The sequence below is a fragment of the Toxotes jaculatrix genome, chromosome 7 (assembly GCF_017976425.1).
Source record: "Toxotes jaculatrix isolate fToxJac2 chromosome 7, fToxJac2.pri, whole genome shotgun sequence".
In the NCBI taxonomy this organism is placed as follows: Eukaryota; Metazoa; Chordata; class Actinopteri; family Toxotidae; genus Toxotes; species Toxotes jaculatrix.
In genome coordinates this window covers 6,369,166-6,441,254 of record NC_054400.1, presented here as the reverse complement: position 1 = coordinate 6,441,254, position 72,089 = coordinate 6,369,166, and the positions used below count along the sequence as shown (strand labels likewise).

The 72,089-nt window shown below is 39.4% G+C and overlaps 2 protein-coding genes across 2 annotated transcripts; both read left to right on the top strand.

Annotated features, from left to right (window-relative positions):
- Positions 1-40,290: 40,290 nt before the first annotated feature.
- On the top strand, positions 40,291-41,821 carry LOC121184750 (protein C2-DOMAIN ABA-RELATED 4-like). The gene is made up of 2 exons (XM_041042592.1): positions 40,291-40,471; positions 40,736-41,821. Exons 1-2 carry the CDS (start codon positions 40,322-40,324, stop codon positions 40,997-40,999), a joined length of 414 nt encoding a protein of 137 aa, XP_040898526.1. The 5' UTR covers positions 40,291-40,321; the 3' UTR covers positions 41,000-41,821.
- Positions 41,822-44,058: 2,237 nt separating this feature from the next.
- LOC121184969 (protein C2-DOMAIN ABA-RELATED 4-like) lies at positions 44,059-45,077 on the top strand. The gene is made up of 2 exons (XM_041042899.1): positions 44,059-44,253; positions 44,513-45,077. Exons 1-2 carry the CDS (start codon positions 44,104-44,106, stop codon positions 44,774-44,776), a joined length of 414 nt encoding a protein of 137 aa, XP_040898833.1. The 5' UTR covers positions 44,059-44,103; the 3' UTR covers positions 44,777-45,077.
- The last annotated feature ends 27,012 nt before the right edge of the window (positions 45,078-72,089 follow it).

Below are 72,089 nucleotides of genomic sequence, written 5' to 3'. Positions count from 1 at the left end.
CTGGAATGAGTGAGTTTCACTTCAGAGACTACAGAACCCGCACATCCAAGGATGTAAGAAAGTATGTGGGTATGAAAGTATGTGGAGTATATTACACATGCGTATTAATGTGAACATAAGTCACAATTTAAATTAGATTCCAAGCAGGACTTTGAAATGGCAACCCAAGAGGAAGCTATTGATTTGCCAATCTCTATGCATGGCTGCTGTATAGGCGATGAGTTTCCAACGCAGATGCACCGTGTCGTAGATACATGTTTGTCTAAGAAAATGCCATGACAGGCGCTTCATTAAAAAGCCGGGATTCATCACATTGCTGTTTGTTTCTTTACCGCTCATTATTTTGTCTTTGTATTGTTCTGACTGAATGCTTTCATGGATGTACGTCATCAAATAGTGAGTGCCCAAGAGGATGCTTCTGTTGCATCTTTTGCTTGTTAACATTTTTTAATTTCTCATTTCTTTTCAGGTTTTTTTTTTGTGTGTCATGAAAACATGCAAAGTAAGAGTTACAAATATATTTTTTTTAAAAAGGAATTTAAATTTAAAATGGATCCATCAGCAGTATAAAGAAAGTCTAGCCCTTTTCTACATTCTGTGGGGGTTTACTCTAAAATGCTGGATTTTCTTTATTAAAGGGACATACTCGTTCAGCCTTTTCTCATGATGAATCCATTATCTGACAAAGTCGACATAATTTGTTTTCATCCACTACCAAAAAAGTTGTGTTGTGCACCTTGTGTCGTGAGCTGTATATAGGTTACAGAGATAAAAAAGGTAAATAAGACACTGTGACACTGATGTAGTGAATGGTGCAATAACATGTAAATACAGTAACAGATATGGACACTGATTCGAATTTCTAAACATGGTTCAAAGTTAGAACAAGAGGTGGCATAATTTACATTTTTTCCCTTTTTCAATACAGTTTGTGTAAATTTGATGCTCCACAAGTTCAGATAGAATGTTAAGTCAGTTTGACACACTACAGGAGGTGCTGAGTGTCTCTTTGGCAGCTGGTGCACATGCATAATTGGGTTCAGTGCATTAATGAGTGTACCTGCTGGGTTGGATAAAATGTGAGTGTGTTGCACATATATGAAACCATAACACTTAGTTTGTTAACTTTTAGAACATGGAATTGTTGTTGCTTGTATATTTATGCAGATAATTCTAATTCTAGGCTCTTGTAAGTTATCAAATAATAAAATGCCACTTACCTCACAGTGACATAAATGGTATTTTTTCATTAAACAGCAAATAAGTATATTTTCCAGAATGCCGAACTATTCTTTTAACTCTTCTGACTCCAACTCCATTTAACTCCAGTATTGTAAGTTTGCATTGAATGCTCGGTCAGATTCTTAGTTTTACTTATTTATTCTTTGATCAGATATTTCTTGACCATTTTTGTGCAGCTGTTTTGTGTCAAGCCTAAACACTGACACTGGTGATATTGTTTTATAGAAATACTCCTCAAAGTAATGTATTAGAAAGTGTTAATTTTCCTGCCCATGCTGGTATAAATGCTTTCCCATGAAATCCAGCCCTAATCACTGTTGGCCTGAATCCAGACAAACCACATCTTATTTTCTTTCTAAACAAGCCAGCTAACTTTTTACAGCAACCTTTTTAGGCTTACCCATTAAATAAAAAAGGTGGCTTTAGAGTTGTTTTCATACAGAAAAGACATGCAGGTATTTTTTTCTAGACAGGGCATGGACATAAATAGCAAAGCTGAATTCAGCACTAGCCACCATGTGGATCATTATCTGTAATGCATTGTACATACATGATTAGGGGCTAATAGAAATTGAAACAGAAATAAAGCCTGACAGGACATAACTGAAGAATTTCTTATGTACTCCAGGAAAAGGTCATAGACATCTAGATGCAGTCATATATTAGTAAGGTACTGAGTTACATGTCGGCTCATATTCACATTGTGTCCACATAATAATGATAATGACAACAACAGCAACCTTAACATTAGTGACAATAACAATCAAACACTGTGTGTATGGACTGGGGCTTGTGTGTGTGTGTGTGTGCATGTGGTTGTGCGTAGGTGGTTTAATAAAAAAGTTTTTGATGTCATGCTGTTTTTTTATACTTGTTTGATTACAGGTTGAAACTTGCTTGATTAACAGTATACCTCAGCCAGCAATTGGAGGTTATTAATGACATTCAACACCAAGAGTGAGCTTTGATTTTACACAATTCAACGTGGTTCAGCCTCTCCACTCATCTTCCTCCCCATCTCATTCACCCAGTCAGTGCTTTGGCTTCTACCTTATATCAGGTCTTATCCCGTTCATAAACTCCCCAGTTTTGTTACTGGCTGTCCCTGTTATGCTGGCTCACAGGGTTGGGTAACAAATTCGGTACTTTTAAGGGTTAGGATTTAAGGATTAGGACACTACTGTCTACTAATTCATGTTAAATCAAATTGTGCCAAGTTTTGGTACCTGAGAGCACAACTGGCTGAGAGAGTAACAAAGTATAGAGGGAAAGAGAGAGGGTGAGACAAACATGACAAACATGACGCCACCTCTGCAGCTTGTTCCAGGCCCAGCAAGTCAGGGCAATGGTGAGCTTTTCAAAAGGCGATGCAGACAAAATTTGTGTCAAACAGACACACACACTCAAAAAAAAAAACATTAAAACTAATTTTTCTGTTCAGGAAGTAAATCACTAAAATTTGACAATCAAAAAATAATAATGTGTTTTACTATTTTTTCAGTTTTTTTGTAAAACAGTAAATCTGAAAATTAATGGATAAAATTACAGATAAAAATTCATTACAGAAACATAAAAATGATTTTGGTAATTAATTTAGGGCAGCTGTGGCATAAACCTTACATTGGGTGGTGGTTTAATACATTTGTTAAGCACTGTATATAAGTGGAAGAGTGCACTGTGTTTGATTTCCTGAAAGAAGAAGTTGCATGCATTCCTGCAGCCAGAACCAAAGATATATGTTTATATCAGGCCTAGATATACAAGAATTTGCATTTTAGACAGTTAACTTGTTATTGTCATGATGAATTGAGCAATGGGAAAATGGTTAATGAATAAAGCAAAAAGTAAATAACACTGATGTAAAGACTCAGTTAACAGTTTTATAATAGCATGGGGAAAACTGTTTGAATTCTCTGCCTCAGTTCATTACCTGACTGTTTCACTTTGTCACCATTTTTCTTGCAAATGCCATGAATTATGTTGGCTTTTTTTTTGGCTTTAGCTTTTTCAGAAAAACAGATGTCAGCGAGCACAACACCACATCTGAAGAATTGCTGAACAAATCGCAGATTTAGAAGTCTGAAATCAAGGCTGGCTTATGTGGAGAGAGACGCCTCTGATCTGTACTGTCACACAGAGGCGAAGCCGTGACCTGCACACCTGAGCGTAAATTAGACCCAGACTTTGTGGATTCATAAATCTGCGCAGAAAAGGGCATCGTCGAACTGTGCTGATTTGTTGCTGACACTTTATTTGTCATAGTCCTTAGCAGGCTAACCTTTTAGAGTGCAGCGTTATTGATATTGGCAGTCAATAGCACAACAGCTGCATCTGTTTCTATACAGACACGTGCTAGTAACCATTCTTGGGAATCAATATGAATGTGTATGACAGGAAATATCAGCGTAAGTGTTATTATGATAAAATTGTTGTGTACTCCAGTTTTAGATTGGAATTCATGTCAGTAGTTTACAATGAATATGTATAAATCTGTCTGTTTCTGTCGTCTTTAATCATCCTCATCCATCTTGAAGTCAGACTTAAGTGACTGTGAGACATAAATCATAAATCCGGCCTGTAGAACAGCACTTCAGCTCTGGTTTTCTGTTATTCAGCTTCGCTCTTTTGTTGCGAAAAAAGAGAATAACGTTGCTTTCGTAAGTAACACTACAGTCTGACATACTTGCAATTACAGAAGATCTTGAGTGAACTTGTACTTGCAGAAGTGGATGAATTATCCCTCTGGTTAGATTTTAGCGTCTAGGTGATAATTTGTTTTTCTTCTGCTTGCTACCTATTGAAGCAGCTTGTTGTTTTGAAGCAACTGACCTTTACTCTTAATAAGCTCTGTGTGTGAATGTGTTTGCTTGTTTGTGAGAAAGAGTGTAAGACTACCAGCGTGTGACCCATGCACGTGTGCTAAGAGTTATGTTTACATCATAAACTTTTGCTCTTGTTAAACAGCTAAAATGTCAAGTAAAACAAAATCTAATTTAATTTAATTGTGGCAGTTTGAAGAATTTGGACACACCCTCTCTACCGTGATCAGTCACTTTATGTAAGATTTCACAACCCATGCTATATAAACCCTTGAGGCATTTATTCAGCATCCTTCTGTTCTAGTGCTACGGGTAGGGTAACAGGAGAAACTAAATTTCAGAAACAGAGAGGAACAGTGTGATGTTCAGAAAATTGGGTTTACAGAACAAGGTGAGCAGAGCCATTAAAGTCAGAGGGAAGTGCAGGAGGAAAAGTCAGTCTCAGGTGTTCAGACAGGGAGAGAGGATGAGTGAGCTGCAGAAAAGTGCTGAGAGGAAATGAGAAAGGAGCAAGGAGGGAAAATCAGCAATAAAAGAGAAGGAGAGCAGAAAAGAGCTGAAGAATGTCTTGTCAATGAAAAACAGCAGAATAGAATACAAATAGCATAATGATGTATCAGCGGAGAGGAGCAGAACCAGGAGATTTCAGTAGTATTTGTAGTTTTAGTCAATTTCTTCTTTGTAGTCTACAAAGGCATAAAACTGCACTTTGCAGCCACAGCCTCACGTGATGTTTAGAAAAACTGGGAACTTTGATGAATTTGTTTGGGCAGGAATTGTGTGATTCTTATCATTTTAAGCACAGCATTTTGTACTGAAAGGTCAGAACCACAAATTCTTACTTGAATGTTGCCTTTAAATTTCCCCTTGCACTTTTCGTAACTAGTATTAGTTATTTTTTATACTTGGCTTTTAAGTGACGGGAGTATGTGTTTGCGTGTGTTATATTTTTGAGACTGCATGTCTTGAATTATATATGAATCTGGGGTGCATAAATATGCAATGTATGCATTTTGCTTGTGAGTTTTGGTTGGTGAGTTTAATTGTGGGGATTTATTAGTTTATGAACATTTGCAAACCTACAGTAGTGTGCCTGTTCTGTGTGTGCTGGGGCAGGGGGTGGTTTTGGGGTGGGGGGTGGGGGTGTTTAATGGGGATAACAGCTCTCCACGGTGATGGAATATTGATGGGGCATAAACATGACGTCCTCAGACTACAGTGCCCTGGAGGGCCATAAAACATGAGAAGGCTCTCACATTGAATAACATCCACAGCAGTCTTTTACCCTATGCCACCCCTTAGCAGCTGACATACAAGCCTAAAAAAAAAAACATATATTTGCATTTTTTCAAAACAGACTGGATCCCACACCCCCTAGACGTCAATGGCAAACACTAATTACCTTGATAAGAGGGCTGAAGCACAGGTATGTAGGCAAGTAGGCAGGTAATATATATTATTTAAATTTCAAGTGGTGTTTCAGTGAAAGAGTGATCCTGTGTGTGTGTGTTTGGATGAATCACAGAGTCAAAAGTAGTTATAGGTGCCTCTTATAATAACAAGAGCAGAGGCATTCGTGGGTGTGTGTTTGCAACCAAATAGCATGACCTCAAAAGTGACATTCACTTGTCCTTGGGCAATCGGTTTTTTGTTTTACTTTGCAGCTGTGCATGCCCACCAGGGGTTAATGCCCTGCATGTGTGTTCAAGTGTGTGTGCATACACGTTTGTCTGTACAGTATGTCACAGTATCAAGCTATATAATTACATATATTGTAATATGGACATAACCTGTAATCTAAGGCAATCTGCCATAATTGGTGCATTGTGTATGCAAAAACATGCACTATAACTGACCTCTGTAGGGCTTTTCTTTTCTTTTCTTTTCTTATCTTTTCTTTTCTTTTTGATACATGGTGTTTTATTTCTTTAGAGAACAGCCACACACCCAAGTTTAACCTTTCACCTAGTACTGGACTGTATTATACTACAAGAAATCATTAAAAAGGAGACACATCTTTTTAAATCTGTCAGTTCTCCCTAACTATTCCAATTCTTCTTCTTTTTTTTTTTTAATTTTTTTTTTTAACAATATTTCAGCTCCAGATCTTCATGATTTATTCCAGAGTGGAAATATTGTGAAACTGTTGAATAGATACTGCACATGAGAGCACAGAAAGCAGTGTATGATGTAATTCTTTTTCATGATACCTTTGTATATTGGCAAATTCTGACAGCTTGAGGGCTCATGAGACCCCGGGGACCCATTTGAAACCCATTGTTACATTTCAGCAATACAAGACAGTCAGTTACAATTTAGTTTTAGTCATTCAGTCCTTTTGGGGACATATTATGCTCGTTTTCAGGTTCATATGTTTATTTCAGGGGTCCATGTTTACATGCTTTAATATTCATAAAGCATTATTTTTCTCATACTGTCCATTTCTGCAGCACTCAATTCCTCCATCTCCCAACTCCAAGCTGTGTTTCAAATTCGCCGTTGTCTCGCACCTCTACTGTAAATGTCACCATAATAACTGCTTCTAAACCAAAAAGTAAACAACTGCACATGTTCATAATTCTTTTTTTCATTTTGGCTGGACTGCAACATCAGGGCCAGGGAGACTGACTGACTAGCTGTCATTTTTGGGTGTGTGAGAGCTGCAAGCGTGTTGTGAGAGCAGTTACTCACTGAAATAGGTTTGTTATGTGCAGGATTTCAATAATAGCCTCAAAGAAAAAAAAACATTTTAGTCATATACTTTGTTTGTAGGTCTAAATCAATACATTGGTGCCATAAACTGCTTGTTCTTCAGAAGCAGCTATAGCTAACACCACACTGAGCTACACTGCCTCATGTCATTGTCTGACAAATCTTTATCATCAGAATCAGTATAGGCAGAGCCATAGTGCTAGTAGTATGAATTTCAAAATCTCATATTTTGCAAACAGTAACTACTGTAAGTCCTCTTTTGGTCAGTCAGGTCAGTCTGTTGGTTCATACATTCCCAGAAGCCTCTCTGAGAATTGTGTAACGTACTCTGTGTAAATTTAGGTTGCCAGGTTGTGATCCCTACTGAGTTTGTTTAGCACCAGGTTAGACCCTGTTCATTATGAACTACATGCCTGCTGTTATGTGCACTGAAGCACATAATTGTTAGCTCCTGTATAGTTTCATTATGTCAATTATAAAGAAACCGTAAAAAACAGAAAACTATTGCATTGTACTGGAGAGTTTTTGATAATAAAAACACTTGTAATGTTTATGCTCCCTGTGTTTTAGAGCAGTAAATAATTAAAATGGATGTACATCAAAATGCTAGTCTATAGGTCTGTTTGAACTTTTCTTGTGTAGGATACTGACTCAAGTCCCTGTTAGAGATGCCCTTGCTTCTAACCTGTCCTTGAGCAAGACACTGAACCCACACTTCCAGAGACTACCCTGTGTTTTTCCAACTCCCTGAGGTGCAAGAAAGGGAAAAAAAAGCCAGTTTCTCTGTGGTTTTCACTGAATTCTTGTTATACTTGCTGAGAATGGGTGATAAACAGAAGGGGATGTGATATTCTATTTTTTTTCCCTTTCCTGAGGTCCATGATCCTTAGGCTTCATTTTGGTCTCTGTTTTTAGACTGTTTGCTCACTCAAACACATTTTGTGGTAGTAATTAAAAAAAAAAAAAAAAAGGTGTTGGGTAGTGTTATTGTAATAACATTTGTGGAACAGCTGCCTTTTTAATCAGTTGCAGTGCAGGCTTTGGTGATACACTGTTGTGATGTCGTGAAGTTGGCACAGAGTATCATGTGCCGACTAGAATCGACGAGTGTGAGCATAAGCAAAATACCATGTGTACCAAAATGGATATGGACAATATGGTAAATAATATACACTAATAAACACATGGGTGAACACTTAAGAGCTGTGCAAAGATGAAATTAGAATTTACCACAGCATCTCTGCCACCTGCTGCTGTTTGATTATCAGCTGATAGATGCCAACACAGCCCCGAGAGTAGGTGATGTGCCAGTCAGGTGTTGACTGATTTCAGTGCTGGACTTGAGTTATATACCACATTGAAAAGGCAAATGTTTTAGAAGTATCAAATAAGAATCAAGAAATTCCACATATTTTTTATTTTTGCTTTCACACTTTTCAGAACAGTCTTTATCTACACAAGTCAAGACAACATCAAACCAAAGACCACAAAAAAAAAAAATGACATCGTCATGTTTTCACACTGAAGTTTTAATTGGGCTTAAGTCCATAGCTTCCACATAGCAAGTGGTTTAGTTTACAACATGACTAAATTAGGTACAGGTCCAGTCACTTCAGCATTACAGGATTCCCCTGTCGAGGCCAAGTGAATTTGCATGGAGTTTAACTTTCTTATGACTATATTACTGTGTCACATCATCCAGTTTTATATAACCCTGCTCTGTGGGAATATAAACGGCTCCAGAAAAGAGATGTAGAATGGGCTGCAGTCAGTTTACACAGTAAATACACACAGTAGGTAGTACAAATATGTTCTTTTGAACAGTGTTAACTAATTGTATTGTTAGCAACTGAGATTGCAGTGAATCACTACAAGTCTTTTTGGGCAGAAACTTACTGCCTATACTCAAGTTGAAAATTACGACCAACTTTTTTTGTGGTTTTCTTGTTGTTTACATTGTGGTGGTAACGTAATTGTAAAGTTTTATTAATCAGTATTTTTGAATGACCAAAGTGCTACATTTATCTATGGAAGCCAGATAACCATAAAAAAGTGGAATAATGCTGAAGTCACTATGAGTGGATATTGAACTGCAAGATTGGATATTTTGGTGGAAAACAAATACGCTGTCTGTGACCGTTTTACTGATATCTCCAGTATCAGCATATTTGCAGCTAACTAAATTTGTAGATTAACTACATGTACATAATAGAAAATTGATTTTCTGTTGCAAATTAGTTGTAAATAAATGTAATTTCTAAGATGCAGGATTTGCCTAATAATCTAGGAGTAGCTGAAATGTGTACAACTCTAATAGTTGCACTGTTCTCAGCTTTAGAGAGCTTTTTTATTATGCCTTGTACAGAGTGATCACTCTCCCATTTGCTACAATAAAAGAATTGGTTTTGAAAAAGTGGTATTGTGTGAACCTGCCTACAGACAGGGTGATTTGCCCTTTTTCAGCAGGCATTTCCAGCTTTATGTTGCAAGCTCACACAAAGTACCAGACCTCATGCATACCTGCCTTTGGTGCTGCCCATTTTCTAAAGCGTACCTTATTAAAATTCCTTAAGGTTTTTATATCTAACTTTGACTTTGAAGAGTACATGTGAGATAGCAGTCTTTTAATAATTAGTCACGGAAATTCAGGCCCATTAACAGACCCATTAACTGTAAAGTGAGACAACATACACACATAATCACAGTTTATAAACCTACTAAACATGATTTGCAAGATGACAGATGCTGCCAGATGTCATCAAAAATGCAGCGTGTTAGACAACACAGATGTTCTTTCATGTAGAAATACACCCTGGGAAAAACTTAAAGGACGTACGTGCTCTAATCTAGGCCTGACAGGCATCAAATTTGTTTTGGTTGTGTACCAGCCTCAACAAGTCCTGACTTGGTCTAGAGTTAGGGCTTGGGAACACGTGGACTGGAAATTAAGAATTTACCTCTTGGGCAAAGCTGTTTCTGCAGTGTGTTGTACTGTAACTCCAGATACTTGTGCATCTTTGCTGCAGAGTTTTGAGTCCTTGGTCAGTGTTTCTTTGCTTTCTCAAACTTTAGTTACATGGCTTTAAAATGTCAGACTGCCACTACACACGCGCATATATCTGTCCAACTCCAGCTCCCAAGATGAAAAGAATTGTTTTTTATGCAAATTCAAATGACATTAAGCCAGCTGATCTTGGTGTTACGTTTCATTCCTCTGTTCTCCATTTCTTTTTGTGTTTCTTTTCCCCTTTCTTCTTGCTTGTCACGTTAGGTCCCTTGCTGTTTGGAAACAATATTAATTTACCACTTGAAGTCCTTCAGGACGCTGTTCTGTTTTCCTGCTAATTTGTTGCTCCCTGCAACCCTGCACCAAATCCTCTTTTTCCATTCTCAATCTGTTTCTCTCGGTCCCTCTATCAATGTGCAATTCCCTTTGTTTTTTTTCTCTTGTTCTCACCCATTCTCACCCTCTGCCTCTCCCTCTCTCTCTCCATCTTCCTCCATACTCTCATGAGGTTCTGTCTGCAACTTCTCATCTCTGTCCCTACTCTTTGTTCCTTTCTCCTCTCAAGTTGATCCTTTTCTTTACACTTTCTTTGTTTTAAAATTCTTCTTCCATTGTACCTTTCTTTCTTGATACTTGTTTTGTGCATCTGAGACTACATGTTCATGGCAAGTCGGATGTAATCATAGCCTTTTGTGTGCTCCATAGACTTCAGTGATAAAAACCACAAATGGTCACAAGCAAGATGCTCTGGATACTTCAGGGATATCTGGTAACAGTTGGCAGTACTATGCTGAATTTTGTTGTTCACCCTGTTGATGTAAACTAAGATAATAGTACTGGGCCATTTTCACCTCTTACTTTCGTCTTACATTCTGTTGCTACCTTTTTTTCTTCTCTTGACTTTCTCTGTTGCTCTCTTCTCCCTCACTTCTTTGTCTCACCTCAGCTACACATCACCTTTACTTTCCTTCTCTCTAGTTATGTTTCAGTTAATTTGTTGCTCAGGTTTAAAGGAAATTTCAACAAAATACGACGATCACAATTTTCATGTCCATGAACTCCAACATTTATGCTCTTCTTATTCATTTTTGAGGGGGTTTTCTGTTGGACTAGAGCCATGTAACTGTGCATGAAATGTAAAGAAGTGCTTTGCAGTCTTATGGTTGAATAGAAGCAGATCCTGTGACGTCAAGGTCTATTTAAAACAAAAAACAGTTTCAATCAGCCTGTTCTCTTTTTTCATAAACCAGCTGTACCACCTCAGATAAGTGAGAAAACTTTTTGTATTTATATACTTTATTTGATTATACATTTTTTTATTATACTCAGTTTTTCACGCTTAAATTGAAACTGTGCTTAAGAACATTGTTGCTCTTTGCTTTTCCATTCCTATTCTCCCCATTTCTTCCTTCTTATTATTCTCTTTTTTCATGTGAACTCTGCCTTAAGAATGAATACAAACACAGAAGAAGCCTGATTGAAACACCACTGTGCTGCAGGGTGCTGTGGTTTCTCCCTGATTGGAGAACTCTTACCGTTGTTAGCATGCTAATTTAAATTAAGCCTTTACGTGTGCATTTGCGTGTCGTTGTATGTGTTTACACATGTGTACGCCATAGTAATGGTTGTGTGAGGCTTAGTTACCAAAGTGGAAACATGTTCAGCTTAATCAGCTGCTACTCATGGTTGGCAGGGCCTCACTGTAGGTGTATGACTGTGTGCATATGCAATGATTAATATCCTACTGCTCTTAAAAGGTCTTCTGTGAACATTTTCAGCTTCAGAAACCTGCACTGTTGTTGATGCACACTGTAAAGCCTGATGCTGCAGGTTTCAGCTGCTCTGCAGGATATTTTTCTTTGAACATTTTCAATTAAGTGAGGGCAGTTACTACTAATTTCTAAAATGGAGTCACCTTGGAAAGAAAATGCCATTATAGAACTCTGCAGAATCATGTGGTTCACTAATAATAGTAATAATAAAAGTAATACATAGTACTAAAGAAATACAAATCCCATAGCTGAATTGGAGTCACAGCTCAGTCGTTGGAAATGAGAACTGGTTCTCAACTGACTTATTTGGTTAAATAAAGGTTAAATAAATAAATTTCAAAGATCTCTGGTTACTAAATCAGGCAACATGGTGGCACGTGCACAGGCATCAGCCACCACTAGCAGGACTTGGGTGTGTTAGGTACAAGATGCTCCAACAAAACATGTATATACAGAAGTCTATTTGAAGGTAAAGTAGTTTCACTCACTCCAATCATGCATGTCCCTCACACTGCTTACTGGTTCCCTAAAATGAATGACAGATGTATGAATCAATGAATAGTCAGAAGATAGAATTCTTTCTTTATTTATTCATTTATTTATTTTGAGTTTTTAAGAATATACCATATTTGCCAATGATGTGTGTTCTGTGTTCCGTGTGTTCTGTTCTGACAGAATCTCTCTGATGTTTCATGAATTAACAGGTAACAGCTCCATCTCAACCTTTCTCTTTAATACTGTCCTACTCTTTCAGACATACACACACACACACACACACCTACACACACACACACACACACTTAATCACTCTCTGCATTAACCCACAAGATTAATGTTTTTGTTTTAGTGATATTTTTGGTGCTAAGTTCTCATCGCTGAGTTTGTGCTCTGACTCCACTTTCAGAGCAAACATATACAAACATATAGACACACAAACACACCAAGCAATCTCTCTCCTTCCATCCCACCTCTGTATCAGTGTGTTTATTAGGTAAATGTCCTGAGGTTCTGTCTAGAGTCTGTGATCTTCTCTGCTTGCCAAAATAATTCACTACCTCTCCCTCTATGATCGGCTCTTGACTATCTTTTGAGCTCCTTTATCTGCCTTTGCCATTCTTTGAGTCACTTTCTCCCTGTTTTATACATAAACTAATAATTGAATACTGAGTGTACATACTGTACACACACACAATTTCAGTCACCTTTACCAGGTGATTAAAAGGTTGTAATCCGTTGGAATCTGGAACTAAGATGCAAGAAATTAGAAAGCAGAGGAAGATGTTCTGCAGGCAGAATTGAGGCTGTGTCACAGCAGGCTGGTGAAAGTGGTGAACCAAAGCAGGAATCTTTTCATTTTCCTACTCTGACACCACCTAAAGAAAGGAGAGGCACTGCTGAGTCCAGAGAAGCAGTGGAAGAAGTAAAGAACAGCAGTATGGTACCAAGGGTCCCTTAATGTTGGCACATGACAAAGTTGACTTGTACTGTCTCACACAGGAGGTCCACCACGTGTTTTGTAGCCTGTTTAAACCTCATTCATGGGACAAGGCAGGAAACAATGTATTTACAGTTGTTCTGTATCTGAGGTTTTCAAATTGTGAGGCAAGCTGAAAGAGACAGGTGTGTGTGTTTTGTAAACAAAAAAAAAAGGATTTGTAGCCCCCCAATGTAACTGAACAAAAAAGATAAAATAATGTATTTTCACAGAAGACAAAATAATAATACTGATGATAATAATAAACCATTAATATCAACCTTTGGGTGGGTTGTTGGTGGAGGCTGGTACAGGTTTGCGGGGGTTGGGGTTACAGTCAGATATGTGTCCACAGCCTTTAGCATCCTTTTGGGTGCTGAGGGAAGAGGAGGGGCACAGCCTTCTGCAGAACTAGTGAAGCAGCAGAGAGAGCCTGAAGATGGCTCTGACTCAAGACAGGGGCACCAAGGGGGACTGAGCAGTCGGTCATCTGGACAGAAGCTGGGGTCTGATCAGCCTCAGCTGGGTCACCTGGAGGACGATGTAGGATGCTGAAAGACTCAAAACACCAAATGATTCCAGGAACATCTCTGATGTTGTGTCCAGAAGCATCAGTAAGTCAACTTGCATTGTGATTTTTCTAACATGAAGTCTTACTTAATAAGCACCTTGACATCTGGCTGTCAGAAATGTTAATTTAAAAAAACACTATCCAAAGATGCACGGAGCACAAATTACAAGAAAACAGCAAATTACATGTATTTTAATATGTTGAATGAAAATTCAGAATGCAAGTGAAATAAAAAGGCCTTATAAAGGCAGTTATGTGTGTGCCTTTTTGGTTTTTTAGCTCACTCTGCCTCTATTGTTTTTCCTTTGCATCTCTTTTATTGAAAGAGATAATAAAAGACAAAGGAAAAAGAAAAATGGAAATAATTCTTTCGCTTTCATTACTTCTGTCTCTGGGATTATCTGATTTCAAGGTGACTCCATGGTGATATCAAGACTGATGTTTGTATTGCTGAACTTTCTCTCCTCCCTGTGTGCTGGACTAAAAATAGGTGCCACTACAGTATAATCCAATAGACAAGACAGGCGAGCAGACACAGCCACACACACACACACACACAGCTCTAACTCTGTGACTTAAGAAAATTTATATGGAAAAACATAAAGCTTCACTAGAAGAGATGAGGAAGGGAAGGAGAGAATTACAAAGCTTTACTGTGAGTTGTCAATGGTAGGAGAAAGTACAGAAGGAGAAAATAGGAATATATAGAGGAGAAGGAAAGGGACTGTGGGTGCCACTTCTTTTAAAATGTCAAGCTCAAACGAATTCAAACTAACAAGTAATTTGTTCAGATTAATTTGAATGCAAACCATAGTCCTAGTTCATGGGCTGCCTCCTTCAGACTCTGTATTTCGAGAGCAAATGGATGTATGTCCAATATGACACAGTGATGACAGGCAGGATGAATTAATGTTAAAATGAAACAATGGATGAAATACCATGATTAAGACAGAGAGAAAATGGTGCTGAGGGTCACACAGAGTGAAGAGAAGAAACAGGAGGATGCTGCATGGAAGAACAGTCACTGTGTAACGTCTCCATTAGTGGCAAAGTAGTTCTTTATGGTTTGTAGCTTGATAAATTTTATAATAATAAAGCTGTGATGGACAGAGATCATTCCTCTGGCTACTTTTCCACTCTCTCTCACGCACACACATGTTTACACACAAGGTGTGTACAACAGTAGTACAATTGGTGGTTGTCCCCTTTACAAATAATGTTATTCAAAGCCCACTTCTGCTGTGCTGGATTTCACTTTACAGTCATATTGTAGAAAAGATCAATCAAACACTCCTCAGGTTGTTTACAAAAATCCAAAACATATTCACCAAACACTTGTCTTGTGGCTGGATATCAGTGCTCTGTGTTTTCAAATTAATGATGTTATAAGTAGAGGACCTTTTAAGTTATTAACATTTTTTAAATCAAATAATATGCTTTGTTATTTGCCTTACAATTACTGAGTGTTGTATAGTTGCAGATAAGTCGATTTATTACATTTTATCTACCAAAACACATTCACACACTCAAAAGTCCATGGCTTTTTATTTGGTAGATTAGTATATCTAAGTTTCTGTATGTCTGTGTATTTGCAAAGTTATTTTGTGTATTTTTGTGTGTGTGAAGTGTGATGTTGTAATAAATTACCATGTAACTGGGAATTTTGGAATGAGCAGCGACGTTGGTGGTCTTCTCTTTCTATCACTCTTTCATGTTTCCTCTCAAACCCTCAAACCAATTTCATTGTCACACTCATTTCTTCCTCCCTTGATTTCACGCCTTTCCTTTTTGTTGTCTCCCCATCCTTCTGTCCTTTTCTCTCGCTCTGCCTCTCTCCTCCTCTCTCACCTTTTAAATTGCATGCATTTTCCAGGCTTTTTCCATGTCTCTGATGTTATTCACCACTGTGTGTGCTCTGTGTGTGCATGCATGAGGGGGTGTGTCATGGTACTGGTGTCCACACATCATTCCAGTGTGTACCAGTTGACCCAGTGTGCTTGTGTGCATTGTTCCATGCAGCGATGCATGACTAATTTAAAAGCTGGTAGTACATCTCCCCTTTAACATAGAAGCCAGAAAGCGGGGCAGAAAACACACATGCAATCACACGAACACGCACACACACAGTGGACACACAAAGGGGACATGTTAGACTTCTCACACAGATACTAGAATCACAATATATAACAGAGACAAGAGCACACACATAGACACTTACACTCAGTGTGTCAGCACTGTAATGAAATGCTGCTGAAGCAGATTAGTTGGCTGGCAGAAATGCACACTGATGGGTATCCTCTGTGTGTGTGTGTGCGTGTGTGCGTGTGTGTGTAGGTGTGTGTGTGAGAGAGAGAGAGAGAGAGCATAGGTCCGCAACAGAGAAGGAGGGAGAACAAGTTAATGTTAGCACTTGTTGTCATCACCAAGACATTCATGGTAATGTAGGAAGCAGTTTGTCAAATTATTTCACTCACAAACAAGAAGACAGTTGGACACACACTCACACACACATGCCCAGGCAAGCCGTGTCAAACAATTGGTAAACATTTCTAATGCTGCATTTGTCAGGGTAATAAGGAGCTGATGGCTGGAAGAGGAACCGAAAAGCTGTGTAACTGTGTCACAATGTTTACCCTAGCACTGAGTGTGCATTTGAGTGGGAGAGAATGTGTTCAGCTGTTCCACTGGCTTAACAAGCCTGGGATGCAAATTAGAATCACCACTGAGATGTGTAAAGACCATGCAGCTCCCATGTTCAGCTGCTATTTAAAGGTAATTTTAAAAACCTCACCTCCACATCTGCGATGGCAGATAGGAGTCATCAATACAAGGTGCAAAATCAGTAAGTGCTACATCTGATCGGAGTGTTGTGACCTTTAAATTTATTTACAACATGATAGATGTCAGATGTGACTGGCGATTGATTTTTTTTCCCCCATTTGAACTTTGACCTGGTTATCTCATTGTGGTCCTTGATTCGCCTCTTCTCATGGAAAATGAATTGAATGCATCAGCCCAGCTTGTTGCTTTCAATGTGTTTACCTTTATTGCCGTGTTTTGTGTTTTTCTTTTTTTTTTGTGTGTCAGCCAGTTCATAGCACCCCAGATCATCAGTATTGTAACATATCAATAACAACAGCAGTACTCTGCCTCAAGGGGCAGTGGCCAAACATGGGCGGCAAAGTATGGGCAATATGAATCCACATCACAACTAGCAATTTAATGATGAAGAAACATGTTACTTCAGATAAAGGTACAGTTCATACAACATCGATAGAGGTTACTGAGTATTTCCTGATTTTTGAGCTGGTAGCTTCTTTCTGCATTTGTCTCTGTCAGCACTAGTCTTCAGTAGCAGGAATGATGTGATCCACCCTATGGGGGATTGGCAGTCCACTGTCATGAAACAATGTGCTGGTTGCTAGACACATGGTTCATTCTGCTTGTTGAGCAGAACAGAGTGTAATTATTTATACAAAACCAAAAGTGGGCAGTAACATAAACAACAGAACGGGTAGTCACTTTGGCAGAAGTTTAATGAGAGTGTAGCTATGGCATGCGGAGTTACTTCCAATTATTTTAAAAAGGGACATATTTACACTGCATTACCAAACAACTAGTCTAACAACTGATAGTTGTTAGATAGTGCAGATATCATTGCAGCAGCTTTTTGAATAAAAATTACTGTAGTTTTATAGCTGTGCTGTCCTCAAGTCAGTGAATCTGGTATCACAAAGCTCACTGGTATGGATCATGCTTCAGGCACTTCAGGACTTTTTCTACTAAAGAGAAAAAAAAAAAGAAGATTGATTCTCTATCGGGATTTATATGACCTAGTTTTTCGGCAACAGCTGTAACCATTTCATAATTGATTTTCTAATAGAGCTTCATTTTCTTCATTTATACTGCTCCTCGACACTTACTCCCTCCTCTAAGCCACACCTCTTGGCTCCTATCAATTCATATACTTCCCTCAGTTTAAAATCTAAGAGGCAGCTCCTTCCTTGTTCACTCTATCCAATCATGTAAGTCTAAAAGGCCCACTCCAATCTCTCACCCTTTATCACCTCAATTAGGAGCTACTTCCACCTCCTGATGATGATGCCTTTATCCAGCCATCAGCTTCCCTACAACAAAATCAACAATCCATCTATTCACAGCTGAGGGGTTACTGTGTCTTTCTGACCAAATTTTACAGGGCTCACGCCCATTATTGGATGTAAGGAGGTTTGCCCCAAAGTCTAAGTTATATTTTATGAACAATGATTATACCTGTGATGTTGCCTGTCCTGATATTAATTTGTTGTGAGCGTGAAGCAGGGGGTTGCTCTTAAAGCACATGCAGCTTTGTAGAAGCTATGCAGTCACGTTTTTTTGAGTATGTCTTTACTGAAAATTAAGGGCTTACCTGGGAGAGATTAACTTTGTTGAGTTGGCAAGGCAACGTGCAGTGGAGGTATGTTTTTAAGAATAATACACTGAGGCTATTTTCATCACATCTGCACTCATTATTAGGGAGAACACAGCTTGTAATAAGTGATACGCATAGAAAATAGATGCTGCAGCTGCTGTTTGTTCCCAAGGCACAGGCTGAAGCTAATATTTGCCACACCTATGTGATTATCTTAAATATACACTCTTCACTGAGCTTTGGGAGAAAGCAGACTTGCGTTTTAGAACGTGTTGACTACATTTCCCAACCATTAACAGCATTTTGGGCAATATAGTGCTGTAGTTGCAATTGCTGTACTCACATACATTGCTACATATGATTCCATTAGGTTGCTAGAGTGGTCAGTCGAAGACTAGAGGGTTTTTTTTTTTTTTTGTTTTTTTTTTGCAGATGTGTGTGAATGTTGAATAGGATGAGCTCATTTAACTCACTGGCAAAGGTGCTGTAAAATAAATAAAAAAATCCAGCATTAAGACAGCTATTTAACATAATTATGATGAAATATGCAAACATGGGTGTCAACCTCATACTGTCTGCTGAGCTCAAAAATTTCCAACTGTCAGTCACAAAGAAACTGCTAATCAACTGCTCACATCACTGTTCCTTGGACAGGTTGGACTAAAGCCTCATAGCTTTAGATAACTTGTATGGAGCTGAATTACTAGCATGAAAGTTCTTGGCAAATAAAGTGTATCCATTTACTGAAATACAGAAGCATTTATTTTGGTTTTCGTTACCAGATGGGTTGGCAGCTGCACAATCTAAAATGTGGAGTTTAGGAGGACACCTGTTACATTTCAATTTTTGGATTAATAGAGTATTAAATTAAATTTCCCTGCAATCGGAATAAAAAATAACTCTTAAGCAGTTGAGGGAGGCTGGATGATATCTTTTACAAGTGTCTAGTGGTAGCCATTAAAGCTGCTCTAATCACTTTTTTTTTTTTTAATCTAGACATTAACAGTGGATCAAATGACAATGTGTAATTATGAAGGGTTGCTGTTAGTGACTAACCCAGAGGAGCTGAAAATTAGTTTCTAAATGCCAACTGGCAACTGTTTCCTAACACATTTGTCATAGCAGCTGTTTGTTTTGATGCCCTCAAGTGATCAAGTGATCAATTAACACAACTTTAAAGAAGTTAACGAAAATATGGACTTACTTTGAAGCTAAAAAATGGATCCCGTTTTTGCACTTTGAAAGATATTGAGGACTCCAACGTAACAGGAACTTACTGCAACTGCTGATACAACATTGTATATGAGCAAATGAGGACAACTTGAATGATCTCTCTGGTCCACTCTGGTCAAATGACTGGATAAAGGTAACATTTACCAAATGGATAAAGTAGAGGACCTGGAGAACTGAAGTAGGTTTGCAAATCTCCTCTTTGTCAGAGTACCCGAATCCGCAGAAGGCAGTGACATGCTTGGGTTTATGGCCTGTTTTATTCCACAGCCTCTGGGTAAGACGGCTCCCCACTCCACTGGCTATTGAGATGATTCATGCAACGCCTACTGTCCAGCGGAACGACAGATCCAATCTGAGGCATATCCTGCTAGAGTCCAACATTCTCTACCTGTTCAAGAATGTCCTGTCTTCTTACTATAGGATAAGATGTTCTTGTCCATAATAACAGCTCTGCAATGATGTTTTATAACTTTATTACTTAATGCTATCATTGACATTAATTCTTACTCTATAGTCTATGAATGAATGGTCCATTTTTATGCTCTGCTTGGAACATAATTTCCTGATTATTTTGTTTTTTGCATTTATTGTCTTTTTGATTGTCAGCTTATTTGTTCTTTGTCTCATTTGGTATTGTTGAATTCCACTTCCTGCAGATGTTCCTTCATGAACTGAGTATTGTCTGAAAATGTTGGCAAAATGGGCTTGCATTTAAATAAAAGGGTCAGAGATTACCGTACTACATGCTTTTTCCCAACTGATTTGTACTGACATACCTTGCAGTGAATGTAATATGATACAGTGACATGAAGTCCCACTGTTTACAACTCTAACCCATTACATTCTCTATTCCCCCAGCTCTCATTCCTCAATACTAATCTGACAAAGCATCACTTTGATGAGGAGCACTGGCTGTATGTGTGCAAGTGTGCGTGTGTGCGCACTTGAAACTCTGTGCGCTTGTGGTGGTGGCTGTATGTGAGTGTTTCTTCATGCTTGTGTCTGTCTCTGTGCTAGGAAGTCGGGAGAACAGCCCCCGTGGAATAGCAATCAGCAGAACAAAACCGGGTGTTGAAAAAAGAAGAGAAAAGATGAATAGCTGCTGAAATAACACGGAGAGAGGGAGAGGGGGGATGTTGACAGCTCTAATTAAAATCCCGCCCATTAGCTCAGTGTTAATTGGATGATTTATTCTCCCATGGGACTGACTGACAATCAAATGATGCTGGTGGTATTAAAATGGATGTGAAAACGGGTATTATCATGCTTGTGATGTGATGATGGCTAAATGAAAATTGTTGTAGTTTTGATACCACTAATTTCCACAACTCATCAGCCTATCAGAATCACTTGATCACCAGACACAACAAGTGCTTGTGCAAATGCAGATGCATTCGGTGGAACTGGTACACAGATTTGACATGAATATGTATCATAATGTGCAATATAACAAGGAGAAAATTTAGAGTTAGAAAACAATGTAAAAGTAGAGAAACAGGAAAAGCATTACTTGATTAAACATAAGCACAACATTAGTTTGATTGTCATTTATAAGAAGTTGCCTGAGTCCAGATATCAGTGTCTTTTCTCGCCTTTCTGAATGTGGTTCTTTCTGATCCATAGTATCATTGCATCCTCTGACACCATGGTTGATTTACAGTGTTTTACAAAAAGACGCCTTTATGTCTTAAATAAATAACCACTTACAAGGAGTTTAGCCTTGGTTTCTGTGGTCATCCATGATAGAAAGCATAAACTTATATTAAAAAAAAACATTTTTTGTCACCATACTGTATAGAGTAACATCTCTGTGGAGGTGTAGACCTTTCCCCTTGTGTCTCACATTGGAGATGTGCAGCCCCCCCCCCAATGCCAAGGATTGACTTGTCACAGATCTACATTATTTCCAAGCTGCTAGCTGCCACCAATTAGATTACATTAGATTACAATGATCCCTGACTAATTGGTTGAGTCATATAAGACTAGAGATCAGAACAGACAAGGAAAAATTGAATTCCTTGCATCTGTTTTGGGATAGCTTAGGATTTTAGGATAGTTTTATAGGGGGGAAAAAATGGAGTTATGGCCACTTTTGAAACGCTTACAATTTTTAATTAATACAACTGAGAATAAAGCCCCAACTATGATTAAACAGAGGTCATTAACTCACCAATTTGCATTATTACCAGCATTAAATTTTCATTAGTGTTAGCTGGGTGCAGCGATCTCCTGCTTCGGCAACACATGGCTTAAAAGAGACAGCCTCTTTCATGGCTCTCAGATGTTTTCATGTTTGTGTACAAGTGCATGTGTGCGTGTGCACATGGGTGTACTTATCTAAACAAGACGTTTGCTTTTGAATGTGCTTACACATTTAGATACTAAGGTGCTCACGTGCATATGTGGGGGAGGGTGTGCATGTTTATGCTTACATATCTAGATGTAATTTGTGTGTGTTTGTGTGTGTGAGAATGAGAGACTGTGTGTGTGTGTGTGTGTGTGTGTGTGTGTGTGTGTGTGTGTGCGTGCGTGCGTGCGTGCGCGTGCGTGCGTGCGCGTGCGTGCGTGCACGCGTGTGGACCTCTAAGATTGGCTGAGTTATTTAGATATCCCCCTAGTCCTTCAATAGAGGACTTCAAATTGATTTAGCTGAATTGCCTTTCAAAGCTACTTCAGTTTCACCCCATGCAAATTTACACTCCTCTCTCTCTGTCTCTCTTTCTATCGCTCATTCTCTCCTTCTCCCTTACTCGCCCTGTCTCTCTTGCCTCCATCTATCTGTCTTTCTCGCCCCAACTACCTGACGTTCCTCTTTGCCATTCTACCCTCCTCACTTCTCCTTTTCCCCTTGTCCTCCATCCTCTACTTTTTCCCATTGTCTCCTCTTTAATGCTCACCCTCTTTTTACCTCCTCCTCACCTGCATATTCACTGCCAGTAATAGTATGCAGTAGCAAGGAGGCCAAGTGTTAGTGCACCAGTCTCACAGCCAGTCAGCCAGCTTGTCAGCTGTGTGTGTGTGTGTGTGCTCGTGCTTAAGTGTGTTAGGGTGTGACAGCAAAGCAGTGAATCATTTAGTTAGCTCCTGTTGTCTGCACCGCAGTCTGACTCTGGTTGTGTATGTGTGTGTGCATGTGTGTCAGGCAGACTAAGAGACCTTGACAACATCAACACAGTTGCAAGTCCATAAAATGGCGGCAACGTTTTAGCTTATGTACCTGGAAATGACTTCTGGCATAAACTGCTTGTCAGCTTACACACACACTGACGTAAAACACACACAGATATACACACTAATATTGTCCTGGGCACTCAAATACACAAAAATGTACACACAGATATGTAGACCTGTCATGCTGACATTGAGGATAACTAACTGATTCGCACACAATCAGTTGTTTCAGTGTACACATGCAAACATATATTGTCTGGGAAGCACACACACTTTCACTTTGTGCATGCACACAAAGCACACACAGTGTCTCCGTATAAATCTACACACACACACACTCCCTCAGGTTCCCTGGTGCTGCCTTGCTGCATCTTTTACTGAGGAATCATTAAATTTTTTTGATGGATTCAGCAGTAGGGGGTCGGACTGAGATAGTGTCTATTGATTTTATATTTGGCAGACTGCGCTTTGGCCACTTAGCCCTGCAATATGCCTTACTCTCCCTCTCTCTCTCTTCTCTCCCTCTCTCTCTCACACACATCATCAGTCTCTATTTCTCTCCCTCTGTATGCTTGTCTTACTCTTTTTTTACTCTCAGTCTTTACCTTTTCTCCACCTTTTTCTCCCACACTTTTTTGTCTAAACTGCTCCCCTGTACTCTTTCTTCAACACATCCCCCCATTCTTTCTGCCTCTCTCTCACACACTCATCATCTTCACTCCTTTGCTGTCTTCATCTAATTTTCCCACATATTTTTGTGTTTTTTTCCATGCCACTGTCTCCATCTATTTCTTCCTCCAGCCCCTTTCCCTCCATTTCCCTCTAATCCTTTCTCTCCTCTTTTCTGCTTCTTCACCCGTTTTACGCCCTATCCATCCAGTCCTCCTCCCTCCCTGCCTGCCTTTTTCTGCTGCCTCATCTTTTTGTAACTTTTTTCCTCTATCCTTCCATTCCTCTTCCTTCTCCATTCCTCTGCACTTTCTTTCCCTCCCCACTTCCTTTTGTCCTTTCCCTGTCACTTTTCTGCATCCTAAGATTTTTACAGCTTGCTTTTTCTCTTTCTATTTCCCTTTCCTTCTTTTAGCTTTTAAACATGCCATGTATACTCCTCTTCCAACCCCTATACATCCTTTTCCAGTTGTCCAATCTAATTTTCCTATCATTGTTTTCCTTTGTTTCTTTTTTTTCTTCCTTACTGTCTTTGGTTTTAGCACTTTTTTGTAAAACTGGTAGCATTTTCTGATATCATATATCATTGTCAAGTTATTCATGGGAGTTTGGTATAATTGCCATAAAATAATGAGTTGAGTTACCATGAATGGTAATAGTACAGTAGAAAAATTGTAAGAGGATGTTTGTGGTTGCCCCATGCCTCCACCTCTCTTCCTTTCGTTTGCGAAAGCTAAAGAATAGAAAAGTAAAGGATTTCTACAGATTTTACGTGACATCTGACCCCATGGCACCACAGACTGGAAAAAAATCGGATATAGTGTGTGTGGTATCACAGATTTTGAAGGAGATTTCAAAGCTTGGAAACTGGATTTTCAGTTGTTTTTAATGCCAAAAGATTAAATTTTCACACAAGGTTGGAGGCAGCAGGCAGACAGCAGCCATCACAGCTGAGTGTAATCATGGCAAAATGAAAAAAAAAAGCCTTACCAAGCTTTACCACCTGTTTAGAAAAATGAAGTAGAAATTAAATGTGGAAAAAAAAACAATTCAACAAAGTTGGATCATTATAGGTTGTTTTTTTTTTTGTTTTTTTTTTTTTACTCCATGAGCCTGAGTTGTTTTGGCGTCAGCATGTAGCAGTCACAAAAGGAACTGCAGCTGAATTCATTTCCCGCTGCTTATCTGGGTCATGGAGGCAACAGGCTAAGCAAGGTAGCTCAGACGTCGCTTCCCTCACCACATCTTCCAGCTCTTTCTGGGAGGTCCTGAGGCAATTCCCAGGCCAGATGGGATATGTAATCTCTCCAGCGTGTTCTGGGTCTGCCCTGTGGTCTTCACCCAGTTGGATGTGCCAACACCTCTGCAGGGAGGCATCCACCGTATCTCTATGGGTGAGGTCAGACTAAGAGAGTTTCCAAAACCCTTGTGGAATAGAGAGCTTGAGAAACAGTTACCTGACACAGGATTAGGGAGACCAGGGCACTCTCCTGAAGCCAGGCCTAGAAGGGCAGCCCTATGGGACTTGTCATGCCAAAGCAGAGGCCTTGGCATCCTGACCCCATGCCATTTAGTCATGATAGTTGTCATTTGTGGGCACTGGCACACAACATGAAATGCAGGGCTGAGACGGTCAAAAACGGTTTGATCACGGTTCCCAAACTAGTCATCAGGACTCAAAGTTCTTGCAAAATTATCTTTTTTAAATTTTTCTTTAATATTTGCTTTTTGTGGAAGGCTGTATAGCTTAACCTCTAACCTCAAGAAATTATTCAAATGAAGCAGTCTGCTAAGGGAAAACAACTCTTCACTTAACTTTGATTAAACTGCTCACAACTCAAAGACTTGCACCCTCTGTTAAGATACTGCAGTTAGACATGGCCCATATTTTACCCCTTTTTTAGTCTTGTTTCCTGGCTCCTTTTCCTCCGTCCTTCTGTACTTTGTATCCCCCTTTTTCCCTCATCACATTTGTGTGTGTGTGTGAAGTGAATAAATCATTGTATAAACAGAGCAGACTATATTCTCAATGGGATTGTGTCAGTTCTTTAGTTTGCATGTGTGCATATGTGTGATGGGGAGTGAAGTCAAGGTGTGTGTGTGTGTCTGTGTTCAGTGCTAATATTAGCTTGGTGCGTGTCTTTACTGTAGTCTGTGTACCATGACACCTGTTTGAACTAATTAACTGAGTTGGCTCAGGTGATTAGATCTATATTCTAATACCTATATAACTAATCCTGAAGAGTAATGGACTGTCACTTTGACCCGCCAGCGATTTCAGCATGTTCACATGACTCAGTTCTTTCTTTTTCCACTCCCTCATTCTTCCCACATCTTTTCATTAATTTATTTTCCTTTAGATTGTTTAGTTTAATGAAGCAACAACTCTGGCGTTCTAATGAATAGATTTTCTAAACCCAACGGAGAACATGAGATGTTGTTTTCAGAAGGTTGCAGTAAAAACATACATTTTGGAGAGACAAACCTGAAGTTCATAATTTAATAATCATAATTTTATTAGTATATTATTATTATTATACATATCTTTATGTATTTATCATTATGTTTGTTATAAGTATTTATCCCACACACTTTAAAAAGGCACCAACATTTGCACAAGATTGCAATTACAGCTTCTATGTGGTGGATAGAAGTTGAAAGTTACACTTTGTAGTTTCTCAGTGACATTTTCAGGCTTATAGATTATAAGCTGTGTGAACAGGCAGGCTGTGTGAGAGTGATGAGAGGGATAGATAATGTTCACATGGCCAAACTGCTCCTCACAGCCTTCGGGCAGGCTAAAGCTCAGAAGGAGACCAATAATTTTAAAGTCAAACGGCAAGTCACTAACTGCCATCTGTCCCTACACTTTTCCCCTTCAACAATCCTGAAGCAGAAGAATGCAACAAAAGTCAGTCGGATATATAATTTTAGTTCATTTGATATGGGCATTTGTCATCCTTGTCTGGTTTTTAACCATGTGCCATTTGGACCCAAGAGGGCATGTGTTCTCCTGTGTCCTGGTGCGTGGTTAAAATCACTATCAAATAGTAACACGTTCTTATTTTTACTCCTTGTTTATGTGAGCACAGACAATTTTCTGATGCTGCCTCGAAGAGAAAAACGCCAAGGGGACATAAAAATTGCAGTTCCAAACAGCTCTGAACAGTCTCCCCTCCCTATTTTAAGGGGGTGTGCTTTTAAATATGAATTTAGTAGTAATGTAAAAGTAATAGTAATCTTTGTTGAAAACATTAAATCTTGGAATGGGCTTTGATTTACAAGAAATAAATAGATGAGTAAAATAATAGAATTAATAAAGCTTGACAAACTGTGGATATGGAGTTTAAAAGATTCTGCCATTTACCAGGCAGAGTCTCAGATAAAAGATAAGCTTCAGTTTCTGGAGTATGACCGATACAAGAGACAAAACATAAGGATAGCTCAGCCTCTGCTTCATTGATTTTTATCATCTTTTTTGAAAATCTGTCTTTAATAAGTCCCCCAACTTTATGAAAATGCAAGAGTAAATCACTGGAGTGCCCCTAAAGACAGGATACCAGGGTTATTGCCCAGGATACCAAAAATGGCCTATGAGAAACTTACTTCAGACAATACAAAAGTAGGAGTAAAATGTTTTTATAAGCATCGCACCCGAAAGTGTGCCCAGTTGCATGCTGGTCAAAAACAATTTAAAAAGCCTTGTTCTAACCTGTTCCAGTTTGACTCTTTGTACAGCTTTATTGACCAAAATGAGAAAAGAGCCTTAGATTAAAAGCCTTTTTCTACATCATTTTCTCAACATACTACTGCACTCTCCTCCTGTTTGACCCTCCCTCACACTTCCAACCTCCCCCTTTCCACGCGTTCTCTGTCTTTGAAGCGTGAGTGGAGGCATCTTGTTCCAGTCTGTTGGTTGTTCCTTATCATGCCTAAGACCAAATAAAGAAACACGGAGTCTGACAGAGCAATCAGGCAGCGACAACAAAACACAGGGAGAGTTTTTAGCCTTCTGTTTGCCTGCCTGAAACAAATGAAGCCGGCAGGGGCACTGGCTTACATCAGGGGACAGCTTGTTGCAGATAATGCTCTCATTTGGAGGGAAATTGACCCTGGGCGCTGAATCCGCAACAAGATAAGTTAGTCTAGCTAGAATTCATGTACGGCTTTATTGGAACAAGAGAGAGAAGGAGTGGAAGATGGAAAAAACGGAGAAAAAATGGCATTATGGGAGAGTTGCAGAACATAGAAGACGATGGGCGTCCATGTAGAAAGACGGAGGAAGAAACAGAGCAGCAAATAGCTTTATACAATATGGCTTCTGCTTGTACAGTTCACAGTTCTCAAGTAATGCTGTGTTTTCCCTGATCACATATTGTTTCTAACGAATTTCAAGAATCTGTTCTCAGTGCTTTCTGTGATGTACAAAATTTTCTTTAACAGCAGTGAATTGTAATATCATAAGGACAATCATGATTACAGTTGTAATACTATCATTACTGTTGGCATCAGCCTGGTAGTTGTTCTTGCAAGAACAGGAACAGTATTTTCCTCCCAAATCAAGAGTGATGTATTTAATGATCAAAGCAGTTGCTCTCCTCTTTTATCTGCTCTCAGGTGGCTGTTTGCTCTTAAGTATCACTGATTACATTTACATGCACACCAATACGCCAGCAACTGGAAGTAATCAGCTTTAGGTAATTCTTTTTTTTTTTCTTTACTACATTTGCATAGTCCTAAGTAACACAGTCTCTCCCATTACCCAAGTAGCTGTGCTCAAATGTTTGTTAATCTTGTCTTAATAAAGTTAAAATACTTTCAAACATTCTTTTATATCATTGCTATAACAAAAACATGTTTAAATAAATGTACAGCTTAGGCAGGACCTCTACACTGTAACATGACTCATCTGATATCACCACATACTGGCAACAGTTAGCCTTACTGGAATCAGCAAAGTCATTATATTTTATTTTAAGAAAATGGGTGATTTAAAAATCTTAAACCCCAAGTTCTGTGAATGTGCTCCTTACATTCTCTGTCAGCCCTTTTCAACAGTTGCATTTTTAATTAATCCTGGACTCCTCATTGACTAAGGGCTGAAACAACATTTGTTACTTTCTCTGTGTACTTAAGGATATATAGACACTGAAAACAGCACACTTAATGTAGATGGGAGGGCAGTGTTTTGATGTGAATCACTTTGCAAAGTTGTCACTGTGAAATAGAGCTTGTATTTTGCATCTGCAATGTTTGAATCCAAACTTTCAAGGAGGTACGTTATAAAAAACTTTCCCAAACCCTTGGACTCAACCTCCCGGGCAAACGTAAAAAAAAAGAAGTTGTGATTTAATCTTGTAATGAGGGAGCGAGAGCTGTGAAACTGAGGCGATTATTTCGTCTGTGTGTCTTGAAGGAGTATGTATGTGATTGTATTGAACTGCCTTAAACAACATTCATCAATTTACATGTGCACTTAAGCACATATAGACTCTGAAAATGGTTTTCAGTTAACATACTACTGCTTAAGTTAAATACAAGATTTGTTATGAAAAATTATCTCATAAGGTACTTTATGATTTACACTGTGTACTAACTAGTAAAAATGCACTAAAACATGTACAAGTATCCTCAAAATCCTCACTAAAGCCAGCACAGCTTAAGTGCACATTCTTGTTTGCTTCTCAGAAATAAACTTTAGGAAGAGTACACTGCTCAGAGTGACTCCTGACGTCTGAAAAGCAATTTTGACTGACCTCTTCTGGAAAGTTCTGACAGTTTCACCTCTGTTCTTTAACCACTCGGGGTATAAACAAGGAACAAAATATTTAAGCTGGTGTGAAGTTGCTTTAAAAAAAGTAACTTCCAGTTAGACTAAAAAGATATCAACCACTTATATTTAGAGCAATATTAATTACATAAACTAAAGACATTCAGCATGTTTATGACAATCTAAAACTGTAGTTTTACACTCTACATGAAAGTGCTAAAATATATAGCAAATGCTATATTAGTAGAAATATTATACATTTATATAAGTATATAGTATACTTAGAGCTCTAAAAGACCTATTATATATTGAAATTGTCCTTTAATTCTCCCCTTCTCCTTCTTCCTGTGTTTATGACCCTGGTAATAAACCATCTTCTCCTTCATCTGATGGAACACTGTTTTGACACTTCTTTTTTTCTCCTTAGATTCAACAGTGGAATGACACTTTCATCTAGAGGGCGATGGTGTGCTTCACCAAGAATGACTGTATGCACTCAAAATGCTCACAAGTGAGTAGATGATATTTAACTAGTCTGTCTGAGTGTGTGCGCATGTGTGTGTTGTTTAAATGTGCTCACATGCAGATAAGTCAGCCAACCAGTATGTCATATTTAACTAGCGGACCGGATATATGCGGGGGTGTTTGGTTAAGCAGACAGTGCGTGCCTGCAAGGTCCTCCAGGGTCCAGAACCCCGTGATCCCATTACACCACTGCCACCAGGACACTCCAGAATGTAAAACCTCCAGTGTACTGGTAAAACCTCATATATCCAGGATGAGGAAATGCAATCATCAATTTGCACTTCATGTGTTTTCCTCTTGAATTGCCAGCAAACACGTGGATTTACGTCAAAGTGCCAAGTTTCTTTCAGGAGCGTTCATTGTTGATTATTAAACTTAAAAAAAAAGGTGACAGTTGGAGATATTAGGTATACATTGGACACCAGTGGAAAACGGTCAATTTGTATTCAGACGAAGTGAAACCAAGCCACACTGACACGAAATACTAAACACTCATGTCCCTTTTTTTCCTGCTTACACGGAGAGGGAAAATGTCACTTGGAAGCACTAGACCAGAACCTGTTTAAAAAGTATTGATTTTTACGTACCTCATTAATTTTCAAACATTTTACTGTTAACAGGTGTATATTAAGCCTATGCCTGAACTGTAAAGGTAAACCAAAGATAAGATCAACTAACTCTTCTCCTTCATTAATTATACACCCACTTTTCAACACCTTAAATTTTTGTGAGCTGAGTCATACCAACTCTTATAGTACTTGTCTCAGAATATTAGGGCTGAAAAAAAAAAAAAAATGTATTCACCAGTGGAAGATTTTCTTTTCCAAACATTTTTTTTAGCATTGTCTTATTGCCTTCTCAGCAGCTATACTAAAGAAGCACAAACAATGTTTAAGAAAGTACAGAGAGGTTGTGTCATTTTGTTACTTGACATGATTGTTGTACGTATTGAAACTTACGAGTTACCAGGCAGCCTCTTTAAGCTCTTGACCGTCAGCCAGATTAAGAACAAGATGAATTTATTTGCTTATACATTCCATGGTCGGCCTGATTTCAGAAATTTTCTGGCAGAATAGCAGTTGTCAGTGAACTCGTTATGCTCGCTTAAAATAAGTGGTTATTGAGGAAAGTATACATTGGATGCTTTTAAGTCTTCTGATGGAAATATGTTGCAGGAATGGTGAGGAAGACAGAGGAAAATGAAACGAACAGCACAAAAAAAGATGAAATGCAATGGAAGAAAAGAGCTTTGGTGATTGAGATACATTTCCATTTAGATGGGAGGGCAGAATATTTTTCTGAGGAGAGGGACAGCGTTTTGATGTGAATCACTTTGCAAAGTCATCACAGTAAAATAGAGCTTGTATTTTGCATCTGCATGAGTTTGAATCCAAACTTTCAAGGAGTACATCATAAAAACTTTCCCAAACCCTTGGACTCAGCCTCCCGGGCAGACATCAAAAAGAAACTGTAATGTAATCTTGTTCTGAGAGAAAGAGATGTGAAATTGAAGCGATTATTTCATCTTTGTGTCTTGAACAAGTGTGTGTGGGATTGTATTGAGCTACCTTCAGGCTTTGAGGTTAACCAGCAATTTCAACATTTCTGGGATTGTGATCATTAGCTTCTTTTGTGTTCTCACACCAGGATGAAACTCAAATAAAGGTTTCTGTTTTGTAAGAAGTTTTAGCTTATTTGCACATAAAGATGACAATGGAAAAATACCTTATTTTTGTCACTTTTGCAAATATTTGCCAACCGCAAATACATTCAACAGTGGAGAACAAGAAGTTAGACACTAAACACTAAAACATTTATGAACCAAGTGACAAAAAAATTTAAGCTCAAACACAGGACAATAATTTTCTTTTTACAAAATATTTACAAAATACAAAATTTGCTAATTAATCTCAGCAAAATAATTTTTTTTTGCCGGAGGTGGCTGTGGCGCAGGAGGTGGAGCGGGTTGTCCACTATTTGGAAAGTTGGTGGTTTGATCCCAGCTCCTTCAGTCCGCATGCTGAAGTGTCCTTGGACGGGACACTGAACGCCAAATTGCCCCCAGTGTATCACTGGTGCATGAGTGTGTGTGTGTGTGTTATCGAAAAGCATTGTATGAATGTGTGTGTGAATGGGGCTTGTAGTTTAAAGTGTTTTGAGTGGTCGATAAATACAGTCTGTTTACCATAATTCAAAGCAGTATTTAATGTGTATAATATGTGTGTGTGATGTGTGTGTACGTGTTTAGTCCAACATGCAGACTCATTCCTCCATCAGCAGTTTTAGGGACCTTTGGGTGACTAAGGTTCTTCTCAGTGGCATCATCACCACCTTATTGATGCAACAATCAATGTCCTGTATCATCCATCACTAGGGAAATGCAGAGGTCCAACGTACAAATTTAATTTAAACTTTGTTGTGAGTTTCACACTTTACAGGTCTTACCATAAAAAACTAGTATAAAGAATTAGTGTGGCTCAACATGTAAATAAGGTGGATAATCAATATGGAATATATCATAACAGAATGAAAAACAGTCCTAAAGTCCTGTTTGAAATTGTTTATATTAAGCGATGTGCTCTGTGACTGCAAATGTACAAACTAAACTTTTCACTTTATATTTGCTCAGCTGCACCACACTGACTCATTCAAGAAATCAAGGTTTATGCCCTTTTCAGCCACTGAACATTTGAGTGGATGGGTGAGTCAACTGAAGAGGCTTGTATCTGAATCGGTGGCACCTTTGTATGAGATTAACAAATTGCCACTGTTGATTAGAAACCATGGATCTCCACATTTGGGGATTTTGAGACCTGAATTATCATTGAATTATCTGAAAAATACATCACCAGAAAGCTGAAAAAAAGCATTGTTTGTCTCAGCTCATGAAAAGTTGACCTTTTGGAGGATTGATTAGCTTTATTAATTACCCCTCTATTAAACGATTATGTTAAATTGTCACTGTAATTATGAGGGAGTTACTAAGCTCATGGGAGTCTCGCTTTTACCTGTTGAAACAAAATTATTGTAAAAGCTTGTTTTCTTATGTTTAATTGGAACAAAGTTACGTCGACAAGTAATATACAGATCTTTTGTCCCGAACTGATGGCAGATTTCTATAGAAAGGACTTCCAAAGCATGAATCATTGTCTACTGATTAGATATGCGCCTTGTGGAAAACAGTGGTGATAATTAGGTCCAAGTGTGCTTTTTTCTTACGCCATTAGCAGTTTCTTTCTAACAACCTATGATTTACCATCATATCGCAATTTGTTTTTGTCTAATTATACCATAATTACAGAAGTAATGAGGCAGTAATTTACAGAGTTGCCACAGAGCGAGTATAATTAAGGAGTTTGATATGCATCTGTTTCAACTTTCAAGGTGCTTCTGTCATTACCTGCCCGCCGCCTTTGAACCTTTTAAAACCTAATATCTATTCTGTTGAATCTTCCGCCATGCTTGCAGAGATAAATCTACAAAGTGAAGTCTACAGTAGCAGCTGACAATCTCCATGTCTTATTGTACCTGCATTTAAAGATGGGTGGCTTTGAATGCGCCATTTCAAATTCTCTCTGTGCTTGTATAAAATATAAGCTGCCTTTGTCTTCCCCATTTCTTACCTCAACTATGGAGAGGCGGAAAAAAGTGATTCCTTTTCCCTTATGTCTGAAGGAGGGAGACAGAGCAACGGTGGGAGAGATTAATGCATCAAATGATAACAATCTCCATACAGCAAAAGGCTCTTTTGTTGCCGTTAATCATTGAGTGTGTGTCTGTCTGTGTGTGTGCGTCTCTGTGTGGGTGTGTGGCCCTCTGAATAATGATGACGCCATAATTTCTTTGCTATCTGTGTTGGAAAGTAGAAAGAGGTTGAGGGGGGGGGGGAGTTGGAGGAAAACACCAGAGAAAGTGGAACAAAGTGGAGTCGTAGAAATGTAGGCAAGGGAAAGGAAAGATAAAGTCCACTGCTTTCTTTTTTGATTAATATTTTTTTTCCATTTACATGAGTTTGTTATAATAGTGATTCTCTTTAACGTCAGTTCATGAAAAATAAAACATGCACTGACTTTACCACCAGAGCTGCTCAAAGCATGTGGCATTTAAATCTTTTAAATCTTCCTTCCTTTAAATCTTCCTTTATCAGATAAACTGTCAAAGATATGTATACGAGGCAACGAGATGATAGTTGAAAAGCAGGGAGGGGGAGGTCAAGAGAGGGTATGGAGCTACAGAACCGCTGCGATGTGGGCCTCAGAGACACCTGCTGCTGCAGTAGCGATAACTTCTTTTTACTGCAGAGATAACTCTACACAAGCCCTGTTTGTCAACTTTCAGTAGAACGCATCTGCTGAGTGGGGGAGAGACGGGGGTGAAATGAGCAGGAGGAGGAGGGAGAGAGATAGCATGAGAGGACTGAGAGGTGCTCTTATCACACCTCTTAGAAGTATTGCAGCCCTCAATGCCACTTCTCCATGTGCGACTTGTCTCAATAATTCAGTCTTCATACTTTTCTTTTACTTTGCGTCTGTCTTTCTCCTTCAAAAATTAAGTTGTACTAACCCCGGCATGTACTTATAGTTACCCTCACTGCCCCACTGTCTGTATGTCTTTGAAAGTGGTATTGTGTTGTTGTGTGTGATATTGAGTGTTTTCATGCACAGTTTATTTTTCAGTTCACTAAACACTTAGTAACGTTTACTTTCTCTATCGATGTCAGTATCTTTTCACTCTCTTATCTCCTCTACTTAAAATACTTAACATTAAATTATATTGGTACAATTTATTAATAGGTTGCCTTTCTATAAAAGATTTATAAGTCATAAATAATGCCTTTTTTATACTAATTCTTTATGAAGCACTCATATGCCATCAATAAGAACAACTTTTGGTTCAAAAGGTGTTGAAAAAAACTCCTTAGCTAATCTTTGGTTGATCAGGGGGGTAACTGCAATGGACTGTTTGATCAATTGGACCATCTAGTTCTGTGGAATATTCCTTTATGCTTTGAAGTGCTGTGCAGTTGGAGTAATGTTAATGCATTAAGACAAACTGTTGCAAACAGGAAAAACATGGAGACCTTCAGACAGACAACTTAGACAGGCAAGGCATCTCCAAAGCCCTATACAGACAGGGTTAGGTGATGAATGGAAGTCAGATTGATTTTGGCATGACCACACAATGTCCTCTGTGTATTGTGGCACTGAAAAGATCTGCCACGTCCTGACACCTTTGATTCCTGCAGATCCGCCCTTGGCTCTGAAGCCGGCTAACAATCAGAGCTAGGGTAAGAAGTTGGCAGGCAGCTGGGAGGAAAGAGTAGAGGAGGACAGAGAGGGGTGGAAACAGATGAGGAGAGAGGAACGGATGAAACAGAGGAGAGCAGGAAGCAATGGAGGAGAAGAGGACACAGCAGGAGGTGGCCGTTGAGGTGATGAAGGAGGAAAAAGGAGGAAACATCATAGCACAATTGGGGATGAGATGGAAAAAGGAATTATGGAGGAGGGGTGGAGGCCGGAGTGGGAGGAGGGAGGGCAGAATTGTTTTTATACACATAAATTTAAAATTAAAATCTGTTAAGGCAGATTTGATTGCACAGGACATTTTAGCACCACAACTTCCAGTAAGTTCTGGGGTTACAGACTATGTGAAGCACTGTAGAACATGACATCCACATTATGGACTTGAACAAAGCCAGGGCACTCTGACAAATGGGAAATCTATTTTCTGATTACATCATCTCAAAATACCATTAAAGGTTAAAGCTGGTGACACTACGTATTTTTCCTTTTGTCAACAAAGGCCCTAAAGATATTATTTGTCTGTGTCGCTAAAGTCTGACAGTTTATTTCTCTGTGCTATAGAACTCCATTGTTGTCGAAATGCTATGAAAAACACATGGATGACGTGTTTCTTCATAATGATTACCATCTGAATTCAACTTGATGCTGAAGACTTTTGATGTATTCTTTTAGCGCTGCTGTCGTTCAGCGCTGCATCTCTCAAACTTCCATGGGGAAGCCTGAGTCGCAGACCACACTGACAACCAAAAAATGTAAACCAAGTCTTTAGCAGGAAACAGTTTTGTCGCCTTGGTGCAACAATGACATGTCATTTTCATAAAACTTAGTGTCTCTTACAACTCTGTGCAGCCATGCAAAGTAATGTGATTGAACCTAAACATAATTATGGAAAGCTTTTAGATTTGCAGACCTAAACACTTAGTGTGGGATAAGTCTTTCTCGGGAAAATTAGAGGAAACAGCTCTCTCTTAAGTGCCTTATCAAAGATCACAGCAATTAACAGTAAACTGCTGTCATTTCGCTGGCCAGCATTGCACTGCATTATTCTCTCACGTCTGTTACTGATGTCTTTGGCCCCCTGCCATGACAGCTCTTACAGCCTTTTATCCCTTCTTGGCACATGAGCCACCTAAAACTGACCAGGGTCAAACTAGGAGGTCTGTTCCTCTCAGAATGTTTTTGAGATACAGTGAGATTGGACATTTAGACAATGTGTTGCAGAAAGCAGAAAGCTGAGAATGCGTGATTTTTTGGACTGGTCTTCTCTGCTGTGATCCTGAGACTTTGGGACATCCGGAGGTACTGGAGATAGAACAACATCTCCTCTGTGGGATTTCCTGCCACTGTGATGATCCGTGATAGGTTTCGGGTAATATCCTGGAGCAATCACATGAGTGATCCCAACAAGGACGCAGATTAAAAAAAACAGAAGTGAGGCAGAGACTATGACCATCTTTTCCGCCTGAGGCCACTGCTTGACAGTATAAAAGATTGCTGAAAGACCCATTATCATCCAGGGCAAAGTATCAGAATTGATGAACAGATGGTGGCAAGCAAGGCTAAAACAAGGTTCAAGCAATACATGAAGGGAAAATCTAAATAGGGATTCAAGCTTTTTTTTTCTTGGCTGATATCAGCAGTGGCTACACAGTGGACAATGTTTACACTGGCAAATCCGTATGGACATCCCGAGTCATATGCCAGTCAGACCCGGGTTACCTTGGAAAGGGGTACCACTCATATGCATATACACTTTTTTTGAGACTTTTCAATGAGCTCTTAGACATAAACACTGGGGTTTGTGGGACAAACCTGTAGAAAGAAAAAGACTGCCCACGTCTCCTGTCTAAAATCCCACAGGCACCAGCAAGTGGTCGCACGACAGCTCACTGGTGTTTGTAAAGTGGATGCAGGAGGTTGTGATCTGCTCCACTGTGCATGTGGAACACACTGGTGATATTGTACAGAGGGAAAGTGAAGATAGAGACCAGCTGGTCCACTGTAGCTGTCCCGTACCCCATTCAGAACTACAGTGTCCACCATAAGATCCTAAGGTGGCACAGCACACTGCTGCATCACTCTATAGACATGGCAGTTACAAATAGTTGCATCTTTCACAAGTAACTCACCAGAGAAAAACAGCAGCAACCCATCATCTTCCTGGCCTTTGTGGAGGAACTGACAGCCCAGCTGTGTGGGGTCACTGCGGTCACTCCACCAAAAAGGGATCCTACCACTCACATCCCGATCCCCACCAGCCAGCAGACAGACCCAAGCAAGAAGGGGTCATATGAAAGGAGAGGCTGTGTGAACTGCAGACAGTCCAGGCAGGACGAGCAGGCTTTGTGAAAGTGCAGTGTGTGTGATGTGGCACTTATCCTGGACAGGCACTGCTTTGCAGTATGGCACCACTGAAAAAACAAGTGCACTCTGAAAAATATAGATGTAAATAGTGCTGTCTGTACAGTTGAGACTCCTTTGTATTGCCTGAGGCCTTGGGCTACGTGGCTGAAGACTCTTATTTATTTATTCTTTAACATTAACAACATACATATTCAAATATCCCAGGTTATGCTAAAAAAAAATTATATCAGTTACTTGCTTCTGTCTTCCTTTACTAAATGTATACAGTTGTTTAAATATATATTATCGATGGATGAAAGCTCTGCAAAGCATTTTGGATTCTTTCACTCCTCTTTCCTTTAGACAGACAGAAAACATCTAACCTTCTTCTTTGCAGCCTCATTATATTGACCAATAGTGTGACTGCAGCTTCATGTCCCAGCAAAAGGACCATTGATACCAGTTCACCATTGATTTCTCCCTCCCCCTTGTGGATTGCTTCTGAATCCCCATGGGCCTAGACTTATGTTTAGTTTGGGCTATTGAAAATGAGATCAGCCTGTTCCCATGTTCATTGGTAGAATTGTATACAAAGGTAATGCATTGTACAAAGCCATTTATTTTCCTGTGGGAAAATCGTTTTTAGCAAATACAAAACAACAGTTTAAGCTTAGAAAACTGCATCTTAAAAGTCTTTTAAAGGTATATGCTGTAAAAATTGTGAGTATTCATCCGTTGTTAATATTACGCAGAGGCTATGACTGAGTTGTAGTATCTGACCACTGAATCTCGGCAAGCACTTCAACTCCCAGAAGCTTTTGGCATAAGAGACACTGCTTTTCAACAGGGCCACCCTTTCTAAAAATAAAAGCACTCAGTGTGGTACTTCAAGTCATTTTGGATAAAAGTGTCTGCTAAATACCATTTAGTATATTGTATTGCTCCCATTAATGCAATATGGACTTCACAATCTCACTGCCCGTTGACTTCATCCATTCCCAGTGGGCCATCTATCTGTCCATTGACTGCCATTTAGTGTCAACGGGCCTATAACTCGTTAGCTGAATGACATTTAGACACTCAGCAGCTCGTTACAAAGGCCAGAGGTTAGATGGCTGTTGAGGGGACACTTCACTTTTTCTCTTTCTGCTCCCAGTCAGTTCGTCCACCTTTCACTTTCACACGCTCACTGTTTCTGTACAGCTGTATTTCTCAGTTTCTCTTAGTCCCTTGCTGTATCTGTCGCCTCACTTACCCTCTGCACCCTTTCCTTTTACTTTACAACTCTGTATTACTTTCTCTTTGTGAGGATCTATATTAATGCACAGACATTTACTTTATAGATGTCAGGCATGGTTACTGATAAGCATAAAGAGTGCAATAGTTCCACTATCAGGAAATAAAATACTATAAAGCCTAATGTGCTTTTGCTGTTGCCACCCTTGTAACCAGATTAAAGATGTTAAAGAGGTTGTGTGTTGTTTCCATGTAGTTCTGGTCGAAGCCTTTCACTTCACTGTAGCTTATTCTTCCTAACCGTTGTGTGTCCTCATTCTGGTGTCACTTTGACCACAGGTAAAACAAACAGCAGTTTGAATTCTGCAAATAGGAGGCTGAGAAACCTCATGGCTGCACACAAACACACAAAAAAAATGACACAAAGCAAATTGACTATATACAAATGACTCCTACGCCCCCAGAGCAACAGGAACACAAGCGAGGAGGCTTCTCCCTGTCCTGAGGCAGCAGATCAGATCCTAACATGGATCTACACATACCAAGAAGTATCTTTGTGCAAGATGTACATTTTGTTCTGCATAAAATTGCACCTGTTTATTTCTTCTCATGCTCATGTGTGTTTACTTATTTCGGATTATTTTGGTCACAATTATTTTTTGGTTTGTTTAAGTTTTTTAATTTGCTATTTCACACATTCATAATGCTGTATGGATTATAATTTTACTTGACAACTTCAGCTTCTACTCCAGCATCTACCATGCTGAAAATAAAGATGGAAAGGAAAGGAGGAAAAAAGAAGGAGGTGGAGGTTAGTGTGTAAAAAAGTGTGTGTTAGTGTGGAAAAAAAAGATGAATATATGCGAGGGAAAGAATATGTGTGATTGTGGAGATCTGTTTTAGACACAGACAGATGGAAAGAATGAGAAAGAGGGAGAGGGGATGAATTTTTACCATGACTAGCCAAGCGAGACCATTGATTCCACTCCTCACTTGCTGAGGCACAGAGCAGACAGAATGTCAATCAATTGGGCTCTCTTTTTTCCCTCTCCATGCCTCTTTTCTTTTCCTTTCCTCGTACATCACTCACCATGTACCCATTCCCCAACCCCACCACCCCCCTTACCGGGACAGTACTTAGTCCATTCTCATTCACTTTTAGCTGTGGTTTGTTTTGTTTGTGTGTTTGTTTGTTTGTTTGTTTTTTCTGTTTGACGGGGTGTTTTGAAAGGTACATACATACATACTGTACATCCGTTATGTTGCTTTTCCTGACGAGTTCTTCATTATCTAATTTGAGCTTCTAAGGACAGAGAGTGTCATAAGTGGTACAGATTGTACAAAATAAATATGGGCCTGTAGAGTAAAAATTGTAGCACTCTAAAACAAAAAAATGTGGGAATAAACTATTAGAGAATTTTATTTATTTATTTATTTATTTTATAATCAAGGTAGAGCAAAAAGGATTGGCCAAAAAAGATCTGTAACTGGGATAGAGCTCACAGTTACCTGTGATCAAGAGAGGTCGCTGCAGTTTTTCCTTTCTCTGATTTACATTTTAATTACACCAGTAATTTGCAGTGCAAAATATAGTCAGACTTAAACTACTAAAGATCGATAAGGAACAATAGAGGCAAGAGATTTAGAATAAACCAAAGCTCAGCTCAACTATGTTTAAATCAAAGCAAATTACTACACAGAACCGAACCTAAAAATTTAATATTAAAAGAAGGCAGAGTTCCCTGTGTGACTGGAATCTTACTGCGGGCAGTCGAGGTAACAGATACAAAGTTATTTCTGAGGATGTTAAGTTAGTTTGAACTGTGCATTTATGGAAGACCTGTTTTTCTCGTACTGTATTAAACTGAATGATGACACAGTATGCTGAGGCATGCAAATACGCACGTGTATACAGATAAACACAGACACACACACAGACATGACGGCCACCTGTTGAAAGCCCCTCCCTCTGTACCTGTAGCTCTCTATAAAATCGTCAAGCCAGGAGCATCTTTTTGCCTCTGTCCATCACTCTCTTTCTCAGAGTGAAGAAAAGGCTGAAGATGAAGCTTGCTGTATTCGTTTCCCTGCTGGTGGTTTTACCATTCCAGGCTTTAGCTGGTTCATGTGTTGGTAAAACAGTGGACGTATGGGTGGCAAATGGCCATGGACTTACAGGGGATGGACTCCAAGACCCAGATCCCTATGTTGTGGTGAGTTGTTGGCTGCCTGTCTCAAAATATAACCAAAGATAAAATGGTGGATGGTGGTTGATGGTTGTGTTTTTGATGCAGAATGCTACCTTTCTCTATTGTATGAGTAGTAAACCTACATTTTGTCAGTTGAAAATGAACATTAGAAATTGGCAAGAGGACCACAATGAAAATATTTGGTGAATTTTGCATAAAGATGATGCAACAGGTGCCACAGACTCACATTTAAATGAATTCACTGATGTCTAAATCTTGATCTAACAGATAAAAATCGGCGAAGACACCCAAAAAACCAGAGTCATTCATTCAGACGCCAACCCAGGGTGGTGGGAGAAGTTCACCTTTTACCAGGTCACCAGTGACTTTATGAGAATTGAAGTGTGGGAAGCTGACGAGGGACTCCGCGGTGATGATGACCACCTGGGAACCTGCATGGAGCTGATGGACTCAGGAGGTTCCAGCTTCCACGTGGTGCAGTGTACTGTGAAGGACTCTGGTTTTGTCAAAGTCTTTTACAAGTGTTACTAAATGTAACCTACTTTTGAAAATGAAATAAAAGTATGAATGGGTGGATGGCAAAGGGCCGAAGATTCAGATTCAGATTTTGGACCCCGCTGTATGTTGTGGTGAATTTTTGGATAACCTCTCAAAATATAATGAAACATGAAATGCTGGATGCTGGTTGTGTTTTTCATGCAGTGTGCTACTTTTCCTGGTGTGAGTCGTAAATCTAGTTGTCATATTAGCAAAGATTTTTATGTATGCCTGTTCAAAATACATTGGTACACTATTACTGTTACTACTACCACTATGGGTTCCTTTGCAGAAAACAAGTGGACTTTACCAATAGGCAGGAGAGGCAGCTGTAAAACTGAATTGGACCCCTAACTACTAGAGATTTGCTGTGATGCTTTGCTGGAATATTCATTCATTAAATTATGTTACTACTACACAGACAGCCTGCATTTACTTCCAGAATGTCCTCAACCACTTTTTTTTTCCAACGCAGTCAACATGCCCCGACCTGCCCACCATAAATTAGTTAAAATAAGCCCAATCTTGAAAATATCTTAAGTAAATCTTTTCAGATGTTGTTGATAAATCTTCTGTACTTTAATTTTAGAAACCTCTACTTTTTCAGTACAGTATTAATAATTTACTCAAGTAAAAGATTAGCTACTTGACACCTGGGTGTGACACACTGATTTTTGCACTTTTGTTGACCATCAGCAGTGCTGCATTCTTATCACAGTGTGGCTTAATATGTGAAACATGTTGGATTTTTAGTAAAAGAAATAGAAACAGCAGGAAAGACAGGAGAGAGGTCACCATTCATCTGGCTCTTTTGCCTCCTTAATGTTCCATTGTGTTCTCCAGCTAGTCTCTAACTTTGCGTCTCTACCATCCGGTGCTGCACAGGTAGTGTAGAATGGATTCATCATAGTTTTTTGCTTTATAACAGCTGCCGGCTGCAGCTGGAAACAAGGTTAATGAGGAATTAGAGTTAAATGCTCTGTAGAGCTGCAGAGTTGTGTCATAACTTTCTGTGAGTTTATCACATACTTTGTTAATTTTGAAATATTAGTTAATGCAGCTTTAACCCTACATGTCACCCATGATTCAGACGCCTCTCCAAGTAATTCCTTTTACTGCATGTTTGAGGGTTTCACGGACGTAAACTTTCACACATACCTCTGAGCTCATACATTAATTTAGTGGATATTTCAAGAGAAATATGACATTTCTGCGCTGCCATGTTCAGCATGTTTGAAAATCACAGAGATAAACCACAGGCAGCCAGTTTGAACCCTCAAACTCCACTTCCTCAACAGTGCAACCATCAACTGATATATACATATCGTACATTTGTGTAGCTGACTTACGTTCCAGTCTCCCTTTGAACCACACTGACATTGGATAAATACTGTCGTATACAGTTAACAGCTATTGCTAAAAATCTATGTTAATTCCAGGAGCATAATAAAAGAGCCAACTCACACCAACTGTTTTTTTTTTTTTTTAATTGACTGTTGACCCTATCAGTCTCTGGTGCTCTGTCCACTGTTTAAGTAAGGCTTGCCCATGAACCACATGATCAGTCTCACTATGAGTCAGCATATAAATATCCTGGTCAGTGTTAGCAAAATGAGCTATCATGCTTGCTTGTAATCGCCCCTTTGTGTTTTTATGGCAATCTCAGTAACATGAGAGTGTCAAAGTTCAATTGTGTTCCATTCTACATAGAGACTGAAGAGGCTGTTAAGACTTTACTAAATTGCTGCAGCCTTTGTTTATTAGTTGTGATGCTTTTGTAAATAATTTACAAACAAAGAAGTCCGAAAATTGATGTCATAGTTTGATTGAAGTAAAACCTGAGTAAAAGTTTCTTTGTGTAAGTCAGATTTGGATCATTTCATTTATTAAGTAGGACTTTGTAAGCTGCCAGCTTCAAATGATTAACTTCAGAATTATTTTTTTGGTTGAAGCTAAATTCTCCATGTGTATGTAATCAATCATAAATACTGACTGCACCTATTTAAATAAAATACAATTTGAAAATCCCCAGTCATGAAATAGAAAGTGTGCAATGCCTTCATATTTGAAGCTACCATTATATTTACCATGTAAATATAATGTTCTATTTTTGTAGAAGGTAAACTTTTTTTTCAGTTGTTTGCTTGTTTGTTTGGTTTTGTTTGGTTTGGTTATTTGGGAAAGTTTCTGTAAGCTTTTGACAAAAGCCACCCTTTGTAAACATGACTGTTGATGCCTTCAAGGGTAGACCATGTAACCATGTTTTGTCTTGCACTGTCTTTTCATTTTTCTCACATACGCTTTATCCTAGCAATAACAAACAGAGGATCGTTAATATATTCCTGCAAACAGAGGATTGTTAATATATTCCCCTGATCTCATGTTTAATATATTTTTATATTTTCCAAAATGTTCAGAAAGTTTCAGTTACTAAAAACAAAGAGACAGCTCCCATTTGATCAACTCTTTGTTGGCTTTGGTTTGTTACTAAATTGTAAGGTTCTGTTTTTTTTTTCCTCTGGATATTTATCTAACCTTTAACCTCTCTACAAATACGAAAAGCCTGAAAACCTAAGGCAGTTGTGACTGTTGCATCTGATTTACTATGTAACTTTGTTTTGACAACTGTAATTATGCTATTGTTATTACTAATTTGATCAAAATGGCTCTGTCACACAAGAGTCATCACAATAATGACAGAAGAGAATAACCTAAGGTTGTTAGGGTTTAGTGTGTCCAAGGTAAAAACAACCCGATATACTTCCATTATGCAACTATTTAGATTTGAAGTATGACCATTTTAGCTGCATAAGGATTAATAACATTCCTCAGAACACTAGTTTATTCAGGTGAACTGTCCATTAGGGACAACCTAGTTCAGGTTTTCTCATTCTGTGAAAATGACATAGATATGTGGACCCATTCAAATATACACGTGTGCTCACAGATGGGTGAGACGGCCACCTGTTGAAAGCCCCTCCCAACGTCCCTGTAGCTCTCTATAAGATCGTCAAGCTTGTTTGACATTTCAACCAGGAGCATCTTTTCGTCTGTATCCATCACTTGCTCTCTCTCTCAGAGTGAGGAAAAGGCTGAAGATGAAGCTTGCTGTATTTGTTTCCCTGCTGGTGGTTTTACCATTCCAGGCTTTAGCTGGTTCATGTGTTGGTAAAACAGTGGACGTATGGGTGGCAAATGGCCATGGACTTACAGGGGATGGACTCCAAGACCCAGATCCCTATGTTGTGGTGAGTTGTTGGCTGCCTGTCTCAAAACATAACCAAAGATAAAATGGTGGTTGATGGTTGTGTTTTTGATGCAGAATGCTACCTTTCTCTATTGTATGAGTAGTAAACCTACATTTTGTCAGTTGAAAATGAACATTAGAAATTGGGAAGAGGACCACAATGAAAACATTTGGTGAATTTTGCATAAAGATGATGCAACAGGTGCCACAGCCAGTCACATTTAAGTGAATTCACTGATGTCTAAATCTTGATCTAACAGGTGAAAATCGGCGAAGACACCCAAAAAACCAGAGTCATTCATTCAAACGCCAACCCAGGGTGGTGGGAGAAGCTCACCTTTTACCAGGTCACCAGTGACTTTATGAGAATTGAAGTGTGGGAAGCTGACGAGGGACTCCGCGGTGATGATGACCACCTGGGAACCTGCATGGAGCTGATGGACTCAAGAGGTTCCAGCTTCCACGTGGTGCAGTGCACTGTGAAGGACTCTGGTTTTGTCAAAGTCTTTTACAAGTGTTACTAAATGTAACCTACTTTTGGTGATGAAAGAATAAAATGTGAAGAGAAGAAAATTCACTTTGTCCTACAAATGTTTGGTGGTAGAAAAACACAACTTCTTTGGTAATAGTTACATCTTTTTTCCACTGTATTTTTTTCTACCTTTCTTTCTTTCCTTCTTTACAAATGGATGTGTGCTGTTTTGAAACTATGTTTTGCTAATATTGTCCGCCTGTGACTTTATGGTCATTAAACAGGTGAGCACAAATCCATCACCTTTGTGTGTAATTGGAAAATTGTGTAAAGAAAGTGTTGTTCTCCGTACTGTCGGCATTTTACAAACTGCAGGAGCTCAGGATGTTTTCTGTGCAGCAGTAATAACCTTTCATTGAAAGACAGACTTCTGTCTTAGATAATGAAGTGATTAATAAAATCAAATTAAAAGAAATATTTGTTTTGAATTCATTCATGTTTGTTAGAGCACTTGTAACAGGACTGCAATGCTTTACAGAAAACAAAGGGAATGAAAATATAATGAGCTCTAGTTTCCTGATTTGATTTTTGTAATTTCGGTGACCAGCAGCACAACATTAATAATAGCAGCAATAGTAATGGAAACCCAGTCAGCAGGCAGAGGAGGTGAGAGGTTGTGGTTACTCAAAAAATAAAAATCTGTTCCTACAGCCTGAAAATCCTTCACTATGTTCACCAGCTAGTCTCTAACTTTGTGTCTTTACCATATGGTGCTGCACAAGTAACATAGAGTGGATTCATCAGAGCCTTTCACTTTGTAACAGCTGTCCACTGCAGCTGGAAACAGAATTAATAAGAGTTTAGAGTTAAAAATCACTGTAGAGCTGCAGAGTTGTGTCATAACTTTCTGTTGGTTCATCCCCACAAGCTTCACCCTGCACATTACACATAGTCATTTATAATATAAATGCAACTTTAACCTCTTGTTACTCATAATTCAGATAGCTCCCCTATTAGCTCGCCGTATGTGCTTGCTCTGGGGTCAGGCTCTGGGTCTCTGTAAAGCACTCTGAGACAGTTTTGATTGTGGAAGGCGCTATATAAATAAAATTGAATTGAAAAATTGAATATTACTTCCATTTGTCTTCCTGCACGTTTTCTGTACTCTACTTAAATAAGATAAAATCAGGGCTTAACTCACCCAGAACACCCCTGAGCTCCCCAGAAGCCACAGAATACTGATAAATAAACATTAGCAATTCTAATTATGTAATGATGTAAAATCTTTAAAATCAAATTCAATGTCCATCACTCATTTTAATTGTGTGTGTGTGTGTGTGTGTGCAGCTCTGTCCTCATCTGAATGTATCTGCTGTCAGTGATGTTTTTAACATCACTGACCTCAACATGTGCAGAGAGCTTTCATGCACTGCGGTTCCTGAGCTGCTTTCATGTGTTGTTTTGTAAGTCTACGCATAAGTATTGTGTGTGGATCTGGTGACGGGGCAACTCTTCTGAGAGCTTTCAGTTCAGCGGCCTCTTTCATCATTTTTGTCATGCATTGAAACTCTAGGCTACATGAGCTAATACAGTTACACTATGGAGTGTTTTTTTTTTTTTTAAGCCCTCTTCTACTGTTCTCTACATGTTGCAGAGGGCTGAAATGGTTTACACAAAATTGCATTCACTTCTCATAAATATATATATATATAAATCTATACGTGTATTAATAAAATGCTTAATGTGTTTTGTTGTGTTCCTCTTTCAGCGATTTCTGTGCCTGTGTGCCTGTTTTGTTGGGCCTGGGCATCCCGCTGCCTGTGAGGGTCGCACTTATGGGCGCACTTATCGGAGTGACTGCAGGAACGAGAGGCAGCTGTCTCCTGTTCCCCTCATAGCATGAAAGTATGGGGTACAGTACCTGATGGTGGCACAATTGCATACTGTACAATCTCAGAGCAGCACGATGTGACAAAGCATCAGCCACATTGCTGTAGTGAGAAAAGCTGTGCAAGCTGACCTCCACCCACAGACATTACACTGTAACATATGCCATTCTGTGGCACAAATGTTAAACCATTATAGAGGTAGGTGTGACACAAAGTGCTGCAACTGGACAGACATCACCTATCCCTAGAACCACGCTGCTAGTATGTGTTAACTTGCATTGACTCATAGCAGCATTTAAATATGTGCCAGGTCAACCTGTATAGTACCAACTTAAAGGTACAGTAGAGGCTAGAGAATAGTATCACCTGTCAGCGCCCCTAATAGATTTATGATGGCACAGCCTGATACCTACTGTGGGGCTTAATGACAGGTCAAAACATCATTTAACATGAATAATGGACTTCCACAGAAATGCTCTCCCAACTTTTGGCACATTTTACTGTGTTTTGCCAACGTCCAGTGTTCACCTTGGGAAAATAAGATGGGCATTTAATTTTTCTGCAAATTCAACCTTCTGTAATCTGTGACTTTTGCGCTAAAGTGACATGATTCAATGTAGACTTGAGTCATATTGGAAATGTTAGAACATGAAATTCATTAAGACATGAGATCAGTTTATAAAATTGCCTATAAGTCCTCCACATTAAGCTACAAAATACATTGTTTGAAACCACAACCTTTCCATACGCTTAAGTGTTTTTGTTGCCCAAACCGAACCACACGTGGGACCCCTGAATGTGAAGCCTGGAATCTAGTCCTGTGCTTTATACACCTACCACCCATCCCAAAGTGGGTGCAAGTGAACATAATCCATCCAGGGCCAACATTTATCACCACAATGTAACTGGGAGACAAAAATTAGTGCTGTATAAAAGTAATAGGAGACAGGGTTGCCTTGCTGATGGGGCTTTCTGATCTGACAGCATCAATTGTCAGTGCCTTTCACCACTGTTTAAAATCAGCTCTCCCAAAAGAAAACTGTTTTCTGATCTGACAGTGCAGCAGTTAAGGTTTCGTCAGGTTAGGCAGAACAAAGGCTTAGTGAAGAAAAGATTGTGGTTTGGATTAAAATAACTAATTTGTTGAGGTTCGGCAATGGTCATTATCATGGATAGAAGAAGCTAACAATAACTATCAGTAGGAAATGGAATGTGATAATTGTTGACCATCCATCCACCCAGAGCTTCTCTCTCTGCAGATTTAACAATTATTTCAACCTTTACTCCCAGCGAACTAGAGTCTTAATCATTAGATGGCTTTTTCACTTGAGCGAAGAGATTTGTTGTCTTCAGGCATTTTCTGAAACAGTTCATGTTGTTGTGATTCTGGGTACAGTGTCAAAACTGGCAGTACATTTGCGTAATGAAGTGCGTGTCTGAGAGGGACTTTCCTTTCCCTCGTTCTGTCCTCTTTTATCGTTATTATTGTAATTCCTTCTCCTTTACTCTCTACCAGTTGTTTCTCTTCTCTTCTTGCCTTTACCCCGCATTTAACCTGCTTCTTCCCCCCCTCCCCCCTGAGCTGCACGCTAATCATGCACTAGACAGTTCCACGGGCCCCCAATTCCACTTCAAAGGACACCCATTTCCTCCTTGTCTGTTAGAGAACCTGTCAGCCCTGCCTGCCTACCGCAAAGAGAGAGCAGGAAAGACAGAACGAGAGAGTGAGAGGGGATGGAAGACAGGAGGAAAGGATGTCAAAAAAAGCAGTGGAAGCAGAGAAGCAGAAAAGTTGAGAGCAGGGTCCTCAAGAAGAAGCAGAGAGGTAGTGTCGGTGCTGTGGGTGGCACTTCTTCTTTATGTGTGTATTAAAACTATCTCTGTGCTTGTGCATGTTAGGAATAGCACACGTCAGCACTTCACCAGAAAAACAGAAAAAAAAAACACAGAAAAGGTACTCCAGACCATTTTCTCGCTTAAGAAAAAAAAAAAAAAGCTTTACCTTGCGATTTCTATTTGAACTTTTCTCCCGCTTTGCCTACCTCTCTTTCTCTCTCACTCCTTCTTCTCCTCCCTCCTCCTCCTTCTCGCTCGCTTTTCCACCCTGCAGGAGGAACAAGCGAGAGGAGAGAGCAAGCAGCACGGTGTCCTGTTCCTCCCCGTCTCGTTTTCGGAGCATGAATTAAAGTTGCATTCCGTGCCGCCATTGTTAGGGTAATAAGAAAAAGTTATCTTCAAAGAGTTCGGGTGGCGAGAGAGGAGAGAGCCAGGGGGATGGGAGACGAAGCGTGTGTGTGTGTGGAGGGATGTAGGGTCTGGGTAGAGCGGAGATTTTTTTCTCTTGAGTCCTTCTAATGCGTGAAATTACACCTGCCACCTTGCTGTCTGTGTACTGTGAGTGTGTGTGTGTGTGCGTATGTGTGTAAGTCTGCTCATAATCGTATACTTTCATATTTGTGTATATGCTCATCCACATACAAGCATTGATTGTATAGTACATACTGAATGTAGTACACTACTCCAGTTAGGCACACACACGCTTACTATCACACATTTACCATCCTGGTGTGTGCTGTCTAAAGCTATATTTCTGCTAACAACACTATGTTCTTATTAACAGTTCCAATTCCTATTAACAGTCAGTCCCAGATAACAAGTTAATTAACTCTCTGCTCTCCTTCTCCCCTGGCTATCAGCGCACAGGTAGCCTTTCATGTTGCCACCGAGAGATAGAGGGAGGGACGGGAGGGAGGGAGAGAGGTGAGGAGCGAGATGGAGGAAAGATGTAAGCGAGAGGTGGACCGAGGGGGAAGATAGAGAAGGAGTGAGGGAAGGAGGGAGAAAGAAATGCGGGGGGAAAAAAGGATGAGGAACGAGGAGAAAAAGGGAAAGATGAGGGGTGAGGGAGAAACATGGGGGGGTAGGGGAGGTGGACGGAAACATGAGCTAAATTGGATTTGGATGAGAAATCGCTGAGAGGGATGTAAAGTGGCAGAGACAGTGGATAGAATGTAAGAAAGGGTTTTTTTTTTCTTCTTTAAATTTCTTCATCTTTTTTTTCATGTTGAGCGTTTCAACACCTGCTCAGAGCGCAGCAGGAGATGAAACAAATGGAGAAGGAGAAATGGGAGGGTGAGCTGAGGAGGCAAGTGCTTGGAATGAAAGTGGTTAGGTTTTGATCTCGCATGTACTTTAAGCAGCCTGACATCCAGATTATTGTGTTTTACAGTGGGGGCTAAGGGTACCGCTGGAGAGCTGGGCACCACGTCAGTTTACCGAAAGGCTAAGGCCCGACATTTTAATTTTGTAAGACGTTACAGCTCTTGTAAGGCATCCAAAGTACATCAGGGACGCATCCCAGTAGCAATGGTTTGCTCGCTTCTGCAGTCAGAACAGTGTATGGATGTGAAGTGAAGCGTGCAAATTGATGACACATGATTTGTGTCTTTGCTCTGCTTATAGCCACAAAACTCTAAAGATCTTGACAGACATTGTTTTCCTAGCATTTTCCACATTAATCGCTATCAGTGGTTTTGAGTTTAGTCACATTTGAGCCCCCTTCCATCTCAGTTTTGTTATGAGAATATTTTGGTTTTGTGGGCCATTAGCTACCTGTCTTCAGGTATTTTTGTGTCAAAAACACACAAAACACATTTTGCATTCTATATAAAAACATACTTTACAGCTTTCAATTTGTGACCGACTTTTGACGTGTATTTATGTGCTTATATACATGCAGAGTCGTACACTAGTTTTGAATTCCACTGTCCTGCCAGCTGTAAGACTCATTAAAGATATGATTTGGTCATTTTCTCAAGAAACTGTACAACTCACTTTCTTAAATTTTAATTTGGATGTATGTAGATCTGTAAGGTTTGTTGTTGCATAGATTAATCAATTTGTTACAGTCCTCCAAATTCCATTTTCATGATTATTTTCTCCTTTTCTGCATTTGATAAATTTCTGGTGAGGACAAAATGTTCATCTGCAGTACTACATTTTACTGTTAGCAAAGCAGAGTGTTTTCCTTTCGCTTTGGGAGACAGTCACTGTTACACTGCGCAGAATCTTCCTTCCATTTATGGCTACAATACACAACTTTTACCTTGAGGCAGGACCTACATTGTTGGTTCAATGAGCCTCCTGTTTGTCAACTAAGATTTTATCCCAGCACTTGGTGCTCATCTTGTAGAGCTGTCTGTTTGACAATAGCATCCATCCTGAGGCCAAAGTAACCATCACATGAATAAACACACATTAAAATTAAAAGCAAGGCCCCAATCCAATCTACACAGACAATTTAGCCTGATTCATACTGATTTTGACTATTTTAGAGTCTCAAGAACTTCTCAGTGCAAGTCCGTCGTTTTACCAACCTCACCACCATCTCAGAGTCCAGCTGTAGGCTCTGATCCTACAAGGGAGCTGAACTTGCCAACAATAGATCTTTGTACAATATGACGAGACTGGCTGTATAATGCAACTGATTGTATTTTAGTTAGTTTTGACCACTGGTGATTTGGCAAAAGTAGAATGTATGTCTATATCCCTGTAGTAGCCCCCAGGCCCGAGGGTTAAAATCCCACTGAATTCACCCATGTTTATTTAAAAAAAAAAAAAAAAAACATTGGGTGTGTACTCATATCGAATATAAAGAGGAGGCAGTACTGTCAAGTTTTCCTCAGACATCATGGTGGGTAATTCTGCAAAATACACCACCCGAAGCTACAGGAATGAGAACAGGCGATGCAAAAACAGACATACACACATTAGAAACAGCTCTGATATTCAACATAGCAGATTAAATTTTATCTCAATGGCATGGTTGTTCTGCTCTCGTTTTCTCGCACACCTGCTTGCATGTGTGGTGGTGTGTGTGTTTGTGTAAATTGGTGCCTGTGTGAGTCCATGTGTTGGCCTGCTTGTATATCTGAGTGTATCCCTCAGGCCTTTTCCCAGATCAAGGCCTTCGTGGTCTCAGCTCGATGAAGAGGTCATGACAGCCAATTAGCTCACACTAAATTGATCTAACCGTCTGTGTGTTTGTGTGTATGTGTGCACGTTTGTGTGTTCCCCAATCAATGCTTATGTTTTATTGGCGAAGCCATTACTTATGTTACTGAGTGATTGGTGCATACAAAAAGACTCAAAATAAGGAGAAATGTAATTTTATAATGAAGGGAAATCTATCAGATGCATGGAAATAATTAAACAAATTTGTTAATACCCAGCAACATGAGTAAATCATAATTAGGAATTTCAACTAATAATTGTTGTCTTTTCACATATTTCTAAAGGTTAATGTAAATTTCAGTTTAAGTTTTAATTGCAGTTGCTCTAGGTGTAGCTTGCAGAGATTCAGTGACATTATTGTGTGATCTGACTTAGCAAATGACAATTGTTTTCTGCTCCATAAGGAAAGTCTATACAGTACATCTGTTTTTAGTGGCCAAAGGCTTTTTGTCCAACTAAACGAGAGCCTAATGTGAAAAACAAACATTAGGCATTTATTTGATTTTTCTCAGTAGGACACAGTGAGAGTCTCTGACTGTTCCTATGTTTTGTTACATGACGTGTAATATGAGCAAAAGACTGTGAGAAATCACTTGAGCAGTAGAGAGTTTGGCGTATTGAATCCCCAGTATGTGCAGTTTATTTGATTAATAAAGTTTAAAGGTAGTTTTAAGAGTTTGTAGATGGAAAAGGCAATATACCAGGGCTGAAAATTGTCTGAGGGAAAGAGTTTGGTCCTGATAGTGCTCAGGGCAACTTCCAGGCCTTGCAATTTTTTTTTTCCTAAATGCAAGCACACGTTAATCTGCCAAGCTCAGGCCTGAATGCCAGATTAGAGAAGTTAATATAGGGAATATACTTGTAGACCTGTAGATGCAGCTGTAAAGGTTGGATTTAATCCAGAGGGACAGGTTGGGAAGCTTTGGAGAATGTTAAGTCTGACTGGAGCAAAGCAAATTTGTGCCCAGAGCCAACACAAGGTAATGGAAATATACTGCAAAACTAGCTAAATTAACTCAAATTTAATGACTTCATCAGCTTGGTGGTGAAATTAAAATTATTTAAAATATATCAAATTGCCTTCATCCAGGAGCTTTCAAAACCTGACACTATGGGTCCACCATGAACCAAAATCAAGAACTTCAAACTACTACAATTCCCACAATGCTTTGAGAGCTATAAATAGGAAGTATGTCACAATGGGTTCTGGGAGTTACACAGGTGGCTGGAGCCTGAGCCCCATTTTATTTAGCTACATTTGGTTATACTTTGGAAAAATATAACCAAATTTAATGACTTAATCAGCTTGGTGGTGAAATTAAAATTATTTAAAATATATCAAATTGCCTTCATCCAGGAGCTTTCAAAACCTGACACTATGGGTCCACCATGAACCAAAATCAAGAACTTCAAACTACTACAATTCCCACAATGCTTTGAGAGCTATAAATAGGAAGTATGTCACAATGGGTTCTGGGAGTTACACAGGTGGCTGGAGCCTGAGCCCCATTTTATTTAGCTACATTTGGTTATACTTTGGAAAAATAACACCATTGAAAGTATACTGAATTAGCTATTAGCACTTCATGTTTGCAGTTTACCCATGGATGTACAAACAACCATCATCTGATTACTTAGATACAGAAGAACACTTAAAAACACAAAGACACTCAGGCAGGATCTGGACTTATTGGGAGCGTCTTTTGTCTGAGGATTTATGGACATTTACTTGAGATGGATGGACACACCGACATCATTGGAAACTGTAAGTCACCCTAACTCCAAAAATGTGTGTATCATGTCTGTGTGACCGAATTATGACTCAAAGAAGTGGGCCGATTTTTGATTAAGGGTGTCACATCTACAACTTCCTGTTGTTTTTAAAACCTGTGTGTGTACCTGTCACTTTCACCTCATTCAGTATCTTTGCCTCATGTCTCTCTCTCTGCTTCCCTGCTTCAAATTTGCTGTCAATCCACTATCTGTCACCTTTTGTGGAAGATTTGAGTCTGAAGTTTTTCGGTGATTGAATGTTGAACTTTTCATGCTTTCATTGCTAGAGCTCACTCATTTCAGTGAGGCAGTTTTGGTGCAGTATCAATCGACTAATATGATCATCAGTTAAAAACCAAACTTTGTCCTAAATATGTGTTGTTAAAATGTATACTATTTACTTCATGAGCAAATTGGTTTTTACCCTCCTGTGATTTGGATTTCCTTTACAAAATGGTGATTTATGGTAAATTTATCGCGTTGGCAAAACAGAGGGTCAATGACAAAATGTCTCCCTCCTTTCATCATGTAGTATATCTCTTGTTTAAGGCACTTACCCTGAGCAGAGAGGACTGAAATTGTTAGTCCTTACACACACATGATTACTGTTCCATGCCTTTACATAAATGACATGGTCACTTTATGTTGGCTGGACACATTCACTCCAGCAATTTGCAGAAACAAACTGATGATGGATCTTTGGTGTTCATACAGCCTTCAGCGCTGTTTTGATTGACATGGTGGAAAGCATTGTTTTCAGCTGCTCCTTTAAGATGGCAAGAAATACTGTGACATGTAACATATGCACATAGGTGGGTTAAGTTATTTAGTTCACACATTTCCCCACAACATTGTGCAAGGTAATCTCCAGAGGGCATTAACTTAGAGCAAACATCTGGTGAATGTTTGCTAAGAATCTGAGACCATGGCACAGTTTTTTTGTTCGCTGTCCCAGTTTTTGGTTGTTTTGTGAGGAGTTTCACATTCTGAGCTAGTGTTCATCCTTTAATTTGTTTATCTATAAATGCACTTCCTTTATGTGTCTTTGGGGGATTGGAATGACGAGATGTTGCGCAACACTATAAGATGATTGGAGGTTGGCAGTTGGCTGTTATGCTGCTCTGTGTGCATGAATGTGTATGCATGTGCTATTTTCAAATCGAGAACATAAACAAAGGTATTAAAATTTCTTTGATTTAATTTGTTTCTATCTCCATTGGTGAGATGCTGCTTCTGAAAATGAACTAACATTTAATTAAGTCAATTTTTAAACTGACTTTTTTTTTACTTCCCCCTACCTCCTTTCCTCTGTCTCTACCTGTCTATATTGCCCCCGATTTTACTCTCACATTTTGCGCTCTTTTCCTCACACATGGACTCACACACACTCAAACACGTTCCTGTCAGTGTTTGATCAAACCCCGCCTTTCAGCTGATGATTTTTTCAGCTGAAAGCACTGTAGTAAATAAAAATAAAATGAAACAAGGGATGAATAAAATATGAGCATGATAATGAATAAATAAAGGTGTGACTGTATTAATAAGAACGAGTCAGAGGAATCAGACGGATAGAAACCAACACACGCCACCATCGCCTACGCATACAGCAGTGATGAAAGGCTAAGGTGTGTGGGTTAGCAGACAGCCCCTCTACCTTTAACGCTCTTCTTGCCGTGTCTGTTTCTCTACCTTTCTCCATACCTTTATTGGCATATTTGCTTTTCCCAATAAGAACACAGGTTATGCAACATACAAGGTGTAGGTTGCAAAGGACAGCTAAATAGTCCAACAGCCCACTAAAATACATTTTTGGTTTGAAAACATGCATTCCATTTTATCTAAGAGTTTCCAGTGTCTATAAAAAAAAAGGTACACCTCTCACTGATGTCTCCTGTCCTTCGCTCTCCTTCTTTTCCATTGCATCCTACTTCCTCATCTCTGTGTCTTCATTTGTCTGTACCTATTTTTTGATTTATTCAAAATTAATTCTGGAGTTCATCTCTCTGTCTTTGTCACTTGCTTGCACCCTTTCTATGTTCTTCGGGAAATCAGGTTTTGAGTATGGCATACATTTTTTTTATTTATTTTTTTTTTAATTTAAAGTTTTTTCTGATTCTGATTCTGATTCTTTAAAGGTTCGTGTGTTAATAGTCTATACAATACTCAAGAACTCACACAGCAACAGCTGCAATAACAAAAACTATGATTTTCTAGGTAGAACAATACTGCATATAGATGAAGAAAGGTAAAATGACACATAATTAATGTAAGCTCTCAAAAAGATGAAAAGCAAACCAACCAGCTCAGAGGTTACATGCATTGGTCGAAACATATTTTAGCTCAAATGTGAAATTAAAGAAAATCTTCCCCTTTTCAAACTGTCTGAGTTCACACAGCCATCTGAATGCAACGGCTCTCCTCATATGCCACCGTGGGCATTCCAAAACAGGCTGATCACCGTGGCAACGGGACAGAGCCGTGGTGACTGGCCACGGTCGTTATCATTCCTGTCAGGACAGGTGTGAGCACTCTCAGTTAAGCTAGCTCTTGATTGGTTCAAACTGCCGGGAGGCCAACAAATCCCTAATCAGACTGTTAGCATATGAAAAAGAGAGGTGAGATAGAGGGAGCAGGAGGGAGGCAGAAAGAGAGACAGAGGGAGAGAAATTGAGAGGATGAGAGACAGAGAGAGAGAAAAAAATTGGAAATGAGAATGGTATCAAGATATTTGCAATTAGAGCAGTGGGAGTTTGCTCACATCAGCATGCACAAGCACGACTGCACACAAACACAAAACATGCAACAGTGATGCAAACCTATGCACTTGTATATATACACACACAGATGGGCCAGTGTGTGTGTGCATCCCTGTGCGTGAGTGCTTGTCTGTGTCTATGAGTTGGGGAAAAAGGCAGATGCTGCTATTAACACCCTATGGCACCCTTCCATTCACGCACACGCAAACAGATGCGCATGTTGACGTGGCACAAAAGGACAGTCTCTAAGATGTGCTGCTTTTCCCTTTGGCAGTGTTGACTAGCTTACAACCAGCTCGACCTGCTTATTTTGTGTAGCTGGTGAAAATTTTCAAGAGGTCTAGCTTATGCTAACTTATCATTAACAATGTAGTTTATTAAGTTAGTAGCATTATTTGCATTCTTATCGAAGAATCACTCAATATGATATTTATGTTTTTGGTCTGGAATCTGGAATCCCCTATGTAACCATGTTTCCCGGATTGTCCTCCTCGGAAGACACAAAAAAGAGGACATGCATATCAGCACATGGATGCAGGAAATAGAAATATATGTGTGCACTCTCTTGTATACATTAACAAACAGGGTGCTTCTTTCAGGGGACGAAGTGAAAATGAAATATAGTTCTAGTCATCAGATACCCTCTCGCGTGGATGTCGCCAGTTAATGCCTTTTTCTCTATTTCTTCTCCTTTTCTTTCCCCTCTTTCTCCCACTGTGTCTCTATCGCTGGCTTTCTGGTTGCCAGCACTGACACCCAGAGTAATATCAAGAAAAACTATTTGCACTTTGATGTGTGTGTGTGTTGGTGTGTGCACATGTGCGGTACTTGTTGTGTGTGGAGCGGTTCTGCGTGGGTGCATAAAAGGTGTGAGGTGTATCTGTGCATATGAGTGTGTGTCTGTGTGTACAGCACACGAGAGTATACGCCACCGATTCTGTGTCAGTTCTCTGTCAGTACATCTATATGCATTACGTTGTATGCTGTAAATTTGTTCACATATATGTACTGTATGTGTGTATGAACTTATAATATGCCTGAGCCAGAGAGTGGGAATGCTTATGGGCACCTGTTATCTGCATCTTGCAGACACTGGTTCATCAGGAGGATGCTGCCCACAATGTTAGGGCCTACTGAGCCTGAAGGCCAGACCTTAACCCAGCCAGTACCTCCTCCCCAACAGAGACAGGCTAACCTCACCAAAACTTGACATAAGAGAAATAAGGGATATAAAAGAGGACAGAAGAGAAAAGAAGAATGGAAGCCAAAATAAGGCAATTGAAAGGATGAGGACAGAAAGAAATACAGGCAGAAATATAGAAATGTGTCAAACAAAAAGACAACATTTTTTTCTGACTGGTACATAGACACACACACATGTGTGTGCCTGACATGGTTTCTGTCATTCCTCAGTACGAAGCCTGAATAAATTGGAGACACAAGACATCCTGACAATGTGTGTGTGTGTGTGTGTGAGCGTGAAGGCCTGTAAGATAAAATTCTCCACGTGTGTCATTGTACGGGTGTGCGTGGGTGACAAACAGTGTGTGTCAGAGTGAGCACAGTGAGTGTGAGCAACAACACCCATCCATCACACTTACCAGCTGGCTTTCTGCATGTCAGGGTCTTTTTCTTTCATAAAAGCAATCACACACACACACACACGCAGTTTTGGAGACATTGTACCGACTTCCATCTATTCCAGGGGTGCATGTCCAAATCCATTAGACCTCCTTTATTTTGTTGTCTGTGTCATTCAGCAACACTTTCAAAAATCTGCAGATTGTAGCACACTGAGATTAATTTGTGAATCTTTGTCAAAGAGGTAGTACTAGAGCTTCAGTGACACAGGGGCTTCACACAGGGTCAGCTGGTGAACTATTGTAGCTGGCAAGTTGCTAAAGGTCAGTCACAATACAGTAGCTCCCCAAGGTTCTCTGAACTGTGCCGGTGTTTGGATTGTACACTATTTCCCACAATAAAGACTTATTTAAGAGGAAAGAGAAAGAAAGCACTCAGAACTAACTAGCTCCCTGTCACTGTAACACTTCACTGTAAAAAAAAACTGATGTCACTGTGAGTGAATCCTCCTGTTGTGTTTATTCCATTGAAATTATATGATTTCTCAGTGAAAACTTGACATTGTAAATGCAGGCGTAACCAGGCCTTAATAAGTGGGGAAGAACTCATCAGTGAAATCACCACTTCTGCTGAGAATTAAATCCTGCACACTGTTAGCTCTCCATGGCATGGTTGGCCACCCTGAGATGACAGCTCATGCATTCGCTTGCAAAAAGTTTAACTCAAGCTCACTTCTTGTGTTCCATCTGCATTTAATTTTGTAGGCTGCATGGCATTGGTTAAATTTTGAAAATGTAAATGCATCTTGTCCTGTGGTTCAGGTCGGCATTGACTTTTCAAGTACTGAACCAAGACTACAGTCTTTTGTGAGTCTTAACCAAGTACTTTTAGTTGGCTTCATTGAACCGTAAACGTGCTAGCCATGCCTTAGCTGTCAAAAGCAAATATTGGAGGAACAACAGTATTTCCTGACAATCAACATTTTGCTAAAACATTCAGTATAAACATTTTCTCATTAAAAAAAAGTTTCAACTCTCAGCAGTGTGAAAATTATCTGACCACTATACCATGACATACCGGCAGTCCTGTTAGAGTGTTGGTAACAAAAACATACAACTAAAGAAATCCAAATAAATGAACACAATGTGTGAACACATACAGAAATCTCTATACTGCTCCATTCTGCAAGCTTGGAGATGGTAATTATTTGAATGATATATTGATATGAATTATATATAGAATGATAGTAAAGGTTAATGAGTGAGCCAGATTAATTGGTTCTGAGTTTCATTATATGGGGCATGGCCAGATTCGGAATGGCATAACGGCACCTTCGATTAATAAGCAAATAAATTTGATTGGCAGTTTCATACCTAACAGTGTGTGCTGGTGGACCATCAAAAAATACACTAAGATTTTACTGGCCCTGTCAGTCTCTTCACCAGTCGTCTCTCTGTGCCCCCACCCCCCACTGTACCGGACCAGATCTTAGGGTTCCCCCACCTACCAAATCCCTCTTGGACATGGCTGGAGAGGTACAGATATTATCAGAATGCAGGAGACTAGTATGTTTCGTTTAGTGGAAATTGAATTTAAAATAACGTGGCCAGTTATAACAAACATGGTAGAACTCTGTTTCCTGCAAATAAACCTTTTCTGTTTTCCATTCCGAATTTTTGCAGAGCTATTAGAGAGACGCCATTAACTGCTGAGCTGGTGAAAAAGAGACAGAGATAACTCTTGTCAGATGGAAAGTTAGAGTTTGAGAAAGAAAGACAGAGATGGATGGATGGATAAACATAACTCTTTAGAAGATGTGTCACAGACAATCAAACCTGTAATTGATGAGATCAATTTAACTCAGATAATCAAGAACTTTTAATCTGGAGATGATTCCCCTTATTAATCTCAGCTGTTTCAAACTAAGATATCAGGTGTGATCTGATTATAAATGAAGTGTTTAATGCCCAAATGGTCAATGCGTACTTTTGCAAAAAGGAAATTCTACCTGAATATAGTTTTATTTAAGGAAGGAAACTATACAAAGCTGTAATTTTAGGAGCGGACAAGCAGCTCATTTGTTTTATGCTGAAATAAATACGTTAAGTAAGAAGGAATTTCTAATAAATAAATAAATGCGAACACTGTCAGTATCAACGATTTCATAATGGTCAGTGTGATTCTTCTTTTAGCCATGACATTTGTTGCTAACATTTGACATTTTTTGGTGTTGCGCTTTGACTCTTTAAAAGCACATTCTTCCTGCAGTTGTAACAAGTTTACAAATTCTAAAATGTCAAAAGGGCATTGGTGTTATTAATTTTTACCTTTTTTTTTCCAATTTCCTGTGAGGTAGACAGTTTGCAGACACGAGCCTTTAGGTTGACACCAACAATATAGTGTGAAAATATTGAAATTATTATAAATGACCCCATCAGATAACCATAGTGGTTTAATAATTTGTGGCGGTGTAATCGTTGATATGATAATAATGTAAATCTGGGGCAACCCAAGTTGGCAAGTGCATGAAAAAAGTACAGTTTAATTGAAGTCACCCTGTGTCATTTGTATTCATTTTCCAGCTTTTTTTCCCAGGCTGTCTGTCTGTCCATTTATTCACATGTAAATCAGTGAAGTTATCTTTTAAAAGAATAGTTCCTTGCTTTCTTGCTAAAAGCTGAATGTGCACACAAGTGGGTCCACCTGCTGGGCATTTCTGTCTGAATGTGCCATTGTGCCAGCTGCAGGGTCGTCAGCCGGGAGCTAGCCTTCACTGATGTTTCGCTCCTTTAATCAGAAGAAGCTTCAGAAGCTTCCTTGTTCTGTCTCCTCTGTCTCAGCTGGGAGCCTGTGATCCTGAGGCTTCAGGAACTGCTGGGTGGATGTTACAGTGCAGCCTCTGCAACCCATTTCCACCAAATAGGTGAACGCCCTCCACCCTGCTTGTGAACACACAGCTGACAGCTCCTGAAGGCAGCCTCAATACCCTCTTGCATTGGAACAGTGAATTCAGCCTTAATGACTGTCCTAGTAGAGGATGATCAGAGCACGATATCTAGAAAGATGTCATGGCAATCAAGGTCAACTGTACCAGGAGGGACAGGAGGGAGCACACCCTCGTGCTGCTGCTCTGAGCCTCGTCCCTTTGCCTGACAACCTGGATCAGCCACTGTGATGTTGCCAGGCTGGTCGTGTTTGTTTCCAGCCCGCATGCCTCCAGGATTTCAGCTAGCTTACACAGCATCCACTCATGGCGCCATCTATACCCGCCCTGCACCGGTGGTGCCTTGCAGCCAGAAAGGATGTGCTGCAAGCTTGGGTTCTGGGAGTCCCAGAGTTGGCAGTTCTCCACTGAGCCACACCAGAGGTGCAGGTTCCATAGACTGAGAAGAGACTCATATATGGCCCTGATAAGAAAGCTCTGCCTTGCTTTTGGCATTCTCCACATATCCAGCTACATAACGACCGTGTTGATCACAGTCTCTTAGGCTGTCCAACTCTTTTTTTAAAAACTTGCCTTGCCTCCTGCAGCAAACCAACAATCTCCTGGTGTTTCAGTCAATTGATGGCCTGATCTACTGTCTGCATAACATTTCACTTGTGTCCTGTGCAAACTTGGTCTTTGGTGTTTTTGGACAGACAGGTCAGGTGATTTTGTCGGCTCAAACAGAAGCCTCACGTTCTCCTGTAGCCTAAATTAATGGATTTCAGTGGAAGCTTCAGGGTGTTTTTCCCAAACAGTGTTGTGTTGAAAAGACTTGCCAAGAGCTGAAATCAGGCAATCAATATCACTCTCATTTCTGTATGTCAGGAATGGGACTGAAGCCAGGTGGCTGTTAGCCTAGCTTAGCATAAAAAACTGGAGACAAGGGAAACAGCTAGTCTGGCTCTATGCCTACCAATATATCTAAAACTCACTAACTGACATATTATATCTTGTTTAACCAGAACACAACAATAAATATAAAAACAGCCATTTGTGGCTTTAGGAGACTTTCCTTGCTGTAGCAATTTCTTGATAAACAAAGATTTATCAGTCTGTCAATCTGTGTGATGTCTCCACCACTTGCAGCATGTAGCTCACTGTAAATCTCTGACGTGTCACTTTTACATTTCGTTTTGTGGTTTAAACAAACCAGGTACAATTTAGCTTGCTAGCTGGTTCAGCTGGCTTCCAGTCTTTATGATAAGCTAAGCTAACTGTCTTCGATACAGCTACAGCTTCACACTGTGGCATGAAGCTTCTCATCTAATTCTCAACAAGAAAGCGAATAACCTGTTTTTCCAAAATATCAAACTACTGCTTTTATAGGTCATCAGAAGGCCTTTTTTTTTTTTCAACCCAGCCAGTGGGTAAATGTGAATCCTCTGATTCACATTTTAGTTTTTAGTGACATTTTTTTTCAAATGTCACTCAAAATTGATGTATTTCTCTTTCAAGCCCCTCAAGGTTTTCTTCTGTTCTTCAATACTTTTTCCCCTGTCCCTCTAACACTTATGCACCCTATTTGTGCTTTTTATTTGCACGTATGTGTATGTGTATATGTACCTGTATTTGTCTTTGTATATTTGTGTGTGAAAGAAAATGCATTTACAGTAACTGTGCAGGTATGGCTCTGGAATGTGTATGCTAATGTTCATGTGTGTGTGTGTGTGTGTGTGTGTGTGTGTGTGTGTGTGTGTGTGTGTGTGTGTGTGTGTGTGTGCGTATGTGTGAGACACTCTCTGGGTAGCAGTAGAAGGTTCATGCTGTGAGTCTCTAGCTTGCTCTGTCACAGTGGAGGTGTTTCATTATCATTGGTTAGCACACACAGCAGGTGAGATGGAGATTGAGAGAGAGAGGCAGAGAGAGACTGAAATGAACGAGATGACGCAGCTAAAACATCATGAAGGATAAAACCAGTGTCATTTCATTTTAATCGTGTCAGCTGACCCACCACTTCACTTTTTTTCTGGTGGTGTCTGGACACAGTCGAGAGTTGGAGATCATCACAGATGGTTTTTCACCATTCAGACGAAGTCTTATCCAGTATGATAAGAAACCAAGCCTATTTCATCGCTATGAACTTTGATTTTCAAATCTCTGTGTATGTTATGTTTTGCCCTGCTTATTAAATAAAAAAAAAATAGAACTTGCCCAGAGAAAATAATCCCTTTGTATTCTACTGGGACGTTCTGTGCAGGGACAGCCATTAATTTCAGGAATTCATTGCCACTTGTTTAAAAAAATAAAAAATAGTGAAATAAAGTAAAAAAAAAATATCTAAAAACAGAACTCCTGCAGTGAAGAATGGCTTGGGGATTGTAAACTAGTCATGGATGGCTAGTAGTAAACGCCATAGGCAATAAATTTAAATGACAACGGTATTCCTCTTTAACCAATACTATTTTAACATTCCACATTAAATATTACATCAGTATTCAAAATTGCCAGTGGACTGCCTCAGGCACTCGATTTCAAAAACAAACCAAAAAAAAAGAAAAACAGAAAAGGTTGGCTTTTAACAAGCACTATTTCATATAGCGAACCAGATTTGCAAAGTATTGAAAGCAACTAATGGTTTAGTGGGAAGTTGTATAAGCTGGCCAAATAAATGTCAGTGGACCTTTGGATTTTACATCACAGGCAATTAGCTGATCTTGATCTTATTTAGAGAAAGATGCTCTAAGAAAGAAACAAAGAGAAATAAGAGCTGATGAGAGATGCAGAGGAGTTTTCTTTCTTTTTTTCATTTTTTACTTTAGCTCTCAATTTCATGTGATATTGATCTTCTGGTGAATAAGTTCTATGATTGTACTGACTGCATGTCTGATTAGATAAAGGATTCTGTGTAATGTTAAAAGTTAGTTTAAGTGGGTGGGCCATAGCTAAATAGTGAGGTACTTGTGAAATCAGTGTCTTGTTTATGATAATCCTGTTTTAGCCCTCAGCCTGTTTGATGTTTTTCTTTCTTTTTTTTTTTTTTGTCTAATGGTTTTTATTATTCATCATTATGACACGTTTTGAGAGGATTACAGTGTCCTTTCTTAACACAGGTAAAATCCATTCTTGATTCTTTTCCCTTTGCATATACAGTAGACATGGTACTGAAGTTACCATGAACAGTACTTGGACTTTGTGTTCGTTTGTGTTTTGTTGATTTTAGTTCAGCACTGAATTCTAAGCAGTCCAGCATATTGATTCAGAAATGGGAGTAGACACGTTGTATTAAATTCAATATAGACAAAAAGCACAAAAATACTTTAGTATGTGTGACCAACCCTATCGTCAGACAGCAGTTTTAATGTTGGATGATTCCCCAACTGTGGTCAATGACAACCTTTTACAATTCACGCTTTTACCATTTTACAAAAAGAATTTTCTGGATTACAACCTGCTTGGGCCTTTCTGTGTGGAGTAAGCATGTTCTCGCTGTTCCTGCATGGGTTTCCTCTGGGTACTCCAGGTTCCTCCCACAGTCCAAAAACATGTAAGTTAATTGGAGACTCTAAATTGCCTGGACTTAGAGATGAAGCCCTGTGAAGCTTTTGGGGCTTTTTCCTGGTTGTACCGAAAAAAAAGATTCGAAGCTTCAAAGTCTCAAAGACAGACCCTACCAGTGACATCTAGTGGTCAGCTGCAATTATAGCAGCCACAAACTTCCAAACGATTCACACATCTTGTTGATTCCACTTCCAACAAAAAAACAATAAAGTCAGTCTTGAGCAGCTGTGTCTTCATTGTGAGAATCACTGACCACACTTGAAAGTGTTACAGCATTTTGAAATGTCAATTTACTAGTAAAATGTTTAAATGTGTTGCCAAAGACTCGAATCAGTCACCTCACTTGCGGTTTTTTATTGTGACATATGAAGAGATTTAATACAAACCTCAACAGTGTTTCGAACCAGTCGGCTTCAATAGAGTGAAACAGGCTTTGGAGCCTCAGTGTAAAACGTCCCATCTCTACCTGGAGGTGTAAACATGAGTGTGAAAGGTTGTCTCTATGTGTCAGCCCTGTGACAGGCTGGCTACCTGTCTAGGGTGTAGCCACCCTCTCACCCTCTCAGCTGGGATTGGCTCCAGCACCCCCTGACACTCAAAAGGATTAGCAGTATAACTAATGACTGGATGGATGGGCAACGTTTCACTTTTTGTTGTTGTTTGTTGTTCATTGTGAGTCTTGAAATGCTTTCACAGAAATATTCCTGACTTTCTGCCTCGCTACATAAAGGGCACACCACTTACTGCATAGTTACTGGACTTTGGCATCAAATGTATATTGTGAGATGTGGAATTATCCAACACAGATGTAATTCCTGGGGAAATTATCCTAGCTCTTGATTGATAGCTTGTAGGGAGCACCCCAGTGGGAGCTCCTCAGGGTTGTGTTAACTCCGCCAGTCTTCTTCACTATGAAAGCTAATGATTGCCTTCCTTGGAGCAATATCATCACATTCCTAGATGACACTGCCATTCATGGCCTAATGTATTAAGCTGTTCCTTAACTTCTTTCTCTCAGATAAAAAGATTTTGCGCTGGTGAGAGTCAAAGCCTCTTGTGTTGAATGTGAAGAAGATGGAGGATGGTTTGTGACCTGTGACAGTGTAGGTGATCCCTTGTTTGTGGTCACCTGCCATCAGCCCAGTGCACAAGTTTGTACAAAAACAAATGTATTTTGTACATTTGTATTTTATACTATGCAGTGCTATAATGGGATTACTGCATAGTATGGCAACTTATCTGCAAAGCTAAAAGCATTGATTGGTTGCCTGGTAAAGACCACTTTAAAAATTCTGCTTTTTGAAAATCAGTTTATTTGATTTAGTTACTTTAGTCGCCTCAGCTCTTCATGCATACAAGCTCTGAAAATAGAGTTTGACTCAACTAATGTTCTTCACACAGTCTCAGCTATAACTCTCCCCAGTGTTGCTACCAGTTTACATTTCTGTCTACATGTATGAGAATGCTGAATGCTATTAAGTAAAGGAATTTCTTAGGGATTCAACATGTATGTGCGTGTTTGAATGATTGTAGGGGTGAGTAGGGGCTGATGGATGTGCTGCATGTTGATAAAGCTCAAGTCTTTTTTTTTTTTTTTTTTTTAACTGCAGTCTAGGGCAAATCAACATATATCTTAATGTTATCCTATCTTGTCTGTGGGAGAGTGTTCAGTTCATTGGGGCTACCACAGCTCCTGCATTAGGATACTTATTGCATTTTAGGCTATTATTATGACAAATGTCACAGAAGATTTATTGGAGGAAAGTTTTAAAAAGACATGATTGTATTACAGAACTGCAAGTCACACGCTGAAGCATCACAAATAAATTCCTTCCTGTAAAATCCGATAACTACGAGGAAATGTGTGTTTCCAGGCAGTTTCTGAAGATGGAACTGTTCTTCATCAGTCATCCAATTGTGTCTATCCATATATTTTTGTCTAGTGTATTTATGTGTGCCTTCAAGGTTACAGACTTTGCCCTTCATACGAAATTGGCCTTAAAGCATAGCAGACAGCACAATACATAATGACAGTAAATTAGGAGAGGCATAAACAAAACGGTATTAATTAAAAACATAAAAGAGCAGCAGATTGAATGTCCTGGATAGTGGAGAATAAGTAAGTTACAATCTGTGTGTGTATGTGTGTATATGCACCCATCTGCCGTGTGGGTACCAGTATCCATGGAGACCCGAGAAGCACAGAGGAACCACTGTACAATGTCCTGTTGGCTACACACAGCTAACACCCAATCTTGTGCATTTGTGTGTGTGTGTGTGTGTGTGTGTGTGTGTGTGTGTGTGTGTGTGTGTGTGTGTGTGTGTGTGTGTGTGTGTGTATGTGTATCTGAATCTTGGCATCCACCTGTGACTGGCAGCAAGCATGCTTTTGTGGCTTTGGGTGAGCATCCATGTGTGTGCGTGTACACTCCATATTTGTGTATGTTTGTGCATGTACACACACCATACGACTTTGCTGCCAAATTCATTAAATTTGCATTACTCAGCCCGATTAGAAAGTGCGCCCTTCCTCCTGTGGAGAGATGAAAAGATGAACAGAGTACGGCAAAATACCATTGAGACGGAAAGAAATGAGGATGGAGGATGAAGAGATGGAGACAGCAGTTAAGTGTAGGTTAGGCAAGCAATCTTGTAACCAGATGGTTAATAATTTGAACCCCACATATTTTCACTAACAACTCCAGAAATTGTATATTTTATGTGTGGAAGTATTGTCATTTAGTTTTATATCATACTCGGCATTGTATCAGAAAAACTGACAGTCATGGCAAGAAGTAAAATCCTCTCTCTGAAATATCTGTTGCTTTCCAAACTTTGTTGGTTTGACTGCATTTAATTTCTAAGTAATCTTCACAACACTGTGTCTGCATTTTAGATAACAAGTTAATAGTAAGAAACAATCCATTAAATTTATTGTACATGTGAAAAATAAAGGAAATGAAAACAAGGTTTCCAGAGTGTTGTTTATAGACTATAGAAAAACAACACTGGTATTCTTTTCTATAGTATTCCACTCTGACAGACACTTCATTCTTTATTCAACAAACTCCAAAACTTATACTTAATAAAAGCGTGATCATTTTCTTTTATTAATTAGTTTGCCATGGTTCATTTCAAGATGTTATAGAATAGAAATTACCTCACAAGGTCTTAAAGCATCAAACTGCTTGAGACAGATCACCATCACGGTAAATACTGAGTCACTTTTTAAAAATAATTTTTGTCACTCATATGGACAAATCTTCCACATTTTGCTGACAGCATTCTGTAATTGTACGTTCCTCCTCGCACATGACATCTACTGCATGGTTGATGTTAGGTGACTTCATTAAAAATATGGAAAGATAGTGACTGTGTTTTTTTTTAATAATAATGTAAACCACAAACAACTAGAAGTGTATGAGATAGAGCATAAACTGAGCCATGGGATTGAGAGTATTTACATGCTCTTCTGTCACACTGTGAATGTGCCATTTTATACATGAACATCATTCATTCACAAACACACACACACACACACACACACACACACACACACACACACACACACAGGTTTGTGCTTAGGCAAGACATGAGTGATAATGTAATTGAGAGCAGAGGCACTTTTTCACTTTTCAGACAATTTCCACTTAGAAAATACAAATGTATTCCTAAAAACATTTGTCAGATTGAGGAGAGGTGCTTATCCAGGTCACTTGGTAGAAGGAGTAACAGAGGGATGAAAAGAGAGCAACAAAACAGAAAAGACGAGAATCAAGGCAAGCAAAAAAAGTAAAGTGAATGAGGGAGTACAGAAAAAAAACTGAATTTAAACATGAAAGTATCTGACAGTAAAGATGAAAACATAAAGAAAATTCAAGAAAAGCTGGGCAAATTAAACAAGACTGACAGAAAATCAAAGTGAGAAATATGGAGAAGATGGGCAAGGAGAAAGAAGAGAAGAGGGAGAAGAGGAGAAAGAGGAGAAGTGGGAGGGAGAGAAACAGGAGGCTCCAGATGGAAGGTTTGCGTTGCTGGGGCGGGTTGCCGAGGAAGTCATTAAGCAGCCATTTCATCTGCGTCTGCTCGGCTAGCGAGGAATCTAATTGCATCTGAAGAGAGGAGAGGAGAAATGCCAAAGTACATTTAGATCAAAGATAGAAGACACCAGAGAGCCTGTAGTCACCAGACCCCCCCACTCAACCACCCACCCACCCACCTCTCATCCTCTCACACTTTGGCTCGCTTTCTTACTTTCTACCCTATATCCCTCTCTCTTTCTCCCCCTTTTCCCCTCCCCCTCTATTCCCAATCTTTCCCCATTTTCTAATTTTCCTTCACATTCTCTATGCTTTTACTTCACTCCGCTTCATTTTCAGTACTTTTCTGATTCCCTCTTTCGCTCTCATCTCTGTCTCCTCCTCTCTCACAGTAGTGGACAGTGTGTGGGTGGTGCATTGTGGGAATTTTTTTCTGGCTCATCTTCCCCCTAATGGCTCTAAATACTGTCACACATCACAGTCATTAGGAATACAAGTGATTCTTTATTTTACACACTCCAAAGAGCTGAGAAGCCCTATCACTCCCTCTTGCCCTTCCTCTCTTCCCCTCTCATCCATCTCTTTTTTCGCTTTCTCTTTTCCTCTCACATCTCTTCATTTCTGTCTCTCCCAGCCTCTTTTTCCTTTCAATTGCCAGAGTTAACTGTCTTTATTTGGGTGCTGCTGATTATGTGCCATGGGAAAAAAAAGACTCTGACTGTATTTTGTGCTTGTGCAGGCTACTGGTGTGATAGTTTGCTGGCAAGCTTTGTTGTTTCAATTATGTGTGTCAGAGTATGTGGGTTGATGAGAGATATGGTGCGCTGTTAGGGTTTCCTGACTTATCTTCCCTGCTTTGTTACAACATGTCTCTAGGAAAATGTTGATTACTGAGTTTCTGAGCAGGAAACGCAATTAGAGGCAGTTTGGTGTTAATTTAGGAAGGCTTGAATGCAGCGAGTGTGTGTTTTTATCAACACTTACTTGGGTTTGGCACTTTGTGTGTATTTTTTGCCCTGCTTGGGTGTGTGTATATGTGTGTGTGAACAAGAACTTGCAGTAATTGCTTTGTGCGGGATTGGCCTTCCACTTTCACCCTAAAAAGAGAAATTGCTTCTTGCTTTTAACCACTAGAGAGGGGAGGTGGTAGATGGGGATGTTGGTGATGGGCTGGGGGCAGGGTTGGGGGGGGGGGGGGGGTATTTTGTCCAAAATGATTTCAGCCTCTCTTTAGGAACCATTAGAACTATTTATTCATTGGGATGGCAATGCCAGAGTGCAGTAGTATATTAGAAAAAAAAAATGCAACAAGTGGCACTTCTGCAGTGGCATCCAGCTCAGCACAAACAAAGCTGTGCAGAGGACTTTCTTTCGAAACACAAGTACCACTTTATAATGTTAAACTACTGCTGCAGCTGTAGTACATCTGCACTTTGCTCTGTGCTGCAGTGTGTTTGCTAACTCTGCTATACTAACTCCGTATACAGTTCCCTATGACTCCCTAAGAAATGAACTAATAATACATAAAGAGATGACAAACAAGCGTTTAGAACATCACCACACTCATGAAACAATGCAAGAAGGCCAAAGAGATTTGATTAAACATAGATAGATATAGATTATAGATTAAGTACAAAGAATAGAGGGCTCCTCACATGGCCCAAATAAGTATTGAATAATAAAGCCAGGTTCTGGGTCACAAGGCAGAATTTTGAGAAAAGAGAATCACGACCTATTCTGACATAAAATAGAACACATTCATGTGTTTGTATACAAGAACACAAATTACTTTTGTGACATGAACTGTCTTAAACCTATTATTAAAAAATTGTCCATAATATTTTTTACTATGTCAAGAAAAGGGCTGATGATGAAGTCTTTTTGTCTTGATCCCTGCTGACTGTCACTGAACTGGTGTATAAAGGAACTAATGTGTCAGAAAAGAGAACAAAGAAGCGAATGTGTGACTGTGTGAAAATAAGAGAGAGAAAGACAGTCTTGTAATATCTGTGTGAGTGCACGTGTGCAAGTGAGAAAGCCTGAAAATGGCTAACAAACCCAAGAGAGGTGTTATCTTTCTCTGTAAATCAGGTTAACACATCATGTTGCAGAGAGACAGTGATCAACCTCCCAGTGCTTCAGAATTCAAGCAACAGCTACTTGTTAACAAACTCAACACAACACGTTTCTCACTGTGTTTAAAGGCACTGCGCAGGTGGAGAGTAACATCACTGGAGGGAGGAGTGGCTCAAATGAAGCAGAGAGGAGTAGAATGCAAAAAGGGTAAGAAAGTGTTCAGGTGTGGATAAGAGAGCGAAAGAGATGGCTGGATAGGGAAAATACGATGGGTGAAAACGAGAGAGCATGTACAAGTGCGCACCGATCAGCCACAACATTAAAACCAGTTATCGGTTTTAATGATGTGGCTGAATGGTGTATATGTGAGAGGAAAAATGAGAGAACGGGAGTGGAGGAGGGAGCGGAGGCGAACACATGTGATAACCAAACTCTTCCACCTGTGAAATAATAAAAGATATGCTGGCTTATCATTTTCCCTCTCCTTTTTCCCTCCTCTTCAACTCTTTTGTTCCCTTCTTCCTACGGAGTGTTGCTGGGAGGCAGAGGAGCGGTGCTTTAATGTGGCTCCTATCAGTTAGTGCTATGATGTCTTTGTCCTTTTTACCTTCTATTCTATCTCCCTGTCCCAGTTTGTCACAACGAATATTAACTTCTGAAAAAAGTTCATCCAACTTAGTGAGAAAGTTAAGGGGAGAAACAAGGACTAAAACTCAAATCTAGTGTGAAAAAATATTTTTGCAGGTAGTTTTTAAGATATAAATACATTTGTAATCCTCGAAAAACAAGTAGTTAATGTTGATGTTGCGGAGGAAAAAATTGGCAGTAAAAACACTCCATGGCTATTATACTGTGACTATAAAAACATTATTTTTGGTTCAAAATTCCTAAAATAAAAATGTGTATTTTACACATATTTTTATGTGTATTTTCAATTTGTGTGTGTGTGTGTGTGTGTGTGTGTGTGTTTACTTTTTACTGAGGTAGCAAAGGTGGTTTATACAGAAAAAGCAGAATGCAACAGTGTGAAATGGAAACAGGGAAAATGGAAAAAAACAGATATGTGCAGATATGCATGGGCTGATCAGGAGGCTACAGCCTTCCTCAAATTAATACACAACAGTCTTCCTATTAAGTCTTCCTATTGGGATTTAATGTTGATATTTCACTGGTTATACTACGTTTTATCTTCCTGGCATTAGGACCATGTAACTAATTTGGCAGCTAGTCTATACTTTTGTAAATCCAGTTGCTTTTAGTGACTGTATTTATTCCTTTTTACATTACTTTTGGTCTGACTTGTTTATGGTATGTCATTTTTTTCTGCTTTGTAATCACTATGCTTTTCACAATTACTCCAAATTTAAAAAAAAAAAAAAAAAAAAAAAAATCTTAAGGCCAGACAACTCCTTGCCGTTGGTTTGGTTTGCAGTTGGTTCTCACAGTTACGAAGACATCACAGTGTCATTTCATGCATATTTACATTGTTCCTTCAATCCAAACAGTTGATACTCCATGAATGTAAACAGTGGTGTGGCTTGCAGGTTCAGTCTTAGGCTTCATGTTGTTCTTGCTTCTGTCAGCCTGTAAGTGCACTAAAAGCAAATATGTAAGAAAATGTCACGCAGAGTGTCACCAAAGTGAGATATTAAGCAAGAATCAAATAGTTGCTAACTACAGCCATAAGGAACAAGCAGGGAACATGACTGCCATGGAAAATAGCTGCCATGAAACATGGCAAGGACTAAATACC

Coding starts and splice junctions, on each gene's coding strand:
- LOC121184750 (XM_041042592.1), top strand. CDS start 40,322: ATGAAGCTTGCTGTATTCGTTTCCCTGCTGGTGGTTTTACCATTCCAG. Junction 40,472..40,735: donor ACCCAGATCCCTATGTTGTG/GTGAGTTGTTGG, acceptor TTGATCTAACAG/ATAAAAATCGGCGAAGACAC.
- LOC121184969 (XM_041042899.1), top strand. CDS start 44,104: ATGAAGCTTGCTGTATTTGTTTCCCTGCTGGTGGTTTTACCATTCCAG. Junction 44,254..44,512: donor ACCCAGATCCCTATGTTGTG/GTGAGTTGTTGG, acceptor TTGATCTAACAG/GTGAAAATCGGCGAAGACAC.